The 72,089-nt window shown below is 38.0% G+C and overlaps 2 protein-coding genes and 1 long non-coding RNA gene across 3 annotated transcripts; 2 read left to right on the top strand and 1 right to left on the bottom strand.

Moving 5' to 3' along the window:
• Window positions 1–15,746: 15,746 nt before the first annotated feature.
• Window positions 15,747–17,053, top strand: LOC128511914 (GTPase IMAP family member 7-like; the record flags this gene model as incomplete). Its single annotated transcript, XM_053484965.1, has 1 exon — window positions 15,747–17,053. A coding segment is annotated over one exon (1,203 nt), but the record flags the coding sequence as incomplete, so codon positions are not given.
• Window positions 17,054–48,045: 30,992 nt separating this feature from the next.
• Window positions 48,046–51,187, bottom strand: LOC128512118 (uncharacterized). The gene is made up of 3 exons (XR_008356246.1): window positions 51,086–51,187; window positions 48,485–48,554; window positions 48,046–48,359 (listed from the first exon to the last, which is right to left on the bottom strand). It is a non-coding gene; the product is annotated as an uncharacterized LOC128512118 (long non-coding RNA).
• Window positions 51,188–55,696: 4,509 nt separating this feature from the next.
• On the top strand, window positions 55,697–67,299 carry LOC128511913 (trichohyalin-like). Its single transcript, XM_053484964.1, has 4 exons — window positions 55,697–55,721; window positions 57,568–58,758; window positions 58,978–59,049; window positions 61,745–67,299. The coding sequence occupies exons 1-4, from the start codon at window positions 55,697–55,699 to the stop codon at window positions 63,010–63,012; spliced, it is 2,556 nt and encodes an 851-aa protein (XP_053340939.1). The 3' UTR covers window positions 63,013–67,299.
• The last annotated feature ends 4,790 nt before the right edge of the window (window positions 67,300–72,089 follow it).

The following is a 72,089-nucleotide window of genomic DNA, read 5'->3' as shown; positions in this document are numbered from 1 at the left end:
GAAGAGGAGTTTAATTATTTAAATTCAAAGAACCAAGTCAATAAAATGATTTAAACTTCCCATTACTAGTAAGCCGCACTCCTGCTAGCAGAGACATGAAGGAGCTGCAGATGTGGACTTTACCATCAAACAAAGACTCAGCGATTAATAACAAACTGTTAACACTTAATGAACATACAGTTAAGCTCATTTTTCATTAATTAATAATGTAACACTAAAACATTAGTTTGTAAAAATATACAGCAGAATGCATATAATTCATGAGTAACTAGTGTCTCAGCCCCTAACACCCCCCTTCAGTCCTCACTATAATGGACTATTTCATGAGCGCGACTACAGGAATGATTCAGCTAAGTAGAGGGGCGGAGTTAGCTGTTCAGAAAAGTGGGCGGGTTTTGTCTCAGGTGTCTCAGCGGCTGTAACGTGAAAGTGAAAGAGATTTTAGACTCACAAACAGAAATACAGGTTTAACAGGTTTATGAGATTTCTGGGTTTAACAAACTAAATCTGGAGACGTTTGTCTGTAGATACGTGAGAAAAAGTTTAAACACTGTAATGAGGTAAATAGTGAAGATGAGCCGCTGTGAAATGTGGACAGACTTCAGCTAAAGCAGCAGATATGTTTATATGAGGAACAGAAAAGGTAAGAGGAGTTAGCATCATGCTAAAGTACATGTTAGTCACCAACGACTCAATAACCTGTTAAACTAATCCTCCAAATACACCGTGGAATTGTGCTTTCTAACAGTGTGTTTGTGTGAGTTAAGTTGTTTAAAAGGATGACTCTCTCTTTCTGTGTGTGTTTAGGATTTTATTAGTTTGAACCGACAGAAAGAGATAAAGATGGCGACTGCAAACAGTAAGTTACATTTACAGAGATATACAGTATGTATCAATATTATTTATAGCAGATTAAACTAACTGTGTGTGTGTGTGTGTGTGTGTGTGTGTGTTTCCTACACAGATGAGTTTAAACTTATTGGTCCCAGTGGTGATGAGTTGTATAATCACTCTGCTGTGACTCTCTCGTGTCGTCTGTCTCCTGAAATCAGTGCTGTTAACATGGAGATCCGGTGGTTTAAGGGGACAGACTGTGTTTGTGTCTATAAGAACAGACAGGTGACAGAGGGGAGACGTTACGAGGGCAGAGTGAGTCTGTTTACTCAGGAGCTGGAGAGAGGAAACGTCTCCTTACAGCTGAGAGACTGTACAGGGTCAGATAAAGGATATTACCTGTGTCAGGTCACTGATGGAGACAGAGCAGAGGAGATTACAGTAGTGATGATCAGTAAGTGTTCCTGAACTCCACACTGTATAAACTCAACATCATCATCTGTGCTTCTCATCTCAGTACATGAAACACACACTCAGTATTCAGTATGAGGTTCAGTATACAGGGTGCTAATGTGGAGTGGAGTTTATTTTAGTCCAATAAACAGTGAGTGTGTTTTTCACTCTGATACACACCTGCACAAGGGCCTAAAAGCAGCAGCTTGTACAAATACTAATTAAATAGTGATTGATAAGTGTTATTTTTCCAGCTAATCAGAGATTCGTTCAATATAACTTTACATCAGAGACATTTTTCCATCAGAGAGGAAATTTAATTACACACTAAATGTGGCCTTTAGATTGTTAGAGTTATTTGATATTAAATAAAACAGATAATAAATATAGTGCTGAGAAACCAAACACACACATTAAGGTTAAAGTGAGACATACATTGGACTACTGACTAACATCAACTAACCTCAACTATAAAGAGTAACTATTAAAAAATGTAAAAATGTTAATTGGTCTGGATAAGGGTGTCTGCCAAATGCCATAAATGTAAATGTCTGATGTTTGAGATTTTTAGAGTAAGAATATCTGACTAGTGGTTAATAACAGGTGTATAACAGTCCAGAGAACACACATTAGTTAGTAAGGTATCTGACTTGGCACACACTAATGCACTGTGTACACACTTCTCCACTTCTATACGGCTGTAAATTAATAACAGAGACTAATAACAGGAGTTACAGCTTTTAGTGTTGGACTTGTGTTTTACACAAATCAGTCCACAAACTGATCCACAAGTTCACTCAGCTCCTGATTCTGCATGGCATCAGATCCTCTCCCTGATGAATAAGGTGACGGCTTTGCTCTGTGGCAGTGAGAGAGAGGCAACGGCTAAGGAGCAGCTCAGTGCTTTTACACTTACCCGGCTGTTACAGACGATAGTTCACTGGCCCGACTCGTTCCACAACGGTTAAGGGTCCTTGAACGTGAATGTAGCACTGGGGAGAAGCAGCAGTACGCGATCGCCCACCTTAAATACGCGTGACTGAGCCGACTGGTCATAGTCCTGCTTCTTCTTCTCTTGTGCCTCTTGCAGGTGTCGTCACATGATAGGGAGAACTTTGTTGATATTTGTTTGAAGTTCCTGTAGAAACTCAATTACAGACCTGAATGGTGAGGGCTGCTCCTCAAAGGCTTCCTTCTCTTCCTTTAAAGCACACATCACATGAATGGCGTACCTTGGTCTGTGAGTACTTCTTTGGGGAGGCTGAAAGGGTACGCTTATGATAGGCAGTGGAATTAGCAGAGCGGGGGCGGGTTTAGCAGGTGCTGTACACTGACCGGTGGGACAGTCCTGACAGAAGTCGCGTAACTCCACATTGAGCCCCGGCCAGTGAAATCTGTCCTTTATTTTCTCGATAGTGTTTTGCACCTCCCAAGGTGACCTCCAAAGGGTGTGGAATGTTCCAGGTGCATCACAGTGTGGATTTTAGCCTGTGGGACGACCTGAGATCACATTCAGATTCACGTTGTTTTGTATAATTATACATATAAGTTATTTTCCACAAAGAGATATAAGGCTGGCCGGGGCTGCGGGGCGTCACAACACACTCTTACAAGTGAAGCGCACTCTTACAAAGATTATAAATATCTACAGGGAAACCTTGGATTACGAACATTAATTCATTCCAGAAGTGTGTTAGTATTTCAAAACACTTGTAAATCAAAGTGAATTTTCCCATAAGAAATAATGAAAACTAATTCGGTCCACAGACCAAAAAAATTAATAGATAAAAATAATTAATACAAAATATGAAATAAAAACAAAACAAATTAACCTGCGCTTTACCTTTACAAAGAATCGCGAGAGAGCAGTGTGTGTGTGTGTGTGTGTATGCGTGTGTGTGTGTGTGTAGTGGGCTGTGGATGTGCACATGGCATTACAGTTAAAGCCTCACACTCCATTATGGGAAATTATTGACTTTGGAAAAGTAAAGATGTAAAATTGCGTCAGAGACAGAAGCGTTGTTACATGGAATTTGTCAGAGTGGAAGTTCTTTAGTCTTTAATAGTCTGGTCTGAGCTTTAGGCAGAGATCACTCATATAAGTAAGGCACTGCACATAGCAGTCTTACTGGACTGAAGTTTTCAACAATAATTTTCTCTGCACATCTAATGGCAACTAAATGAGCTGCTTATTCAGAGTTCAGGAGGAAACACCACCAGAAACGGAACTAATTAATGCTGTAATAATAACTCTAATAATAATTATTAATGCTGTAACTTCCATAAATTTTTCCTGATACAGATAGAAATGTGAATGAACGTGGTGATGCTCAGCATTTTCATTCGATATGAAGTGTCTTATTCACCAGTTGATCACAGATGTGTGTTACTGCACCGAGTATTTAATTGTTTAATTATAAATTATTTATTACTCACTATGTTGTTATTTTAATATAAATATTAAACTTTTAGCTGAACATCTTTAAACTAAAAGCAAAGAATGAAGATATTCTGTCTGTAAATCATAAGTTTTTCTCATTATATTTTATCTAACATTACATTTCTCTCTGTTGTTTCACACAGAACCTTCAGGATGGGTAAGTAAATAACTCGACTTCACACTAATGATAAACACTGATATTTTATAAACTTATCACATGTATTAGATTTTAATTCAGGAATCAAATAGAAACATACAAAACTATTTTCAGATGATGTTTATGTGAAGGACTCTGATCAGTAAGTGAGATTCCACTTCCATCAGTCAGCTTCTTTCCCACAATGCACCTGTGTGTAACCCCACTGCACTGCAATAATGTAGACAGAGACGTTTACCATGTCGAGTAAAAGACACAACAAACATGTAACATATAACACACACCACTGCCAGACTCCATCAGAATCTCATACAGAATCATATAAGAATAAAAATATAACATTTCCCAGGATTCCTCTGGATGGAACAGTTGTCTATTCTGCAAGTGTCCAAGTAACATATCAGCATTTTTGTATTATTTTAATAAGCTGTGACTCATAATTGTGTTCTTACTGAAACACAGAGTGACATGACATTTCCTGACACTTCACAATAAACATAAATCAGAGCTTTAACAGTGTTCAGTGCTTGTAGACAGAATAATTGCCATCACTCGCTCTGCATAACAATCACACCATATTGTGAAAAAGCATTGAAGAGTTGACTCGGCCTAGCGTTTAGTCTCCTTAAGCTAACAGTAGTAAGTCATGTTAATGCACACAGCATAAAGACAACCTGACTAAACTGAGAACAGAAGTCCTTCACTTCATTTATAAAACTTCTATAATAGGAGAGAGGGATTTAGGAGTGAAAGAGAGAAAAACAGAACGAGATCTCACATCTTCCCAAGTCTACTGCGACATATCATATGCTGTCGTAACCAATATATAGACGAGGCAGTAGCAAAGCACATCATTCTGTTATCTGTTCAGTGTTTTACATTGATAAATGTCTGTGTTTTTAATTAAAGGAAGTGGGAATCTGATATTCTGTATATTCCTTTATGTACTACAATAACACATAGATATATTACAGAATATTTAACTATAGATTTAAAATACACAGGGGGAAATGCACATATACTGACATACTGTATATTGGTAAATACATGCAGATATTAGAAAATAGTATTTTCCAATAAATCACAAGATATTTCTGTTCCTTAAGGGGAACTAGCGGTATATTAGCACAATGCTACATTATACAGATTTACTGTGTGTGATGACTGATTGTTGTCTAGTTTTCCTCTTTTTTATTAAGACACACATCAGCTGTGTTTTAACCAGAGTAACAGTTACTTTCACATTTTCACATGAAACAATTCACATTTGTAATCATGCATTAAATCTTCACTCTCTATTATTTACTTTCACAGGATGATAAGTGTGAGTATAAAGTTTTTTCTCTGATAGTGTTTATGCTGCATGAATAATGTATTTATTGTGTAGATGAAATAGATTGGACTGTGCTGTGTGTTCAGAGAGCAATAGCACATAGATATATGAGCATCATGAGCATAGTGTAGTGAACACAACAGACTGTGATCGCTGGCAGAACATTCATCATGCTGTTGTCTAGTTTCTCATTAGTGTTCTACACACACGCACACACACACACACACACACACACACACACACAAAACTGACCTACACACTGATACTGAGCGATAAAAAGCTAAGGTTTTTTTTTTGGATTGTAAGTTTATAGTAATAACTCCTTTTTAAAGTTACTAACACTGACTAATATTACAAAAAGTCACACACACACTAATACTGTATTTCATTACATGCTTTCCTTATGGTGTGTAATGTGGTGGATAATTCCTGTGTATAAATGCTTCCTCATGCTCACAGAGCCCAGCGTATGTCCAGGACATCTGGGAAGAATAATGATGTATTGATGTAATAACCTGGTCATTCAGTACATTTAATTAGATTATTTTTGTTCTGATTAGCCTCATTAACAAGTGGTTTTCTGATAGTCACACAGCTGTTTAGTCCCAATCCTGTGAGCTCTGTGATTTCTAACGTCATTTTTTATTGAGGAGCAATTTTTTTTAATGATTTAACTTCTTTAAGTGTTTGATATCAGATCACGTTTGTTCATTATTTTTTAGATCATATTTTTTTCATGAAGTTTACAGTTTTTTTGTCCAGGTAGTGTACTGTATATAACTTTAGTGAGAGAAGTGAGTTAGAGAGTCCACGCTAGATAATAGTGCATGAAAGAGATTATAACAGAATGTGAAGAAGTGATTCAGTAAATTTGTTTCTTACAGAGTTAATATGATAAAGCTAAAGCCATTTCTTTTCCAAAATCAGCAGAGAAACAGAAGAGAGACAAACTAATGCAGGACAAAACGTATTTACTGAGAACAGACACAGAATGTTTATATCTAATACTATTCCATATAATACAGAGACATTTACAAAAATTACCAAAACATTTTTAGGAATCTAATCAAGCTTTCTTTGTTTTTTTGTCAGATGATCAAATAAAAGACATCTGGGTTTTTCAGGTGAGTAAACTGTACTAAACTATTAATGTTCATAAATCTCTTACTGATACTAGCAGCTTAAAAACATCTTAAATTGTTATAATAAGTCTATTACCCAGTGATGGGTTACTATGGTTACAGCTCACAGTGATGGTCAGAAAAACTATCACACGACTGACACATTGAATAGAAACATGGACATTGAGCTGTTTGTTAATGACATTTAACAGGCAGGATGCAAGTACAGATTAATATGTTAAATAAAAAAGTTTTTCCTTTATACATTAAACACATGTGAACTACGACAGTGTGTCGGCTACAAACTAAAGGTTAATGCTAATGATCGCGCTAATGCTAAAGCTAATACAAGCAAACAAAACAAAATATACTAGGATTCTAAACAGAAGACTTTAAAACACGACTTTAAATAGACAAACTAATTAAACTAAACAAGGTGCAGGTGATCACAATTAACATCATGTGACTGACATGTGAGGTGCAATGCATACTGGGAACTGAAGTCTGGAACAAACATGAACATGAAAGTCCTACAGAACACACACAACAGGAACACACAGGGAAAACATGTTGGCAAGAAAAACAAGCTAAATAATTTATTACCTTCACACACATCTTAAATTTTATTTATAGAGACATAAAAAGGTTTAATACATATTTAATTTAACATGAGGATCTGTGTAGAGACCCAACACCAGGAACAACATTAATTTACTTAAAACCATTTTTTAAAAATCTTTAGGGTAAATTTAATGTCACTTCAGAGAACAAATCCATGACAAACTCTCAGTGTCTGAATTGTGTTGTGTGTTTTAATCATGGCTGACTGATGGTCATGAAAGTATAAGTCAGCTTACAAACATTGCCTTTAAAAAATATATAAATGTCTGGGACAGTTGACTTTCATGCGTAAGTTTATTAATATATTGTGTTATTGTGTGAAAATACAATATATTAAAGCCAAATAAATTAGAATAAACAGATCCAAACACTTGATTCTCCTGTAGAGGGGAGGATGTTTATCTCTCCTTTACTGTAACAATCAGGTTAGTGTTAGTATTATCACCTATCACCACACACACACACACACACACACACACACACACACACACACACACACACACATACACACAGTGGTGTAAACAGAGAAACACTTTATATTTATTTAACACTTTATTTACATACAGTATGGAGTCAGGTATAAAACCTTCACACTGATTTATTCTCTTACACAGAGTGACAGAAAATGGACAGAAGATGAGAGAATGAAAATGGAGATTTCTGCGCTACAGACTGGTGAGTGTGGAAGGAGTTACAAAAGTAAACACACCTGATCATGTGTTGTACAGTAAAGTGTTCAATAGTGAGATCTCCAGTAAGCACCTGAAATTCACAACCTTTTTTTCACACTCTCTATTATTATATTCCATTTCCATTTACATTTAGGCATTTGGCAGACGCTCTTATCCAGAGCGACTTACAAAAAGTGCTTTAAAGTTTACATCATTGGATACACACTTACACTGGGTTAACTAGGTTAATAACTAAATGCCATTAGTCCAACACAACTGGGATTTTTTTTTTCTCTTCTCTTTTTTTTTTTTTGGGGGGGGGGGGGGGGGGTTGTGTAGTCCAAGTACTGGAGAAACAGATGTGTCTTGAGCCGTCGTTTAAAGATAGTCAAAGTCTCTGCTGTACGGACATCTAGAGGAAGTTCATTCCACCACCTAGGTGCCAGAACAGAAAAGAGCCTGGATGAATGCCGCCCTCGATCCCTGAGAGATGGTGGGATGAGGCGAGCAGTGCTGGAGGATCGGAGGGAACGGGGTGCAGTGCGTGGTGTAATTAGCGCAGAGAGGTAAGTGGGTGCTGGGCCATTTTTAGCTTTGTAGGCAAGCATCAGTGTTTTGAATTTGATGCGGGCAGCTACAGGAAGCCAGTGCAGGGAGCGGAGGAGTGGGGTGGTGTGGGAGAACTTGGGAAGGTTAAAAACGAGACGTGCTGCTGCATTCTGGATCAGTTGCTGAGGACGAATCGTGGACAGCTGCCAGGAGTGAGTTGCAGTAGTCCAGTCTTGAAATAACAAGGGACTGAAAAAGCACCTGAGTAGCCTGTGGAGAAAGAAATGGTCGAATTCTTTTGATATTCTAAAGAAGAAATCTACAAGAGCGAGTAAGGTTAGCAATGTGTGGGGAAATGACAGATGATTGTCCACGGTTACCCAAGATTGCGGGCGGTGGCTGAAGGAGTGATTTGGTTGTTGTCTAGGGATATCACAAGGTCTTGACCTGGGGATGAGTCACAAGGAATAATATTCCCTATTATAAATTTTTTTTTTATATTATAGAGAAAGCACACAGAAAGTGTTCATGGAGGAGTAAAAACTTAGTGATATTCACTATGTACACTTAACTTTTGTAACTTATGTAACACTTATCTGTAACTATGAATTACTCTAAGTCACACGTTTTAAACTCAAGGCGCTGGGTCCAAACACACCTTAAATGGGATTCAGTGATTGATGCCAAATCCTGAAACACATCTGAAACACATCACCCAGTGTACAGAGCAATAAATACAGTCTGCTGGGGAAAAGAAAAGATGAGAGAGAGACAGGAGACTAAGTACATGTCAGTTCCTAACAGAGACAGTCCTGTGTGAGTTCTCCATGAATCTCCTAATGTTAGATATTTTTAAGTTTGGGGAATTTTTTTTTTTTTCTAAAAAACAACAATAAAAACAGCATCAGTATAACTAATGTTATCACATAATATTTCAAACAGTTGTTTACTTTGTTCTTCTTTTTAAGACTCGATCCTACTTTCAATGCATAGTTTAATAGATGTTAATTAACAGAAAAATATATTTAAAAATAAATAGTTGTATTTTATGGGCTGTTAAATAAAGTTAAATAATGCTTACATGTACTGGGTGTGATTTGAGTTTGACATCCTGCTCTAAAGCTGGCGTTCTCACCCAGTGGGGCGTGGCTGTTGTACTGTTACATTAGAAAATCAGAGTGACGATGGACACATCATCAGATAGAGACAAATGTTTTGCCACTAGCTAGCTAATGTTTGGACACAGTTACAAAATGGAGAACTTTTTGAAATAAAACTATGATGTGAGAGATAAACCTGTGCTAGTGAATGCTCCAAGACATGTGCTGTAATGTATTCAGTGACGTTAAATACATTAATTGTGTATTTATAGTGGCAGGCAGTGTGTTAAATGTTCTGAAATCATGTCAAATGAAGCTAAAAAACCATCAAAGCTCAGAGACGCTTAAACACAAAGCACCCAAGATGTGTTGGGAAGCCAAAAGAACATTTTCTAATGAAAAGGGTCGTGTTTCTGGTACAATATACAATATATGTCAATATCTTTTTGTAGTTCTGACAATATCCTAAAACACTGTTTTCTGTAGTTAACAAACTCACTAGCCCTCCTGTCCCTGTTATGCCCAACTCTGTAGATCTCTGTGAGCCATTCTTACTTTACTTCCAAAATAAAATAATTTGTATACATTCTCTCTTTTCAACAGTGTACTCCCCTATCCACTCAAATGACTTCCCTACAGACTTTGCAACTGGTATTTTTACTGAGTTCGATCCTCCAACTCCTGCTTTTATTTCTGAGTTACACAGTAAAGTCAATCCTTCTTTTTGTCACCTTGATCCTGCCCCTACGTCCCTGCTTAAATACTCTGCATCTGTTATTTCACAGCCTATTTCACTTTCTTATTTCTAAAATCTTGAACACTGGTGTTGTTCCTCTTGAATCAAAAACTGCAGCTTTCACACCAGTCTTAAAAAAACCTAGCCTTGACCCGGCTGATATGGCCAACTACGGACCAATTTCACATCTTCCGCTAATCTCAAAAATACTTGAAAAAGGTGTTGCTGTTCAACTACAGTCCTATTTGTCATCTCGTAATCTGTATGAATGTTTCCAATCCGGTTTTCGCCCTCACCACAGTACCGAGACAGCGCTTCTTAAGGTTGTCAATGACCTTCTTATGGCCTCTGATGCTGGCTCTGTTAGCATTTTGATTCTGTTAGATCTTTCTTTTGCATTTGATACTATCTCTCACAGTATTCTAATTTCACGACTTTCTGCTCTTGGTATTTCTTAATTACCGTTTAGAACTAAGAGAAGTTATTCTTTGCAACAGAAGAGTCAAGGAGAGACAATTTGTCAGGTTTTCACTCCTAAGTGAAGGTTTCAATATTTAGCCAGTTATAAACTGACCTACATTTAGGTATATACAATGTGATGGTATTATAATAAGTAAGAGTGTGAAGTACCTCCATGGTTTTACTATGATGAAATCAATTAGTCAATGTTTCTAAATAATTAAATTGTTCACTTTAGGTTTTCTGTTTAATAATTGCAAATTGTAATTTTGGCTTTAGTCATAACAAGCTGATCTTCTGTAACTGATGACTGATTATGATCACATAAATCATTCTGTTCACACTCCTGCTTAAATAAAATGAAGAGCTTGAAGAGACAGAGAGACGTCTAACTGAGAGAGAGAGACAGCTAATGGAGAGAGACAAACAGCTTCAGGAGAAAGACAGACTTCTAGAGGAGAAAACAAAGCAACTGCAGAAAGAGACAGACCCAGAATCATCAGCCCCCATCAGGAGAAGAAACAGCAAGGAACTGTTACCTCCACATAGTGAGTAATTTGTTACAATAAGCACTTAAAAGCATATATATTGAAGTATTAATCTACACTCAATAAATCATATGTAAGAACATGAAATATACTGCAATGATACTTAATGTTAAAAGGAGGGTGATGCTTGAAATCATTGTTTTTCCATTGTTAACCATGGTGACCTGCAAAGAAACGCGTGCAGCCATCATTGCGTTGCATAAAAATGGATTCACAGGCAAGGATATTGTGGCTACTAGGATTGCACCTAAATCAACAATTTATAGTATCATCAAGAACTTCAAGGAAAGAGGTTCAATTCTTGTTAAGAAGGCTTCAAGGTGTCCAAGAAAGTCCAGCAAGCGCCAGGATCGTCTCCTAAAGAGGATTCATTTGTGGGATCAGAGTGCCACCAGTGCAGAGCTTGCTCAGGAATGGCAGCAGGCAGGTGTGAGCGCATCTGCACGCACAGTGAGGCAAAGACTTTTGGAAGATGGCCTGGTGTCAAGAAGGGCAGCAAAGAAGCCACTTCTCTCCAAAAAACCCGAAAGTATGATAAATGTGTCATGTGTCAAAGTCCTGTGTCATGCCAACAGTAAAGCATCCTGAGACCATTCACGTGTGGGGTTGCTTCTCATCCGAGGGAGTGGGCTCACTTTCAATTTTGCCCAGAAACACAGCCATGAATAAAGAATGGTACCAAAACACCCTCCAACAGCAACTTCTTTCAACAATCCAACAACAGTTTGGTGAAGAACAATGCATTTTCCAGCCCAATGGAGGACTGTGCCATAAGGCAAAAGTGATAACTGAGTAGCTTGAGGACCAAAACGTTGAAATTTTGGGTCCATAACCTGAAAACTCCCCAGCATCTAATCCTATTGAGAACTTCCATGGCCTGGAAACTCCCCAGATCCTAATCCCATTGAGATATTAAATCCTCAAGAGGCGGGTGGACAAACAAAAACCCACTAATGTTGACAAACTCCAAGATGTGATTATAAAAGAATGGGTTGCTATCAGTCAGGATTTGGCCCAGAAGTTGATTGAGGCATTGAGAGCATGCCCAGTTGAATTGCAGAGGTCCTGAAAAAGAAGGGCCAACACTTCAAATACTGACTGTTTGCATACATGTCATGTAATTGTTGATAAAAGCAATTTGAAACGTATGAAGTGCTTGTAATTATATTTCAGTACAACACAAAAACAACTGAAACAAAGATCTAAAAGCAGTTTAGCAGCAAACTTTGTGAAAACTAATATTTGTGCCATTCTCTCAAAACTTTTGGCCACGACTGTAAGTGATTAATATTATTTGTTCAATGTGTAACTCAACACTAGTTTATGGGTAAAAGAGACGACTATGAAGAGACACAGCAAGCAGATTGGATAGTGGAACCTTACAAGTATAATTCATTCCGAAAGCAGGAAGAAATAATGGAAACTCAAATTATTCGTTCCAACGGCCAAAAAGTAAGTACATAAAAATAATTAACACAAAATAAGTGAAAATAAAACAAATTATCCTGCACTTTACCTTTATGAAAAAGTAAAAATAAATCCCGACAGATAAGTGTTTCCTTTTGTGCATGCAGGCCCTGAGTATGTGTGTGTGTGTGAATCTAAAGTAAGCTCACCTCTCCCCTTTCTCGTCAAGGTTACCCTTACAGTTATATACAGTTACCCTTTCTCCACTCTTTTCACACACGCGCGCACACAACGGAAAAACTGTTTTATCGGAAAAATAAACAATAAATCTCTCTAATGACACTCAATTGGGCAAGACACTAATGGAATCACTGCTGTAAACAAAAAAATAAAACAAATTACCCTGCACTTTACCTTTAAAAAAGAATCGGGACAGAGCAATGTTTCTGTGTAGAGCAGAAAGAAAGTGTGTGTGTGTGTGTCTGTGTGTCTGTGAAGGTGAAAGTGAAGGGGTGTGTGTGTGGGGCACGGTGTCCAATGACAAAGAGCAGGCTGAGCCTTAACCCTTGTATTGTGTTAGAAAGCTGTTTACACCTGTGGTGTTAGCGGGTCCATTTGGACCCATGATTTAAAAATGCTTGAAAATGCTTAAAATCACCAGTTTTCTTCAAATGTTGTTTTTCAGCTAATTGCTGGCTTAGTATGTATTCATATAAATGGAACCAGTGTGTGAATAGTTTTTTAGTTGGCTCCACAGACACAGTATTTTAAAATATACCACTCGTTTTTGATTGCAAAAACTGTTTAAATTCACTAAATATATTTATTTTTCTTATAGAATGAGTAATAATAAACTATAAATGTGTTATAAACTAATATTAGAGTACACCTACCAAAAATTATTATTATTTTTTTATTATTATTATTTAAAATTATTAACAATAGTGACATCTTTGGTGTTTCGGGTCAAAACGGACCCGCATAGATAAATGGTAGGATAAAGACAACAAGTCAAAAAAAAAAAAAAAACATAAAATCAACTTTTATTTAACCATACCAATTAACCAAACAATTTAACCATAAAATAAACAATGATAAACAACACTGTGTGTGTGTTGTTGTGTGCGCGCTCCTGCACCTGCATTGACCATAAACTGAACATTGAAAATAATATGGAGTTAGCGCAGGTATGTTGTTCTGAATTAACCATAATCTAAACAATGAAAACAAACCATAATTTGAACTGCTTGTGTGTGTGTGTGTGTGTCTGTGTGTGTGTGTGTGTGTGTGTGTGTGTGTGTGTGTGTGTGTGTGTGTGTGTTCAAATGCACAAATCACAGTATTTGATGGTTACCGTGTGCTCCTTGCAAATGATTTTCTTGCATGTGTGGTAAGTGGTGTTGGATTTCCTGTCCTTGTTGGCGGGGCAGGACTGGCACCTCTTTCTCTTCCTCCTGGAATCTCCTCCATGGTTCTTATCAGAGGATGATGGTGTTGGTGTTGGCTGAAACTCTCTCACCAAACAAACAGACGCTTTGGTTCAGGGCAGCCGCTCTCGTCTTTCAATAAAGGAAGACACCAGAGACTTGCCCAACTCCTCCAGAAAAAGCCTCCTCTTGAAGGTTTTTTCTCCATTCCATCCTGGATCTATTTAGAAGCTTCCTCTTTAGAAGTTCTTGAGCGAGGTCATAGGAAGTGAAAAAATTATCACAGGTTATGTTGTGCCCCCGAAGACCCTTGGTCATGTCCAGGACGACCCGCTCCTTGGTTCTTATCTGGCACTCTGCTGGCAGGTTTTCCTGTATATACAGTATTTGCATATTCCATGCATAGGCAGTTTTTGCATCACATGCTGCCCAGATTTTGATACCATATTTTCCAGGCTTGTTTGGCATGTACTGCCTGAAGGGACAGCGGCCTCTGAAAGGGACTAGCCATTCATCCACTGTCACCTCTGGCCCAGGATTGTACACAAAGGGTAAATTTTCCACCCATTTGTCCCAAACCTCCCTGATATGAGCAAGCTTGTCATTCTCATGATGAGAAACTCTTTTCTCCCTGTTGTCAAAACGTAGCACTCTTGATAATGCATGAAAGGACTGAAGCGACACTGTGGCACGAAAAATAGGGCGTCCTGACTCACTATGCCATAAGCTGGCCGTAGCTTCATTACAGGATCTTTATACCCCCGCAAGAAGCAACAGTCCCATGTAGGCATTGAGCTGTGTTTTGTCCATCTCTGTCCAGCTATCACCAAACACTCTTCTTCCTTCCATGTCTCTGTCTGTGCCTTTGCATGTGAAAGAGGCCTGTGTGTGTGTGTGTGTGTGTATGTGTGTGTGTGTGTGTGTGTTGGTGATGTGGGCCATAACTGTGCCCATTGGGCCATAATTGATCTTTAGAGCAACCCATAGATTTAAGTGATGCATACAACAGCCAGTTTTCTCTGCCAGGTCATTTTGGACCCGTAACACCACATGTGTAACTTTTTTTTTTTTGAGACCTTTAGAATTTACTAAAATTGTGAAAATTTATTTTGCTGCATTTAAATAGGTGTGTCTGAGGATTAGGTGAAGCCTCATTCCAGGACAAAAAAGGAAAGTGTACTTTTTACACATTTAAACTTGAAAACGGGTCAATTTTGACCCTAACACAACAGAAGGGTGGAGGGGGTTTCAGCTGTCAACCTTCACACTATTAAATTTTATTGGGAAAGCCACAATGCAATGGAAAGCGTGAGCATATCTCAGTGACTGTAAATAAAAATTATGAGAGCATGAAAAAGAGCTAAATAATTTAATACAGTATTTTAAAAGTGGGATCCGATGCTATACACAAATCATGACACTGTCAATATAGAATTAATTTGTTAATAGTAATTAACATTTTACACCATCATATTTTCCAGATCGGACAAGTTCTTTTGAAATAAACTTGCCCAGAAATATTTTATAGTTGTCCCGGACAATTGGACAAATGTTAATCCCCCTGGGAAGGGACTTTTTCATTTTGTGGGGGCTTATGTAACGCAGTTAGTGAGCATATAGGAAGATCGGACTATGATTAAAATAAATTTAATATAAATTACCTGAAGGATGGACCATCAGTCCACCAACATACTCCAGAGAATAACATAATCACCTCAGTAAGTGATTCTGTATTAAATTATTTATTCTTAATTTTCAGTGGGCAGAGAATCATCTAGTCCACATTCTCCAGTGTCGGTTTCAGTAGCAGAACTGAGGCTGGTGCTGCTGGGGAGGACGAGGTCTGGGAAGAGTGCAGCAAGAAACACCATCCTGAGCAGAGAGAAGAGGAACCAGGCTGGTACATCTACAGCTACATCTACATCCACCCAGCAGAGTGAGAGCACACAGGGGGAGGTGGCCGGGAGGAAGGTGACTGTGGTGGACACTCCTGACTGGTTCTCTCCTGGACTCTCTCTGGAGAAGCTGAGACATGACGTGGGACTCTCTGTACATCTGTCTTCTCCAGGACCTCACACCTTCCTCCTGGTCATACCTGTAAAGCAGTCTACAGGGGAGGAGAGAGAGATACTTGAGAAAATGGAGGAGATTTTTGGAGAGAGATGTTGGAGAAACACCATGATCATATTCAGTATTACTGATGAACTTCAAAAGAAAAACATTAAGGAGTTTATCCAATCAGGAGACAAGGAGGTCCAGAGACTAGTGGAGAAATGTGGAGACAGGTTTCACTGTCTCAACATTAAGGAGAGTGGAGATGGTTCTCAGGTCTCAGAGCTGCTGGAGAAGATAGAGAAGATGGTGGAAGAAAGCAAAGAGAAATTCTACAGCAGTGAGATCTACCTGGAGACAGAATCTCAGATTAAATTAATAGAATCGAAGATCCTAAATGAAAGCAAAGAGAAAAGGATGAAAGTGGAGATGGAAGTGAAGGAGAAAATAGATAACGAGGTGCAGGACTTTCTGAGAAAGACAGAGGGAGTGATCCAGAATCATGAAAGAGACATCAGACAACTGATTGACCGAACAACTAAACTGGAGAGAAAGATGAAAGAAGAGAGAGATGAAGAGAAACAGAGAGAACTTAAGAGGGTGCTGAAACGAGAAATAGAGAGAAGGATAGAAATGGAAGAAAAGGTAAAGAAACTAAAAGAAAAGAGAGAGAGGGAGAGGCAAGAGATGGAGAAGAGGCACCAACAGGAGATGGAGGAGATCAAGGAGATGTATGACGGAGAGGTCAGGATGGAGACAGAGAGAAACTTCATGAAGATCATCCTGCCTGAACTCCAGAGAAATATTTTGGACTCAAAAACAAAGATGCGGGAAGAGTTCAGCAGACAGATGGAGGAGAAGAACAGAGAGCTGGGGACTCTTAAACAGAAACTTTTAGATCTCACAGGGACTCTCAGTCTGCTTGAAGAGGTTCATGAAAAAACTGTGGGAAGCAGCTCTGGGTCAGAGAGAGCAGCTGTAACAGGAGAGGTGTCGAGGGGAATTTTTCAGGTATTTACTGACTATTTTTTTACTGGGTAACAGATATTATGAAGCACCACATACTTACTCAGTCCAAAATTAAATGTGCAATCTAGGGATGGTGGACAGAGCTGGACTGGGATAAAAATTAGTCATGAACATTTTGGCCCATCACTACCATTCAGATTCAGTCCAGTTGGCCATCCAGTCCAGTTTACATCATGGATGCACAGTACATCTCATAAAATTAAAATATCCTGGAAAAACCTTTTTTTTTTTTTTTTTTTAAACATGAATCTCCTCTGTCTGTCTCCATCATTGACCTGACACAGGTAATGTCCTAAATCTGACCATGTACAGTGATTCTAGATTTATTACACATTAACTGAAATACCTTGTACAATACAAGGCTTTTTTGTTTTTCATTTTGAACTTTATAGCTCATGAAAAAAAATGCAGCATTTCTAAATATTAGGATATTTCCTAAGATCAATCACAAAAAGGATTCAAAATGCAGAAATATCCAACTTCTAAAAATTAGTACATTCAGCGCACTGAAAACATTTTGTATTATAAATCCCTTTGTTACTGTAAATCCTCTGCTATTCTAATGTTTATAGATTTTTAATATGTTATAAGCTGTAATAATGTTCAAAAGCATTTCATTATATGTGTAATGATAGAATATATATAGAGAGTTTCACTAATTTAATTAAATTACAGAATAAAAGATAAATCTCATCATCGATTACAGTTTACACCTGCTTTTCTCCATGACTATCCACCTGCTCTTCTACACCCGTCTGATGTTACACAATGAAGTGGAGGTGACTGCATTAGCCTTTATAGAAAACATAAAAATCTATGAAGAAGAGAGAGGGACATCTGCCTGCAAACCTTTAAGCTTTTTCTCACATAGGTTTTATGAATTACCTATTTTTATATAGGCGGAGCAAGGTACAGTACTTCATTGCTACTGTATGGTGCTATGTGATTGATCTTATGCTGTCAGCAGACAAATCAATGGGTCCCTGGTCTCTCAGTGATAGGCAAAAACATAAATCAATTAATGTAATAATAATAATAATAATAATAATAATGATGATGCGTGCTAATAAGAGATATTAATATAATGTTAATGAAAGTAGCTAATAAGCTAAGTGCTGATGGGTTGATGGTTTTACAGATTTGTTTGATTGTCTGTTTTGTGTATGTTAAATAAACAGTATATTGTGGTGTGATGGACTGAGCAATTGTGTTTTTGCATTACTAATCAACACTGCCATGTTGTAGCCATTGTAAGCATGTTTTTAGGTAAAACATATTGAATTACATATATTCACATTAACCAATTACTGGTCACATGTGTACTAAATATATTCACAGTAATCAAGTACCAAATACAATCATATAAACTAAATTAAGGTTGTCTATTAAAACTTTAATCCCTCATATGGGAAGAACTGCAAGACATCAGAGAGCCCAGAGAAGCAGGTTGCTTTCTTGTATAACATCATATTGAGCATAGCGCCTGCATGAATAGGTGTAATGGTCGGATTGACCTTGATAAGAAACATACAGACTTTAAAAATAAAGGCATTAAAGTGCCCCTATTATGCCATTTTAACACTAGAAGCGCCGTGCCAGTGTCACCTACTTTTAACGCGGTTCACCGGTCATTTGACCGCCTATTGTGTTGAATTGGAAGCTGTTGCTGACACACATATGAAAGTATAATAGTGCCAAAATTGCTCAAAGCAAAATAGCAGGTTCAATTACTTGAACTGAAAAACTGTGTTGCAATAAAAATGTTTGATTTTTTCTGCATTGCAATTTGATCTGAATTGAAAAGAAATCTTTAGACCATTTACAATGTTTGAAATTTTTGCCACTGCAATTCATTGTGGTTGTATATTCCAAGTGAAAATGTAATCTAAGCATTTAAAATTCAATCAAAAATATTCAAGTTACTAAATTGCAGTTCAAAAAAATTTTCAAGCGTTAAAAATACAATCTTCATTATTTTTCAATCTTACAAATTCAGGTCGACAAAATTCAGGTAACAAATTTCAGGTTGCAAAAATTCAGGTTATAAGATTCAGGTAACAAAATTCAGGTAATAAAATTCAGGTTGCAAAAATTCAGGTAATAAAATTTAGGTAAAAAAATTCAAGTCGCTAAAATTCAGGTCTTCACATCCGGGATATCACAGGAAGAGCAGTGGAGAGCCAATTGCTGCTGTCCGTGCCGCAGTGTACTTTAAAGTGTGCTTCCTGCTCCCTGTGCAGTCTACTTCTCAGAAACTACACTCAACAAAAATATAAATGCAACACCTTTGTTTCTGCTCCGATTTTTCATGAGATGGACTTAAAGATCTAAAATTCATTCCAGATACGCAATATTACCATTTCTCTTAAACATTGTTCACAAATCAGTCTAAATGTGTGATAGTGAGCATGTCTGCTTTGCTGAGATAATCCATCCCACCTCACAGGTGTGCCACATCAAGATGCTGATCTGACATCATAAGTAGTGCACAGGTGTACCTTATACTGCCCACAATAAAAGGCCACCCTGGAATGTGCAGTTTTTTGCTTTATTGGGGGTCTGGGGACTCAGAACTGGTCAGTATCTGGTGTGACCACCATTTGCCTCATGCAGTGCAACACATCTTCTTCGCATAGAGTTTATCAGATTGTCAATTATGGCCTGTGGAATGTTGGTCCACTCCTCTTCAATGGCTGTGCGAAGTTGTTGGATATTAGTGGAAACTGGTACACGCTGTCGTATACGCCGGTCAAACACATCCCAAACATGCTCAACTGGTGACATGTCCGGTGAGTATGCTGGCCATGCAAGAACTGGGACATTTTCAGCTTCCAAGAACTGTGTACAGATCCTTGCAACATGAGGCCGTGCATTATCTTGAACATGAGGTGATGTTCATGGATGTATGGCACAACAATGGGCCTCAGGATCTCATCACGGTATCTCTTCTTCTTTGTCTTTTGGTTGTTCCCTTTCAGGGGTCGCCACAGCGAATCCTTTGCCTCCATCTAACCCTATCCTCTGCATCCTCTTCTCTCACACCAACTAACTTCATGTGCTCTCTCACTGCATCCATAAATCTCCTCTTTGGTCTTCCTCTAGACCTCCTGCCTGGCAGTTCCAACCTCAGCATCCTTCTACCGAATCTCACAATCTCTCCTCTGGACATGTCCAAACCACCTCAATTTGGCCTCTCTGACTTTATCTCCAAAACATCTAACATGGGTTGTCCCTCTGATAAACTCATTCTTGATCCTATTCATCCTTGTCACTCCCAAAGAGAACCTCAACATCTTCAGCTCTGCTACCCCCAACTCTGCCTCCTGTCTTTTCTCCTGTCTCTAAGCCGTAGATCATTGCTGGTCTCACCACTGTCCTGTACACCTTTCCTTTCATTCTCGCTAATACTCTTTTATCGCACAACACACCTGACACTTTTCTCCACCCATTCCAACCTGCCTGTACCCGCCTCTTTACCTCCTTTGAACACTCTCCGTTGCTCTGGACCTTTGACCCTAAGTACTTAAAATCCTGCACCTTCTTTACCTCTGCTCCCTGTAGCCTCACCGATCCTCCTGGGTTCCTCTGATTTACACATATGTATTCCGTCTTGCTGCGGCTAACCTTCATTCCTCTGCTTTCCAGAGCATACCTCCATTTCTCCAAATTTTCCTCCACCTGTTCCCTGCTCTCGCTACAGAGCACAATGTCATCTGCAAACATCATAGTCCATGGGGACTCCTGTCTTACCTCATCTGTCATCCTGTCCATCACCAGAGCAAACAAAAAGGGGCTTAGAGCCGATCCTTGATGCAGACCCACCTCCACCTTGAACTCTTCTATCACACCTACAGCACATCTTACCACTGTCTTACAGCTCTCATACATGTCCTGCACCACTCTAACAGCCTCTCTGCCACTCCAGACTTTCTCATACAATACCACAGCTCCTCTCTTGGCACCCTGTCATACATTTTCTCTAAATCTAAAAAGACATAATGCAACTCCCTGTTACCTTCTCTGTACTTCTTTGCCAGCATCCTCAAAGCAAATACTGCATTTGATGTACTCTTTTTAGGCATAAAACCATATTGCTGCTCACAAATGCTCACCTCTGCCCTTAACCTAGCTTCCACTACTCTTTCCCACAGCTTCATTGTCTGGCTCATTAGCTTTATACCTCTATAATTGCCACAGCTTTGCACATCTCCCTTGCTCTTAAAAATTGGCACCAATACACTTCTCCTCCATTCCTCTGGAATCCTCTTATTCTCCAAGATTTTGTTAAACAAACTTGTCAGAAACTCTACTGCCACCTCTCCTAAGCACTTCCATACCTCCACAGGTATGTCATCAGAACCAACAGCCTTTCCACTCTTCATCCTCTTCAACGCCCTTCTCACCTCACTTCTACTAATATTTGCTACTTCCTGTTCCACAACAGTCACCTCTTCTACTCTTTGTTCTCTTTCGTTTTCCTCATTCATCAACTCCTTAAAGTACTCCTTCTATCTTTCCATCACCCTCCTGGCATCTGTCAGTACATTTCCATCTCTATCTTTAATTACTCTAACCTGCTGCACATCCTTCCCATCTCTATCTCTCTGCCTTGCCAACCTGTACAGATCCACCTCTCCCTCCTTACTGTCTAGGCTAGCATACAAGTCCTCATATGCTCTTTGTTTGGCCTTTGCCACCTCTACCTTCACCTTACTCTGCATCTTCCTGTACTCCTGTCTACTCTCTTCAGTCCTCTCAGTGTCCCACTTTTTCTTAGCTAGCCTCTTAGCTCCCTGTATGCACTCCTGGACTTCCTCATTCCACCACGAAGTCTCCTTGTCCACTTTCCTCTTACCTGATGATACACCAAGTACCTTCCTACCTGTCTCCCTGATCAAATTGGCTGTAGTTGTCCAGTCAACTGAAAGCCCCTCCTGACCACCCATAGCCTGTCTCAACTCCTCACTAAAGATTTCACAACATTCTTCCTTTCTCAGCTTCCACCACTTTGTCCTCTGCTCTGCCTTTGTCCTCTTCGCCTTCCTCACCACCAGAGTTATTTTACACACCACCATTCACGGTATCTCTGTGCATTCAAAATGCCATCAATAAAATGTACCTGTGTTCTTCGTCCATAACAGATGCCTGCCCATACCATAACCCCACCACCACCATGGGCCACTTGATCCACAACATTGACATCAGCAAAGCGCTCACCCACACGATGCCACACACGCTGTCTGCCATCTGCCCTGAACAATGTAAACCGAGATTCATCCGTGAAGAGGACACCTCTCCAACTCACCAGACGCCATCGAATATGAGCATTTGCCCACTCAATTCTGTTACGGCGACGAGCTGGAGTCAGGTCAAGACCCCGATGAGGACGACGAGCATGCAGTTGAGCTTCCCTGAGACGGTTTCTGACAGTTTGTGCAGAAATTGTTTGGTTATGCAAACCAATTGTTTCAACAGCTGTCTGAGTGGCTGGTCTCAGACGATCTTGGAGGTGAACCTGCTGGATGTGGAGGTCCTGGGCTGGTGTGGTTACACAAGGTCTGCGGTTGTGAGGCCGGTTGGATGTACTGCCATATTCTCTAAAACGCCTTTGGAGATGGCTTATGGTGGAGAAATGAACATTCAATGCACGAGCAACAGATCTGGTTGACATTCCTGCTGTCAGCATGCCAATTGCACGTTCCCTCAATGCTTGTGGCATCTGTGGCATTTTGCTGTGAGACAAAACTGCACATTCCAGGGTGGCCTTTTATTGTGGGCAGTATAAGGTACACCTGTGCACTACTCATGATGTCAGATCAGCATCTTGATGTGGCACACCTGTGAGGTGGGATGGATTATCTCAGCAAAGCAGAAGTGCTCACGATCACATATTTAGACTGATTTGTGAACAATGTTTAAGAGAAATGGTAATATTGTGTATCTGGAATGAATTTTAGATTTTTAAGTCCATCTCATGAAAAATCGGAGCAGAAACAAAGGTGTTGCGTTTATATTTTTGTTGAGTGTGTATATATATATATATATATATATATATATATATATATATATATACATTATTTTTATTTTTTTTACTACATGGTCATGTAGGCCTAAAATGTTGCAACAGTTGCCAAATATACAGTTTGCCTCACTGGTGAAACCCTGTAAACATATCAGTTCTCCGAGAAACCTGAGTTGGTTTATCAGGGTCCTTGAAGAACATTTTCCATCTTGGTCTAAATCTACAGTATTTTGGGTGCTAAAACACAATTTCCCTACCATCTGAGGTTCCTCAAGGACCCATTATTGCTGCTGCTGCACCTACTGTACTACTACTACTACAAAAATATAACACAGAAACAAATATAGTTCAGAGTAAATAAATTAATGAATTGTTAATTTTTTATTGCTCTTCTATTACTTTAAAATTTAATATAATTTTTAAATTTAAAATATACAAAACATCTTTTGTCAGAATAATAATAAATACTGGATGGAGCTTGATGTTACACACACATACACACTAATGTACTCACTGCTCTCTGACAGAGTCTCTGTCTGAAAACTGGAATCTTTAACAATGAACCTCTCTAATGACTATTTCGTGGAAATGTGAAGTTGCATTGTTGTTTATCAGATTCATCATCCGCACTGCTACAGACTTATTAACTTTTTTTCTTTATTGAGGCTGTTGCTAGAGAACAGTCACTACAATTGGGCACAAAATGAAATAAAAAAGTTTTAGGACTCTGTATGAATTCTGATGTGGACGTTATTATTGGGAGGAAAATTAGACCATGTAAAAAAAAAACACCTTGTTCATATCTTAATACTGTGTATGGTGTATAAGTGTGTATGGTTTTCTCACTAAGATCTTGTTTGTTATGTAGCTGTGGAACTCCTGGGACAGGTGGTGTGGTATGGGGCATGTTCTGATCAGCATTAGACAATTTTCAAAGACAATAAGTAGCAATAAGACTCTTACAATATACAACAACAAAGAGATGGACTGGTACCTGGTTGGGGAAAGGAACAGGCTACATCAAAAATTTTGCATAATTTTGTAAAGGTAGAAATACACACCCAAGTAGCACTAGTACATACAGTATCTGTACACAGTGAAAAGAAAGAACTAAGTCCCAGAGCATGGATAGAGCCCCTCCATCTTTTACCAGGTGTTAGCTCAAGATCTGACATCACTGTTTATGCCAAATCGGCTCCTCTTATGTAGGTTATTGACTTTAATCTGCAGGCCAATAAAAGAATAATAAGGACTCGGTAAAGGTACTAAAAATGCTAGCTGAAAGTGGTCATGAAAAAAGCAAAATAAAAAAAAATAATAATAAAAAAATAAATAAAAAGATACTTTTACTGTAAACAAAGAGACAAATATTTAGGACATCTGTTAGAGTTGCGAGTAATTGTCAAAGCCATTTAAAAAGCACCTCAACCCCAAACTGTACAGCAAATGCTATCATTTTTAGGAATAGCAGGGTTTAGCCAACCCTGGATATGTGACTTTGCCCTACATGTTCAACCATTAATAGATTAAGAGATCTAATATAAACTGCTGATCAGACCAGACCTAGTTCGCCACTCACACCGGAAACACTAGCAGCATTCGAACTTATCAAAATGTCATTATGCAATGGCACCTGCATTAGCTTGTCCTGATTATACTAAACCTTTCCAGTTATACGTACCAGAAAGACGAGGATTTGTCTCTGCTGTGCTAACCCATAAACAGGACAGAAGGGACAAACATCCAAAAGCCTATTACAGTACCGCTCTCGATAATATGGAAAATGCCCCCATGTTACTGAGGCCTACTGTAGCAGAATTCTCACATGAAAAAGCATCGACCATTACAATGGTACACCCAGTTACTTTATACACAACATGCATTAGTAATAAGTCAGAAGTTTGTAATCACAAACGCACGTCATTTGGGATCTGATGTTTTTTTTAAAATCTGCTTTCGAATTAACTAATGAATGTTGCAAAACTGTCAATACAGCCGACATAATGGTTCTCTCCTCATGACTGTTTAGAAGAGTCAGATAAATTCCTTAAAGCCCAACTCAGTTTAAAAAACCAACCACTGGAAAACACAGATCAAGGATTTTTTGTAGATTAAATATAATAGCAATAAGGATAGGCAAAGCCCGAACCAGGTAATAATATTTGGCGCAGTTGTGAAAGACTTATCTTTAACACATAGTATTGATTACTGCGCCAGAGGGAGATTCTGCATGTTATTCGCTCAGAATGATGCTAACATATCTTGCTAACTTAGTAGACTACTTTCTATCAATGTGTGAAGTTTGCGCTCAATACAATATGAAAAAAACATCCAAGTACACATATAATTACCTTTTTGGCCAAGGAAATAATCCCACGTTTTGGAATGCCATGTTTTGGGTTCCACCAATTAGATTGTACTGATAGGAATTATACTGCTTGCCATGTCAGTAATAATCTGCTGCGTCATACCCATAGTGAGAGGACTTATTGATAAAGCCATAGAGATACTATTTGGGCGATATAAAATGTCGGCAGGATGATACAAGAAGCAGAATTAGAATGAAATATACCTCCCATAGAACCTGAATATAATGTACGCAACATAGAAACAACTACATTGTACATGCAGAAGAAAAAATACTTAATAAATAAATAGATAATAATAAATGTGTTAACTCTATGTAAATTCATGAATATGTTACAAGATAAATGAAATGATAAATTAATGTAAATGTAATAGCAAGTACACATATAATTACTAACAACCTACAGTATACCTAACACTTTACAAGTTTAATGGAAATAACAGAATTAACCACATTGAATAGATAAAATCTAATCCGAGCCTCTGTAATGGTATGTTAGTATGTGTTCAGCTTAGTGTGTGCAGGACCCGAGTCATTAACATGGCAGCGGGAGGCAAGGAACATCATCTCTCTGTCGACATACTGGTGCCTGGACTATTTCACAAAGAAGGCCTAAGAGAGAGGGGAAGAGGTACTACTGTATGTACACATGTGAGCATGAAAAGCTGTGCTGTTCAGAATCGAGCCCAGCCCCAAGTAAAGGACAATGCTTCACAAACCTTAACCACATAGATGTGAACAATGGAACACTGTGGAAGAACTACTTCCACCAACTGAACATCTGTTAGCCCATGCAAATGTAATACTGAATCAAGACACATAGCTACAGCACAAGACCATAACAAAATACATCATGGATACGACTCCAGAACTTTGACTACAACTCGGTACTACTGCATGCGAACACTATCTGTCTATAAATGCTGTGAGTCAGGCAGTTCTCGTGCATACTTAATCCCGGAAGATTTCCTTCAGTATCGGACATTTAACTTTGTCACTATCTCAGTCAATGACTTTAAAACCTGGAACTCGAACCTAACACAACAAGCAGAGCTGAAGAGTCTGACATCGACCTTCCCAAAATTACACAACTCAATCTATCAAGACCATAGACTTCGACATTGTTGGACGTTTTTTGTCTTTTTATTTTTGTTGTGTTTATTTTATGAAATTATATATGACAATACATGTTATACTGATATACAACTATAATACAGTCCCCTGATCAGATGCTAATGCATTGTCGAGTGTTTAAACAATGGTAGGGTTTTCTCAAAAATTAGTCACTGAGGTTTTTTGTCCTACCCCTGAGCAGAGAACCCATTGTCAGCTAAAGATTCTCTGGACTCAGAGCACAGATGGCCAGACTTCCCGTTTTAAAGCTAAGAGATAAAGGAATCAATAGTTAATAATCAAATAAATTTCCCTTACTACACTCTATATTATACTACATAACCAAAATTCATCAATGAAGGTTTAAATATTAATTAATTAATCAATATAACTATAATTACTTATCCATAATGTATATGAATATTATCAAACGTCAATGCTTAAAAACATATAGGTTCATGATCAAATTATAATTAAAGAAGAATAGGATTATTTTATAAATAAAATATTAATTATCAGTCTTTTAAATAAGGAGAAATAATTATAATAATTATGCAATAATAACAATATTTAAAATAATATAATCTAATACAATCAAGCTTTGGCAAAATTAATCATATTGACCCCAACTGTACTTAAGTTCCAGTACTTTAAGGCACCTACTTTTGAAGGTGATCATGGATTATAATATCAGAACTCACTACCATTCATTTCATAATCTGTGTAACAAGTAGACTGCATCACTATGACTTACACAATTACCTTTGATGACGTTTAGACAACAGCTAAAGCTAGAAACATCTATGAAGATGCAAACACAAGAACTGAAACCCTGTTGTGAAACATCACAGTTATTATGAATGGTGCTTTTTTTGGCTGTTCTAATAATGTTGTAGTGAAGATGTTGTAGAGGAGAAGCACAGAGAGCTGGAGACTCTTCAGAGACACATTCAGAGCTCACAGAGACTCACAGACTGAGGGAAGAAGTTTACCAGGAAACAGTGATGAGTTTAATATATCAGAACCAGCAGCAGGTTTAGTTCACACTGCATGTAGGACTTTGGGGTGGATTTTGCTGTTGCTGGCAAAAATCCCACATCGTAACAGAACTCTTTTATTGTGACTTGAGGTCAGAGGTCTGATATTTCCTAACATGACATGTTCACCAGGGTATGATTTTGTGCCACGATAAACAAAGACAACTTCTGGCAGTGTGAGAAATGTTACTCACATCAAACTCACAGAACAGTTACACACACAGTAGTGGCAGTGGTGAGAAACTGTGGTAAGGAAACTGGTACTGTGTTACCACAAGAACAACAAAAAGTCTTTAGTACAGATGGTTTCTCAGGTAAGTGACAGACTTAAGAATTATTTCTTATAATAGACTGAGAGAGAGATTTTTTTTTTAGATTTTTAGAAATAAACTTTATTTAACAATATTCAACCAACCAAAGTCACTGTATCACATAGTGTACAAACAAGTTCAACATAATAACAAATCAAAAATTAGTTCACCTTCAAATACAGTACAGATAATATCATTGTAACACCACTTTAACATGAAAGACTCCATATCATTCATTAGTTTGTAATACTTGTACTCAACACCAACCCTGGCTTTTAAAGAAGCTTTAAAAAGAAGTGCAGCGTCCTGACTATGTCTGTCCTTCATTCTATTTCTCCTTGTGACATAAATCGCAAGTTTAGCTTGTCCAAGAATAAAATTCCTTAACTGCCATTTAATTCTTTGTTTTTGACAAAACTTGAGTCCTAAAACAAACATACTGTATTAGTAGTGAACTTTACTTGAAATCTCAAAAACAAATTACTCAATAAAACAAAAAATGACTTCAATCTGATGCATTCTGTAAAACAATGAAAAACAGTTTCTCTTACTCTACAAAAAAACACATTTATCAATAACATCCAAGTTTATAACAGAAACAAAAGCGTTTACAACAATAGCCCCGTGTAATATTCGGCAATGCAGATCACCGGTTTGCTTATTCATTTAATACCACTTTATTACAAATTTTAACAAAACACCTGTACAACAATTTTCCTATCACCAAAGAAAAATCTAAATTTTGCAATCCTTCTTAATCCAGCAAAATACCAGACATGCCCCTTAAGTCAGGTGAAATAACTATTTTTGGAAATGGATCTCCTACTGTATATATCTAGAAACTGAAATTCCATTACCAAAATTTTGCAATAAAAACAGTTCTTCCTCAATTAGTCTTTTTTCCCCACATTTTTATAATAATCCCAGCTTGCCGTGAAGACCTTTTGTCCTAAAGCAGTAGTCAGTGAAGATACATCACTTAGGTCAGGCCCAGCCTTATCGATTAGATTCCTTAGTTTTATGATACCAGAACCACCTAATTTAAGTGTGAGACCAGGCAAATACACATCTGATAAATCAAAGCGAGCTCCTTTAACCAAAGGTTCCTGAAGTAACCAAAATAAAGATTCTGTCTTGCAAATCCTACCTACATTGAAATGCCCCCACGTTTTGCAAAGTCAACAGAAGAAAAAAGGTAGTTCTTTTAAGTTCAACTGTTCGTGATCCGTAAAAAACAAGGTATTGTCAAGTCCCAGTCTCTCAATTTTCTGCAGGATAATTTGAGCTACTTTTCTCCATACCAGATCTTCAGGTCCAGTTAAAAGTCTCTGGATAAACTGCAGACAAAAAGTAGCAAGTCTGCTCAACTGGTGTACAAGTCCTTGATCACCTTCTTCACAGGAGGAGGATCCACACATGCCAATCTGTGCCACAATGTAGAGGCAATCAAATTGTTAATTACTAAAACCCTCCCCCTAAAAGATAATTGTGGATGAATCCACTTCCACTTCTTTAACCTGTCCTCAATTTTCTCAACCACCCCAACCCAATTCTTTTCTTGTGTAACTGTATCCCCCAATAAAACTCCCAGATATTTGATTCCACCTTTTTTCCAAATTAACCCACCAGGTAATAATGGTGGACCCTTCTCCCATTTCCTAACAACCAGTGCATCACTTTTACTCCAATTTATTTTAGCAGTTTAGATATGCTTTGAAACTCTTTAATAGTTTTTACCATATTATTAATATCATTCTGTCTATTAATTATAATCATAACATTATTAGCATAAGCTGATATCTGATGCTGCAAATTATTACGAGGTAAAAATAAACCTTCCACTTTAAAACATAACTTATTTAACAAGGGTTTAATTGCTAAAGAGTACAGCATTCCTGAAAGAGCACATCCTTGTCTAATACCTCTTTTAACTTTAAAAGGGGCGCTCGAACCACCATTGATTTTTAACATACTTTCAATGTCTCCATACAACACCTTAATTGCTCCAATAAAATCTATTCCGAAAGCATTCAGAGTTGCCCAAAGATACTGGTGCTCCACTCTGTCAAAAGCTTTCTCTTGATCAATGGAAATGAGCCCTAAACTGATACACAAAATGTATGACCTGCCCCATCACCTCCCTCAATCTGTTGGCCAGAAAATGTTTAAATCAGAGCACAGCAAGCTCACCGGTCTCCAATTTTGAATTTCTTGTAGATCACCTTTCTTTGGCAGAAGAGTAATAACAGCTCTCCTGCAGCTCAGAGGTAGAAAACCCTCAGCTATGCTCTCATTGAGAACATCCAAGAGATCCTCGAATGCCTAGCAGTTTCGGAAAGTTAACTTTTTAGACTTTAATGCATTAAATCCATTCTGTCCTTCAGTAGCCTCTATAAGTGCCTGTTGCTCTACAATTTCAGCTTCAAGTTTTTTTCATTTCTTGTTTAGTGTTTTTAGAGACATTAAAAGTATACTGCTGACATAAGAGTTTAATTTCAACTTTTCCATAGTCCCACCACTGACGCAGATTAGCAAAACAATCTTCCTTTAATTTGAATTCTTTCCAGAAAAAACTAAAAACCTCTTTAAACTTTAAATCACCCAACAATAAAGTATTAAAATGCCAATAGGTGCTCTTTGACTTTATGTTTGCTATGAAAACTGCACATACTGTATAACAAAAGCATGATCAGAGAAACCTGAAGGACCTATTATACAGTCTTTCACAATACATTTAGGCATTTGGCAGACGCTCTTATCCAGAGGGACTTAAAATTTTTTTATCTTATTACACATCTGAGCAGTTGAGGGTTAAGGGCCTTGCTCAAGGGCCCAACAGTGGCAACTTGGTGGTTGTGGGGTTTGAACCTGGAATCTTCCAAACCGTAGTCCAATGCCTTAACCACTGAGCTACCCCCTGACAATATTAAGGCGGTGCTTAAAGCAGTATAATCTATCTAGTCTAGCCAAAGAAATACAATTTCCTCCAGTGTGTGTGTCCATGTATATTGTTTATTATTTTTATACAAGTGTCTCCATATATCACACAATTTGTGGGTCTCAATGAATGTGCAGATAGCACGGCTTGAAGCAGCATGAGGCTCAGCGTGGTTTCGATCTAGCACATAATTCTCAGTGTAATTTAAATCAAAACCTAGAAACACAAACTCATCTGAATTATAACTCTGCAGAAAATCAATGAGCTTATTTAAAAAAACTAACTCTTAGCACCATTAGTAGAAGCATATACATTAATAAACACAATACTGAATTTTTCAAACTGTGCTTGTAACAATAAGTCTACCAGGAATTTCATGTTTCACCTCAAAAGAGACAGAAATAAAATGCTTAGCAAACAACACCGCTACCCCTCCTCTGATAGAGCTCATATGAGAGCACACCACCACTCCTTCCCACTCTCTTCTCCAATCAATTTCATTTTAGGCCATCACTGTGTGTCTCCTGAATGAGGGCGACATCAATTTTCTTTTGCTTTATTAATTCAAATAAAAGTGCTCTTTTATAAGTGTCCCGTGCCCCATTCATGTTGAGAGTGCCCACCCTCACCACACTCATTAATAAGTATGAAAGAAGGATTAAACTTAGAGCAAATGTAAACATATGAAAATTTAATGCACTATGTTGTTTCGAACCCATCCTGTGCTTAAAGTTCTGATCTCAATTTTGCAGCAATTTTCTTTAGTCTATATATTTCCTAATCAGTAAACTGTTCTTCACCCTCACGCCTCATTAGCGTTCCCACAGTGTCAACACACATTCTACCATCTGGAAAAAAGTCTGTAACCTGCACATTCCTCGTGTTTTTTGTTCTTTATAAAAAAAGGCTTAACTTTTCCAAATGAATAAGCATTATGTCTAGTCTTTCTGTCTAATCTTCAATAGCACTGCTTTTAACATCAGTATGTGTTACTGACAGTTGTTTTAATTTTCCATTTCCTATTTTTCCTTTGTTCCTTTTCCTCTTAACAGAGGGTGTTTTAAAAAGCGCATCATCACTCACATACTCAGCATTGTCTTCTTCCATCCTAACATCAGCTGTTTCTCAGTTGCGAGGCAATTATCTTTTTAATTATTTTTTGCTGGTTGAACTAGGGGCAGAACAGGAGTGAAAGTGTCTTGTATGACAAACTCCTTATTGCACCACACTATTCACTTTCTCAATGTTATCCAAAAAAAACACTACAGCGCTGTTCATGCGGGAAGCCGACATTATACTTTCGTACCCAACAATATTTCCGACCGCCAAACTGCCTCTTCCACTGAACAATTCATTACAGGTCAGATTTTGATACCATGCCCGCGTGAAAACCGCTCATAGCTCGTGCGTTCTAAGGACGCCATCGTCAACCAGCACGCGCTGGAAGACTGCGCAGTTTATCCTTAAACCTGATCACACACACAAAAAATACTTATATAGAACACCAGAAAAATAGAGAGAAAAGCATGTGTGGATAGAGAGAAAAGGGGAAAGAAAAGAAGAAAAGAATCACTCTCACCGTAGAATTCTCACACGCCATCTCCGACCACTCACTCACTCACGCATGCGAACAGAGAGAGAGAGATACACAGAGATTGGTGAAGGAACCCTATCTATAGCTTTTAAAAATAAATAGCAGTATATAGTCAAATAAATGATTTAATGAATAAATGCCTCAGAACGTTAAGAAATTGCTGAGGCATGAGGAGAATAAAATACTTTAAGATGTATTGTTAAAAGAAAATAATCAACTTCCAGGTGAGAACATTAACCTGATCATTAATTATGTTTCTATAACTGCATTTCATATAACTGCAACTGTTGTATTTCAATTTGTTGTCAGTTTAGGGGAGTGTTAATGATATAAACACAGGCACTGAAATTGTGTGACATGTTCTATCTTGTAATATTGTAATATTGTAATACATGTTGTAATAGAAAAAGATCAGCTGAATACATTATATATGTATTTATTGTTTAACATATTTGTATAGTTTTTATATGGAAATGTAGAGAATAATCATAATAAATCTCTTCACCAATAGAGGGCAGACTGCTGTTTATGTTTCTTTCTCATTATAGAAGTCAGATTGGATCTTTATTTCTGTACATCAGTGGATGAGTAACAGCAGAACAGATCCATGCAGTAGGCGTGGTCACTGAAACACTCTTATTCCTGTACAGCTCATCCTCTCTCTCTTATTGCTGCTCCACACTGCAGCTCTCTATCAGGATCCATCACCTGCTCCAACACACCACACTGAGAGTTAATTACACACGTCATGTTCAGTTCAGAACCAGGAAACAGCTGCAGTTTAAACAAATGTTGCTAATGAATTCTTCAGTGACCTTAAAAAATACAGAGGTGAAAAGCAAATTCTTCCCCAATTACTGCACAAAAACGTTAAAATAAATAGTCCATGCAAATCAATGTGGAGTGTTGCATTTATTCTTGCCTGAATTAGCAATGGCAAAGACCCACACGCACGCACGCACGCACGCACACACACACACACACACACACACACACGCACACACTCGCACACAAAAAACAAATAAAAACTCCCTAAAGAGCCACACTGAGTGTTACCTGTTGTCTTCACCCACCTCTCTCTGTCTCCAGGTGATGCTAAATTGCTTCACTAAAGAAATAATGATGCTACTGTACATACATGATCAATACAACATGAACAAAAAACAATGACATGGAAAACATCCACCTTTAAATTATCATGTGACTTTTACCTACCAATGATAATCTCACTTATTACTTTAAGGTTGTATTTATGTTCAAGTTCCCACTTCATAACAATTGCAGCAACACATTATATAACTTTAAATCTTAATCTTTTTATAAAATTTTATGAATCAATGATGTAATTACAGTATAAGACATAAGATCATTACAGATCTACTCAGAGTTTCTTCATGTATAAGATGACACCTATAAACATGACACATGCCATGTCCAAAGCATATATGCGCTGACTGAAGGATATTAAATATAATGTTATTAAATTATATTAATAGTAACACATTTTTGGAACAGAAAGTGGAAATTATCATTTGATTCTATTACTATAAATACTGTTTGTATCACACTGAGATCACACTAGTTAGTTTTCATTTAAAATATGTGGGACTAGTAAAGTGTCAAACTAACCTCTAATGTTCATATGTTTATTCATTCCTTAATCTCAACAACAATACTTAATACAACACTAAGCTTAAATGATCAGGATGAAGCAAGATTCAGCAATTAAAATCCTGCAAGTTCTGGTGTTGCCATTGACACAAAGATGATCTACTGCACATCAATCAAATGCAGACTTCCAGCAATTAAGCTGCTGAGTGAACAGCAGAGGTTATTGCACCCTGTAGCCAACATTAACATTAACCAGCAGTGATTTTTATAATTAGTTAATTAGTATAGAAGGTATTGTTGTCAAAGGTTTTATTCATACTGTAGGCAGCACTGGGTTATCATATTTGGAGGGGCTAAAAGTCCCCAAAATGTATATTCGTGTGTAATCACCTCTGTTACATATAGCATCAGGTTTAATTGTAATAAAATTGAATCCTGTTACACAGACAACAGTAGTTATCTAATTATAACAGAACATGCATGAAAATTCTGCAATATAGTTTATTTGTCTTCAACAAAACTATATGTTGTCTGACAAAACACACACACACAAAAACCAAAAATATAAACTTGGCATTTACAGTTATTATTGGAACACACTGTATTAGTTGGTAAGTTGATACAACCTGTTCTGTTAAAAAGCTTTGGAACCATGGCATTGAAAAAAAAAAAAAAAAAAAAAAAAACTCTTTTCACTACATGGTCCATTTAGTCTCATTAATGTGTTTCCTGTAAGAGTATTACAGAGCATTAAGAGTATACTTATTAGATCTCTCACTATTGCTCATTTATTTGTCTCTGCCACCACTGATGTTTACAGACTTTATTCTTAAATTCTCAATCAGAACAAAAGGGAGACAAGAAGAACAGGTAGAAAACAAAGTGCAGAATGAGAAAAACACCCATTTTAATATATTTGTTTGTGTTTTGTTTTTGCATAAGACCTCAACAATTTTGCTAGAATTTACAAAATCCATTTGTTTCTCTTGCTCAGTTGGCCATAACCTGTGGTTAATTATCGTTTTGCTACTGATGCTATAAATTTCTTAGCATCTGTAAAATAGTCTTTAACATTAACTGTATTTCTAAAAAAATATTGTAAAATTTATATGATTTCCCCTCATGTGTTCCTCTGAATGAGATGTCTAGAGTGGACTCTCTCAGAAACATCAGCACTGTACGCCTAAAGGAGACGACATGCTTCAGCGCGGGGTTTATACACTTTAGAGACACCATTCTCACACTGATCACTATTTTACCGGATAGAGACAATTCCCGCTCGATATCCTCATCACGACACACAACAGAGAATAACACTATTAATGCCGTGTGCTCGCTGTCGGGAAGAGGAGTTTATTTATTTAACTTGTGTTTTAGACAAAAAAAAAAGAGTTAAAAAGAACTAGAATGGTTTACAAAGTTTGAAAGAGCTCATCCGCTCTCTCTCTCTCTCTCTCTCACACACACACACACACACACACACACAGTAAGCCGCACTCCCGCTGGCAGAGACATGAAAGAGCTGCAGATGCGGACTTTACCATCAGACAAAACTCAAGTAATTACTACCGAACACTCAATAAACATATGGTTAAGATTTTTTTTTTCATTAATTAATCATGTGATTTAAAAACGGAATTATGTATAATATAATTCATGAGTAACTAGTGTCTCAGCCCCTAACAACCCCCTCCAGTTCTCACTATAATGGACTATTCCATGCGCGCGACTACAGGAATGATTCAGGTGATCAGAAGGGGCGGAGTTAGCTAAGTAGAGGGGCTTGATTAGCAGTTCAGAAGGGGTGGGGTTTTATATCAGGAGTCACAGAGCTACAGGTTTAACGGGTTTAAAAGTTTTCGGGGTTTAACAAACTATATCTAGAGAGATGTTTGTCTGTAGATACGTGAGAAAAAGTTTAAACACTGTAATGAGGTAAATAGTGAAGATAAGCCGCTGTGAAATGTGGACAGACTTCAGCTAAAGCAGCAGATATGTTTATATGAGGAACAGAAAAGGTAAGAGGAGTTAGCATCATGCTAAAGTACATGTTAGTCACCAACGACTCAATAACCTGTTAAACTAATCCTCCAAATACACCGTGGAATTGTGCTTTCTAACAGTGTGTTTGTGTGAGTTAAGTTGTTTAAAAGGATGACTCTCTCTTTCTGTGTGTGTTTAGGATTTTATTAGTTTGAACCGACAGAAAGAGATAAAGATGGCGACTGCAAACAGTAAGTTACATTTACAGAGATAAAATTATGTGTATTATTTACTGGAGATTAAACTAACTGTGTGTGTGTGTGTGTTTCCTACACAGATGAGTTTAAACTCATTGGTCCCAGTGGTGGAGAGTTGTATAATCGCTCTGCTGTGACTCTCTCGTGTCGTCTGTCTCCTGAAATCAGTGCTGTTAACATGGAGATCCGGTGGTTTAAGGAGACAGACTGTGTTTGTGTCTATAAGAACAGACAGGTGACAGAGGGGAGACGTTATGAGGGCAGAGTGAGTCTGTTCACTCAGGAGCTGGAGAGAGGAAACGTCTCCTTACAGCTGAGAGACTGTACAGAGTCAGATAGAGGACATTACCTGTGTCAGGTCACTGATGGAGACAGAGCAGAGGAGATTACAGTAAAGATGAGTAAGTGTTGCTGAACTCCACACTGTATAAACTCAACATCATCATCTGTGCTTCTCATCTCAGTACATGAAACACACACTCAGTATTCAGTATGAGGTTCAGTATACAGGGTGCTAATGTGGAGTGGAGTTTATTTTAGTCCAATAAACAGTGAGTGTGTTTTGCACTCTGATACACACCTGCAATAGGGCCTAAAAGCAGCAGCTTGTACAAATACTAATTAAATAGTGATTGATAAGTGAATCACATGATTGATAGATTGTTAGAGTTATTTGATATTTAATAGAACAGATAATAAATATAGTGCTGAGAAACCAAACACACACATTGAGGTTAAAGTGAGACATACATTGGACTACCAATAACAGGTGTATAACAGTCCAGAGAACACACAGTAGTTAGTAAGGTATCTGACTTGGCACACACTAATGCACTGTGTACACACTTCTCCACTTCTATACGGCTGTAAATTAATAACAGAGACTAATAATAGGAGTTACAGCTTTTAGTGTTGGACTTGTTTTTTACACAAATCAGTCCACAAACTGATCCACAATTTCACTCAGCTCCTGATTCTGCATTGGCATCAGATCCTCTTCCTGATGAATAAGTTGGCGGCTTTGCTCTGTGGCTGGAAGAGAGAGGCAACGGCTAAGGAGCAGCTCAGTGCTTTTGCACTTACCCGGCTGTTGCAGACGATAGTTCACTGGCCCGACTCGTTCCACAACGGTTTAGGGTCCTTGCCAACGGGCCAGTGAATGTGTCCACCTTAATAAATATGTGTGACTTGTGCTTGACTTTGGAAAAACTTGGAAAAGTAAAGCTGTAAAATTGCATAAGCAATTGTTACATGAAATTTGTCAGAGTGGAAGTTCTTTAGTCTTTAATAGTCTGGTCTGAGCTTTAGACAGAGATCACTCATGTAAGTAAGGCACTGCACATAGCAGTCTCACTGGACTGAAGTTTTCAACAATAATTTTCTCTGCACATCTAATGGCAACTAAATGAGCTGCTTATTCAGAATTCAGGAGGAAACACCACCGGAAACGGAATTAATTAATGCTGTAATAATCCTTTTTTTTTTTGTAGTAATAATTATTTATGCTGTAACTTCCATGAATTTTTCCTCATAGAGATAGAAATGTGAATAAACGCGGTGATGCTCAGTATTTTCAATCGATATGAAGTGTCTTATTCACCAGTTAATTACAGATGTGTGATACTGCACAGAGTATTTAATTGTTTAATTATAAATTATTTATTATTCACCATGTTGTTAATTTAATATAAATATTAAACTTTTAGCTGAACATCTTTAAACTAAAAGCAAAGAATGAAGATATTCTGACTGTGAATCACAAGTTTTTTCTCATTATATTTTATCTAACATTACATTTCTCTCTGTTGTTTCACGCGACACCTTCAGCACGGGTAAGTAAATAACTCGACTTCACACTAATGATAAACACTGATATTTTATAAACGTATCACATGTATTAGATTTTAATTTAGGAATCAAATAGAAGCATAAAACTATTTTCAGATGATGTTTATGTGAAGGACTCTGATCAGTAAGTGAGATTCCACTTCCATCAGTCAGCTTCTTTCCCACAATGCACCTGTGTGTAACCCCACTGCACTGCAATAATGTAGACAGAGACGTTTACCATGTCGAGTAAAAGACACAACAAACATGTAACATATAACACACACCACTGCCAGACTCCATCAGAATCTCATACAGAATCATATAAGAATAAAAATATAACATTTCCCAGGATTCCTCTGGATGGAACAGTTGTCTATTCTGCAAGTGTCCAAGTAACATATCAGCATTTTTGTATTATTTTAATAAGCTGTGACTCATAATTGTGTTCTTACTGAAACACAGAGTGACATGACATTTCCTGACACTTCACAATAAACATAAATCAGAGCTTTAACAGTGTTCAGTGCTTGTAGACAGAATAATTGCCATCACTCGCTCTGTAAAACAATCACACCATATCGTGAAAAAGCATTGAAGAGTTGACTCGGCCTAGCGTTTAGTCTCTTTAAGCTAACAGTAGTAAGTCATGTTAATGCACACGGCATAAAGACAACCTGACTGAACTGAGAACAGAAGTCCTTCACTTCATTTATAAAACTTCTATAATAGGAGAGAGGGATTTAGGAGTGAAAGAGAGAAAAACAGAACGAGATCACACATCTTCCCAAGTCTACTGCGACATATCATATGCTGTCGTAACCAATATATAGACGAGGCAGTAGCAAAGCACATCATTCTGTTATCTGTTCAGGTTTTTACATTGATAAATGTCTGTGTTTTTAATTAAAGGAAGTGGGAATCTGATATTCTGTATATTCCTTTATGTACTACAATAGCACATAGATATATTACAGAATATTTAACTATAGATTTAAAATACACAGGGGGAAATTCACATATACTGACATACTGTATATTGGTAAATACATGCAGATATCAGAAAATAGTATTTTCCAATAAATCACAAGATATTTCTGTTCCTTAAGGGGAACTAGCGGTTTATTAGCACAATGCTACATTATACAGATTTACTGTGTGTGATGACTGATTGTTGTCTAGTTTTCCTCTTTTTTATTAAGACACACATCAGCTGTGTTTTAACCAGAGTAACAGTTACTTTCACATTTTCACATGGAACAATTCACATTTGTAATCATGCATTAAACTTTCACTCTGTATTATTTACTTTCACAGGAACTGGCTGGTAAGTATAAGTCCTTTTCTCTGATAGTGATGTGTTGATGCTGCATGAATAATATATTTATTGTGCAGATGAAATAGATTGGACTGTGCTGTGTGTTCAGAGTGCAATAGCACATAGATATATGAGTATCATGAGCATAGTGTAGTGAACACAACAGACTGTGATCGCTGGCAGAACATTCATCATGCTGTTGTCTAGTTTGTCATTAGTGTTCCACACACACACACATCTGACCTACACACTGATATTAAGAGATAAAAATCGGAGATCAGACTGCGCAGAATCAGACAGAGGCACAGTGTGAGCTAAGCGGCTAACGCTTGGTAAAAGACAAGCTCTTGTTAAAGTGAGAGGTTTTGACCTTTGACCTTGTGCTCAGTAACTGTGACAGTCACATTGATGAGCAAATCAACTCTGATATTTTAAACCCGATGAAAATACACCATGTAGAAGAATTGAACATAAACATTAGTGACAGACTGTAGAGTTCTGAGACAAAGAACAAAACTCCAGCAGCATGAGCTCAGAGGCTTCATCCAATAGAGAGATAAACACACAGATAAGCTTCAAGAGCAAAGGAACAGATTACAATTTGCTAAAAAAGTAGATGATGGACAAATGAGACAAAGACTGTAGCAAATATTAGTAGAAGTGAGGTGAGAAGGGCGTTGAAGAGGATGAAGAGTGGAAAGGCTGTTGGTCCTGATGACATACCTGTGGAGGTATGGAAGTGCTTAGGAGAGGTGGCAGTAGAGTTTCTGACAAGTTTGTTTAACAAGATCTTGGAGAGTGAGAGGATTCCAGAGGAATGGAGGAGAAGTGTATTGGTGCCAATTTTTAAGAACAAGGGAGATGTGCAAAGCTGTGGCAATTATAGAGGTATAAAGCTAATGAGCCAGACAATGAAGCTGTGGGAAAGAGTAGTGGAAACTAGGTTAAGGGCAGAGGTGAGCATTTGTGAGCAGCAATATGGTTTTATGCCTAGAAAGAGTACATCAGATGCAGTATTTGCTTTGAGGATGCTGACAGAGAAGTACAGAGAAGGTAACAGGGAGTTGCATTGTGTCTTTTTAGATTTAGAGAAAGCGTATGACAGGGTGCCAAGAGAGGACCTGTGGTATTGTATGAGGAAGTCTGGAGTGGCAGAGAAATATGTTAGAGTGGTGCAGGACATGTATAAGAGCTGTAAGACAGTGGTAAGATGTGCTGTAGGTGTGACAGAAGAGTTCAAGGTGGAGGTGGGCCTGCATCAAGGATCGTCTCTAAGCCCCTTTTTGTTTGCTCTGGTGATGGACAGGATGACAGATGAGGTAAGACAGGAGTCTCCATGGACTATGATGTTTGCAGATGACATTGTGCTCTGTAGCGAGAGCAGGGAACAGGTGGAGGAAAATTTGGAGAGGTGGAGGTATGCTCTGGAAAGCAGAGGAATGAAGGTTAGCCGCAGCAAGACAGAATACATGTGTGTAAATGAGAGGGACCCAGGAGGATCGGTGAGGCTACAGGGAGCAGAGGTAAAGAAGGTGCAGGACTTTAGGTACTTAGGGTCAACGGTCCAGAGCAACGGAGAGTGTTCAAAGGAGGTGAAGAGGCGGGTACAGGCAGGTTGGAATGGGTGGAGAAAAGTATCAGGTGTGTTGTGCGATAAAAGAGTATCAGCGAGAATGAAAGGAAAGGTGTACAGGACAGTGGTGAGACCAGCAATGCTCTACGGCTTAGAGACAGTGGCGCTGAAGAAAAGACAGGAGGCAGAGTTGGAGGTAGCAGAGCTGAAGATGTTGAGGTTCTCTTTGGGAGTGACAAGGATGGATAGGATCAAGAATGAGTTTATCAGAGGGACAACCCACGTTAGATGTTTTGGAGATAAAGTCAGAGAGGCCAGATTGAGGTGGTTTGGATATGTTCAGAGGAGAGATGGTGAATATATCGGTAGAAGGATGCTGAGGTTGGAACTGCCAGGCAGGAGGTCTAGAGGAAGACCAAAGAGGAGATTTATGGATGCAGTGAGGGAGGAGATGAAGTTAGTTGGTGTGAGAGAAGAGGATGCAGAGGATAGGGTTAGATGGAGGCAAATGATTCGCTGTGGCGACCCCTGAAAGGGAACAGCCGAAAGACAAAGAAGAAGAAGAAATGAGACAAAGACTAAGCTGGAGCAGAGTGATGAAAAGAGGAAAGAGTGAAGTTCAAATAAAACTGATCATGATTTACATTAAAGCAGCACTTCTGTGTAACATGGAGACATAGGCTTTTGTGGAGGACAGTAGAACTTGTCTTTATTTTTGTCACACCTGAGCCACTTCAGCCCTGGGAAATAAGATCTGGCTCACCGGATTACCGTCGCTTTGTCTCATCTTAGTGTGTCTACGAGTGTAATTGTTCTCCATTAATTTCTTCTAGCACCAAATCAAGTTTACCTGTGTCTACCCTGTGTGTCTCCCTATTTATTCCAGTTGAACCCGTACCACTCTGTCTGTTCACTGTCGTGCACCTCCTTGTACAGTATGTGACTCTAACCTCCATGTGCTTATGTGTACTTTCTCCCAGGACTGAGCAGTGTCTGCAGGTTTGGGCTTGTTGTGCTGTCTGCAAGACCGGCAACAAGGTTAAGGGCGAAGCTGAAAAAGTCTTAGCCCTCTTTGTTCGTCTCGAGGTTGAAGTAGTTCTTTTTTTCCTGGCAGCTCGGGATAATCCGTTAGATAGAGTTCACAGACCAGGAGGAACTTTTTGTACCCCTCTGGGTTTCCAGCATATCTTTCCGGAGAGGCGGCACGTGGTGGTGTGGCCGCCGAGGACAGGAAGGAGAAGGCTGACCTGTCATTTACCGCTCTCGCTGCTGGCAGGCTAGTACGAGTAGCTACGAGAACTAAAACAAAAAAGAACCACTTCAACCTCGGGACGAACACAGAGGGCTGAGACTTTCTCAGCTTCGCCCTTAACCTTGTTGCCGGTCTTCCAGACAGCACAACAAGCCCAAACCTGCAGACACTGCTCAGGGAGAAAGTATACATAAGCACAAGGAGGTGCACAACAGTGAACAGACAGAGTGGTACAGGTTCGACTGGAATAAATAGGGAGAGACACGGGGTAGACACAGGTGAACTTAATTTGGTGCTAGAAGAAATTAACGGAGAAAAATTACACACGTAAACACACTAGGGGGAGACAAAGCGACGGCTCAGTAATCCGGTGAGCCAGATATTATTCCCCAGGGCTGAAGTGGCTCAGGTGTGACAATTTTCCCTTATACAGATAGAAATGTAATTAAAATGTGGTGATGCTCAGCATTTTTACTTTATATGCTTTATTCACCAGTTAGATTTAATTTTATAAATGTTAACTATTTATGTATGATTCACTATTTGATTTACAAAAAAACTTAAACAAAATGTAGCTGAACATGTTTGTACTGAAAGCACAGAGTGAAGATTGTTTAGCAGATATTCTGACTGTAAATCATAAGTTTTTTTCTTTATATTTTATCTAACATTACATTTCTCTCTGTTGTTTCTCACGACACCTTCAGTATCGGTAAGTAAATAACTCGACTTCACACTAATGATAAACACTGATATTTTATAAACTTATCACATGTATTATATTTAAATTCAAGGATCAAAAAGGAATGTAAAAACATTTTCAGATGATGTTTAGGTGAAGGACTCTGATCAGTAAGTGAGATTCCACTTCCATCAGTCCGCTTCTTTCCCACAATGCACCTGTGTGTAACCCCACTGCACTGTAATAATGTAGACAGAGACGTTTACCATGTTGAGTAAAAGACACAACAAACATGTAACATATAACACACACCACTGCCAGACTCCATCAGAATCTCATACAGAATCATATAAAAATAAAAATATAACATTTCCCAGGATTCCTGTGGATGGAACAGTTGTCTATTCTGCAAGTGTCCAAGTAACATATCAGTATTTTTGTATTTTTTTATAAGCTGTGACTCATAATTTTTTTTTTTTTATAGTTTTTTTTTATTGCAGATATATATAACTTCTCATAATTGTGTTCTTACTGAAACATCCAGTGACATCACATTTCCTGTTACTTCACAATAAACATAAATCTGGGCCCGGTTTTCTGATAACACACACTCTTAGCGCGCTAAGAAGACTTTTAAGAAATACCCTATGTAAATCGTTTACTTTTCTAAGTGTTTTTCTCGAACTGTCTTTTAGCAGTCTTCTTAAGTCGCTGCCTCTTACGTCTGACATTACAAGTCACTGTCTACAGTGAAGGTCCTGAATTAGCTGACATCGATTGCACGGGAATCGAATTTTCACTCCTTTTGCATGACAGTGTTAAGAAAGACAGCACTTTGTATGCAAATTAAACATAGCACTAAATTCTTTCAATAACGTTTATTTCAACATGGGTTAACTTATTAATAGCATGCAATAATAGACAAATATATAAATTAAATCACCAAACTCGCTAATATTTTCAATGTACAGCTGAAAACACTCTTCACCAGCTTCAGAAACAGTGTGAAGCAGGTCAGTGGTCGGGGTTGTATAGCGCACTTATAAAATGAATACGATGAGATGAAGAGTAGAGGTTTTATGTATTACAATTACTCAGAATCACGCATCATGAATAGATGCGGGGTTTGAAACTCCCAAGTTTATTTTCTCATTTAATCAAATTAAATTTCATCATAAAATAAAACGTGTCAAAAGAAACAGCCATCCAGTCATGGACATCGGGACATAAGTACGACGCATTGGCCTGGCAAGTGCAAGTCTGAGCAGGTCAAGAAGCTCCATAATCTGTTGCATTGAAAGGCGAAACTTTTTTTAAATAGCCACCACAGACAAAAAATTTAAATGGCTGTTTTGCCTAAAGAAGGCGCCATCTTCAGTTTAGCACAACAACACGCTGTATCGCTGTTGCTTTCTGGATTCCACCATGATTACCCATTTATACAATCTTAGCCACTTATAGCCAAATTGTTTGCCACGATATTAAAAGTGATTGCCAATTTTAGTGCATTAGTCACATAATGAAATGGGCTAATTAAAAGTCACTCTATTAGTTCTGATATAAAATCAAATAAAATTCTTAAACAGGCTCACAGTATATTCCATCATTAATATGACTACGATAACGTGTAATAATGTGCTTGCATACACTGCTGATTTATAAAGACTGCTGCTCAGTGGCGGCGACTAGTGTCTTGAGCTGAAACTACGCTAAGAGTTTATTAAGGTTGGTCCAGACCAACCTTACGAACGTGTGACTTACCTAAGATATACTTAGCGTATGAACGTTTCGGGAAATGCGCCATAACGTTAAGCGAGAGGTTAAGGTACAACTTAAGAACTACTTAGCGATAAGAAGCTTTCGGGAAAACCGGGCCCTGAGCTTTAACAGCGTTCATTGCTTGCCATCACTCGCTCTGCATAACAATCACAACATATTGTGAAAAAGCATTAAAGAGTTGACTTGGCCTAGCGTTTAGTCTCTTTAAGCTAACAGTAGTAAGTCATGTTAATGCACACAGCATAAAGACAACCTGACTGACATACTGTATATTATTAAATACGTAAATACGTAGAAATAATATTTTCCAATAAATCACAAGATATTTCTGTTCCTTAAGGGGAACTAGCGGTATATTAGCACAATGCTACATTATACAGATTTACTGTGTGTGATGACTGATTGTTGTCTAGTTTTCCTCTTTTTTATTAAGACACACATCAGCTGTGTTTTAACCAGAGTAACAGTTACTTTCACATTTTCACATGGAACAATTCACATTTGTAATCATGCATTAAATCTTCACTCTCTATTATTTACTTTCACAGAGATTTTATTCAGGTGAGTATAAAGTCTTTTCTCTGATAGTGATGTGTTGATGCTGCATGAATAATATATTTATTGTGCAGATGAAATAGATTGGACTGTGCTGTGTGTTCAGAGTACAATAGCACATGGATATATGAGCATCATGAGCATACACTGTAATCCCGAATAAGTTGGCAAAACTCAAAAAATTTGAGGTAATCAGTTACGTCAAATTACCTCAAATTTTTTAAGTTATAAAATTTCCAATTTTAAGTAAGCAGAAACATCTAGTTTTTAGTTTGTTGTACTCAAGTTACCCTGCTTATACATTTTGATATCAATTAACTTAATTTTTTTAATTTCTCCTAACTTTTAATACTAAGTCACCCAGCTTATACATTATGATAGCAATTAACTTAATTTTTTTAATTTCTCCTAACTTTTAATACTAAGTCACCCAGCTTATACATTTTAATAGCATTTTTTTTTTCCATTTTGAGTTTCATTAATGAAATTAACCAAATTCTAAATCTGTAAACACTACAAATGTATGAAAATGCATCTGCAATTTCAAGCAAACACACAATACCATTTTTGACATTTATTTTTTAACAAAAACTGTCCAAAAGGTAATACAAACATGGATGTTTACAGTAAACATGCATACATACAAATTTCTTAAATCTTTTAAAACAGTTTGACAGTAACAGATTTGCAATAAACACTATTTTAAAATGAATAAAGTATGCCCAGAATGCTAATACAAAAAAAAAAAGAATAACAATACCGTCTTTCTACGGTGTTCTATTTGATATAACAAATTAACATGGCACCTGTAAAGGAAACCTTTAAAAGGGTGAAAAGGCTTAGGAAAAAAAACAAAACATTCAGGAACAAGTAATGCACAAAACTCAGCATGACTTATAACAAAACAAAAATATTTTTTGAAGAATTATTTTGTAAAATATTTTTTAACAGAATTTTACATTTACAAGAGCTTCAGGAAAAATAAACTTAATTTGACAAAATTAAATATCCTAATAAATAAAAACACATTAAGATAAATAAAACTTTGTCTTGAGGCATTCATAAAAAGACAAAACAAAAAAAAAAAAAACATTCTTGTAAGTGACTCCTGTATAGTTTAAACTACACTTAAAGGGGAAAAAAAAAATCAGTCTGGGACAGTAACTATCAAATCGTAATATATATGAATTCAGTGTGGATAGTTTACCGATTAAAGGTACTGACATGTTTTTAAGTTACTGCCCCAATGCCGGCATTTATAAAAAAAAAAAAAAAAAGCTCTACATCAAGTCATTCTTTAATGTTTGCACGCTAGGAGACAGTTTTCCATCATCCATGCCAAGTAAAACTTTTTGCACAAATTCAAAAGTTTTGGCAAGTCCCTTAGGATATTTTAAGTGAAGAGCATACATGAATCCAAACAAGACAAGAAAGGTCTCTGGAAGTTGGCTATGGGTGGTGACCACTTCATTCTCCAGAAGAACTGAGACTCTCACTGGATCGTAATGGATTGGAGCAGCAGCATTTTCATGAACAACTGTAAGAAGGGCCACTGGTGCATCCTCAGTCAATACCTCAGGGTTATCAACCTAAAAAATATAATTCAGGGACATGTTATATTCATGTTAGGACATTACCAATATGACTGAGCTTATATTACATGATTAATCAACTAGTGGTAATTACAAATATGTTAGTAAGTAAAGGTTACCCCTCAAAATTCATCTTTGCAATAGAACATGCACAAATTTGAAAACAATGAATGAAGGCTTACCAGGGTGGTCCTAAAAAATCCTAAGTCTTTGTCACGCAGCAAAATCGGAAGACCTCTGATAACAGTAGTCCGTCGTGAATTTACATCATGCAGTTCCTGCAAAGATGAAAAACAAGAAGAAAAAAATGACCTCATCTAAATATCTGAAATAAAGAAAAATCTAATTATATTTTAAAGAATACTTTAACATATAATGCCAACCATACCTGCTCATCATGAACTTTTAAAAGATTAGCCAGGGTATCTGCTGTCTTGCCCGTCTTGGATGCTTTTTGCCTTAAAATAGTCATCAACCGAGGTAGGAGGTAGTCCAGTTGTGCATAGAATTTGTTGGGCAAATTCTCATTTGTAACACGTTGGTACTCTGCAAACAGCTAAATCACACAAAAGAAAATTTTATAAAACAAACCCACATCAGAAAATATATAATAATCACTAGAAAACAAATATTTTTTTTTTTCATTTTTTACCTCAGATGTCATACGCAGTGCAGGCCAGAGATTCAGAAACTCATTCACAGATGGGCTTCCGCTAACAATGTTCTGTCATCGCAGAGCAAACGTTTTCTCCATGTTCTTGTGGATGAGACTAGTATTTTTTTCTGTCTTCTGGACTTCAACAGCAATTTCCTGTCTAACTGTTTCAAGAGATGTCTCATCCTCACCTTGAGGAAAGTTTGGCAAATAATTAACCTCAGAACGTCTTGGTTTCTTGATTTTAGAATGTGATGGTTCATTCTCAGGATGGCCTTGGCTTCTTTTCCCAGCATTAACAGCTACCTCAAGACATCCAATTTTCCTCATTTTGTTTCTCAAGTTGCCCATCTTGAACTTTAAACTGGTTTTCCACCCATTCCAACCAGTGTCAGAGCCTTGCTCTTTCAAACAAGGATGCTTTGTGACCAGGGCCTCTGCTACTTTTCCTATCTGTTTGTTATCTGGGTATGCCTTAAAATCATACATAGTTGAGCCAAGTTTCTCCAAAATGTCATGCTTTTGGTCTCTTGTCAACTTTACACCCTTTCCGCTCTTCTCAAATTCATCATTTCCTTGTCTAAGTCTTAGCTCAACATCATAGGAAAACTGTGGAATTGGAAAATCACCACGAGGCCACATCTTAGAACGTTTAGAATTCGACACATCTGATAGAATTTCAGTAGATGTAGTGGAGCCCTCTGATTCCACTGGCAGGATATGGACCACTGCCTTTTGAGGCAACTAATTTATATCATCCAAGGAAGTCAGCTGATTATTAAAATCAGGGTCCTCATATTGTAAACTGAACTCAAGGTCCAGCTGAAGTTGGTCTTTTAAAATTTGAATAAGGGCACTAACGGAGGATGGTCGTGCACTAAGTTTTACTTTCCTTGCACGGTCTGCTTCAACAACACGCAGTATCATTGCACAAGACACTGTGCTTGCTGATGTGCTATGGGAGGAGTAGGAAAAATGACAAATATTAACTCACCAATACACAGCTTTAAATTAATTTTTTATTAATTATTCTAACTGGATATGCCAGGAATAGTAGTATATAATGCAAATTTTACCCACCTTTTACATGCCTCCATTGTTTGTAACTGGTAAGAACCTTTTTATAGTCAGCAATAACCGTCCTTCAATTCTGTATGCACACAAAGTCACAGTGTCATTTAGTCGAGAGTGCAAATAGAAGGACTGACTGGGCCCTGATACAGGAGGACACAGTTCGTAGCAACGAAGATGTTCCATATACCAACAGTCATAGTCAGTACAGAAGAAAGAAACCTTATTATTTACCAAGTAGATCTGCAATATTTTTGCAAACTTTGGCAATCCTCCACTTTCTCCCACTGATACAAACATGCCATTGGCATACTCCATACCATCAACTGTGACCTTCAAAGTGCTAAAAACTGAATCACTGTCTGTCTGCTTTTTGATGCACATCTGAGCAATGTCTGGTAGGGATGACACTGAAATGGAGTTAACAGCACTTGTTTGAATTTTAGGTCTGAAGAAAGAGCCAGAACTAAGATGATATGCAATCATGTATTGGTGTCTGACTGCCATAGTCTTGAGAATGTTTTTAAAATTCTGAGCATCATGCACTACTCTTTTAAAGAAGCGATGCTTCCCCTCAAACCGCATCGTCCAAAGATGAACCAAGGGTCCAAAGCACTTAATAAGATCAGCATAATGCTCTACGTAATGGTGTTTGGGTCGTAGTCTGCATTCAGGAAATACTTCTTTTAGTGTTTGTCTATGATCGTCAATTTTGCATCGCAGATAATCTAACATTTTCTCTGTGAACAACGGACACATTGCCAATTCAATCAAATCCTTTAGCTCCATTAGCACTGCCCATGGACCACTTGTCTCAGGAACTGCATTTCCTATAAGTAAAGGAAGCAATCTCAGTAAGGTGGCGTTTTCATGCCCATTGCCTCCTATGGTACCTTTAGACATGAATGTTTTTGGTAAGGGCTTAGGTTTATCTACCTTATCTGAGAACTGATGAGGGAATGACATTATCTTTTGATTCAACCATTCTAGTGTAAAGTGTTTTAGTTGAATCATCTCTTTAATGCACAGACATACCTCAGTTGGTACAATACCCTCCAATAGATCGTGAAGTATGTCTGGTGGGAAACCAGTAATTGGATGGAAATGTGTTAGTGACTGACGGAGAACACAGTCTCTCTTCACTCTATAGAGACTGTCAACTGAGTCATTGTGCATTACACTTTGAACATGAAGATCATGCTCGGTTTTAGTTCTTTGGACAAATGTCCCATCACTGACCGCACTAACCTGCACTTCCTCAGAGGTAGCCAAACAAAATCTGCAAATATTTCCTGCTCTGAAGGACTCAACAAAGCCTGCTAATCCGTGAGCAGCCAAATTGCCTGCTGAAACACAAAATACTGTTCCTTTGATGTTATGACCGACTGAGTCAATAAACACACCATCTGATTCAAGAGTTTGGAGATCATGCAACAGTGGTGCTAGTATAGTAGGGTATCCATATGTCTGGATGTCTGTTACTTTACAAAGCACAGCTAACTGAATGGAATGTAGTGCTGAGCGATACTTAGGGTGTAAATTGGCTAGAGTCCAATACACAGCACACAACTTGTGAATTTTGCGAGCTGTCCCTAAAGGATTGGCGATTTCTAAATCATCGACATATAGCTGCAACGATAGTCTTAGTTCTTCAACAGACAGCAACTCATTTTCACGGTAATAAGTTCCATCAACGTAAGATTTATAACAACCAACCTCAGACTTTTCTGCAGTGATCTTGGTGAGGATGTCAGAATTTCGAAACAGTGATTGAATCATTGATAGAACTGGAACATATGTACTAAAATTTCCAGACTGCTGCAAGTCATATTGCAATGGCATTACAACTGGATAGTTTTGCTCAATGAATGTCTTTCTGCGTTTGAAAGAAGACAATTCTGCACCTTCAGAGGTCACACTGAACAGAACATTGCAATCCATGACAGCACTGACCAGTTCATCCATTGTAACTGCACTGATATTATAGCCATGTTTCTGCAAAATATCACTAACCGTTTTCCTGATCAATGGCTGTGATAATACATATATATCACTGAGGTCTTCAATGATTTCATTCGTAGCCATGTTAGAAATATGAAGAATCGCCTGCATCTTTAAAAATAAAGAGGCAACATTATGTTTCAGCTGGTTTCTGAATGCATTAACATCATCTATGTCCTTTATGTCTCCATTATCATCATTTGTGTTACTTTCAGGTTCCTCTGAAACATTACATGTATCAGAAGTAAAAAAGAGAGGCTGGGTATCTGAATAGCCAACACCCTCTTGTAAATCGGACAGACAACCACCATGGTGTGCCCTACTCTTGTGTGCGTTGAAAGAAAAATAGACATTGGTGCTGTAATCGCAACTTTTATATGGGCAAACAACAGTCTCATGACTTTTTAAATGGGCTCTGAGGTGATTAAACAGAGCATCTTCAGAAATGGATTGTTCTAGTGTACACAGACTGCATTTAAATGAAATGTTAGTCTGACTTTGACATGTACCAGTATCTACTAGATGGTTTCTATGAAAGTGAGTTTTGAGTGCACTGTGTGTTGGAAATGTGCAGGGACAATCAGGATAGACACATGGCAGTGGATTTACTTTAGAGCAGATGCTGTGCTTTACTCTGTAGTGTCTGAGGAGGTGGACTCTGGAACGATAGACGTTTATACACAATTTGCACTTCCAGTCCATTATCTCACTTGAAATCTATAATAGAAAAAAAAACATGTGAATAAAGATAGTATTAGTATGCAGTATTTAACAAGTTTTTTCCCCCTGAAGTATATAAAATATTTATATACACTGACAAAGGATTATATTTGATTTGATACAAATAGTATTAGCATGCAGTATGTTCAAAAATAGTTATGCTGTAAATACCAAAATATTATACACAGACAAAATATTCTATTTAGATTAGACAATAATAAGTCTAATTTAAAAAGTGCCCTGGCACCGTCACTGTAAAATCAAATATAAAATAATCTTACATTTAATTTCTACAGAGAACCTCACTGACACTGACACGATTACAATACAATTTTTTTTTTATCTTATTGGCCAGCAAGCTTCTGTGCAGGTTGAGACAGTTAGTTCATGATTCAAACCCTTCCTCTAGCCGAATTTATATATAAAAAAAAAATTGCTGATTTCAAAACACTGCAGAACATGTATGCCTTTAACGTTATCTAATAGAAACATATATATTAACACGTTGCAAATGCATGATATTTAACGTTAACCTCCTAAAGTGGAGCTAAATGCGTTTTCTGCCATGCGACGTATAAGTTATATCTAACGTTAATGTTTAACGCAGTCTGATCACGAATAACGTTACTAACTCACATCATATTTAATGGTTGCTGAGAATGTGATTCGGATTAAACATTAACTACTTACTGAACAGCGTGTAACGAGTCCGATCCGCCATTGAAATTAATAATTTTGCAATATAACGTTATAAATAATATTACACCTTTCACCTGAGAAGCCGCACAAACGAAGTATTTCAAAATAAAAACATTCTGTGGATAACGCAGTTTTAAAAATAAGTGCGGCATAAATGTTTTAATTTTAATTTTGCCTGAATTCACAAACATTGCGCTGGTCAGTAACAGCTCCCAACTCTGAACTAACGTTAAAAGTTTATCTTACTGACCAACAAGCTAACGTTACAACGCGGGCTGAGGAGGAGCTTCCTCGCGTCAAGATTTAAACAGGGCTAAACGCATTCTGAACAACTCTTCATGTTTTTTTTTAAAATGTTACTTTGATTATATGAATTAGTATATTTGGATATTTTACTTACTGTAGTGTGAAGCGAGGCGAATCCGCCATCTCAAAATTAACGAACGAGGTATAAGCGCGGGCAAGACTGTTTACGTGAACCTGGATGACGTCATACGCAAAATCACAAGGCTGAAAGATTATGAGTTAATAAAACTTTAAAAAGACAATTTTGTCTGAATTAAACCAACAAAATTTTTCAGCTTACTTGAAAGGTTTAATTTTTACAAACTTATAAATAAGAAAAAGTGCTAAATACTTATAAAGGTTAATTAATATAAACGAATTGTAATCATTTAAGTTAATACAACTCAGTTCAATTAATTAGTTACAGCATTAGGGTTTACAGTGTAGTGTAGTGAACACAACAGACTGTGATCGCTGGCAGAACATTCATCATGCTGTTGTCTAGTTTATCATTAGTGTTCTACACACACACACACACACACACATCTGACCTACACACTGATACTGAGATATAAAAAGCTGAAGGTTTTTGTTTGATAGTAATTTTATAGTAATAACTCCTTTATAAAGTTACTGTGTCTGACTAATATTACTGTAGTGTTCACTGTTCCCAAAAAGTCACACACACTAATATTTCATTTGATCACATGCTTTCCTTATGGTGTGTAATGTGGTGGATAATTCCTGTGTATAAATGCTTCCTCATGCTCACAGAGCCCAGCGTATGTACAGGACATCTGGGAAGAATAATGATGTATTGATGTAATAACCTCGGCCCGGTTTTGCGATAACGATTGATCTTAGCGCTTAAGAGCGTTTTCTACGAGTCATTTTGCGAACGTTCGTTATTGTTTCACGTGCGTTTCCCAAACATGCACTTAACAAAGTTGCACGTAGCCCTGCTTTAAGTGCTACTTAGGTGTCGCTATCTATTGGTCACTACGTGGCTGGGTTTCATGCATGCGCGCAAGTCATTCTTTATTTGTGTCATCTTTAAAGCACAGTAAATATTTTCTATTAAATACATTTGTACTGTACCCTCGAAATGTCCATATACCACAGTGTACTTTTTTTTATTCTTACATTTCATATGTAATTTTTATTTTATTTCTTTATTCATTTTTATTTCCATATTGAATTGTGTTATGAGTAGAAAATAGAAATGAATAATAATATACGTACAAATAAAATGAAAAATGACTTTGAAGAGAAATAAATTTTAGTTGCAATTTGCCAGTTATCCAGCAGGTGCCCTCATAATTCTGTCTCCTTACGATGCACTTAAGGCTTTACGATTACTCCAGAACACTCGTAGATTTGTTATTTACCGTAATATTAAGATCATTCATACGATCATTTTTACGAATTACTAGGCTTACGATGCTTTTGGGAAATGCAGCCCTGGTTATTCAGTACATTTAATTAGATTATTTTTGTTCTGATTAGCCTCATTAACAAGTGGTTTTCTGATAGTCACACAGCTGTTTAGTCCCAATCCTGTGAGATCTGTGATTTCTGCTGTAATATTTTTAAGGATTTTTTTTTAATGATTTACCTTCTCCAAGTGTTTGATATCTGATCACGTTCATTTAGGATTTTTTTCAGATCATATGTATTTCATGAAGTTTACTGTTTTTTCTTTTTTGTCCAGGTAGTGTACTGTATATAACTTTAGTGAGAGTCACGTATTTACTGATAACAGCCACAGAATGTTTTTTTCAATTTAATTCAATTTTATTTATTTAGCGCTTTTAACAATGGTCATTGTCTCAAAGCAGCTTTACAAAAATGAAAGAAATAAAAAAAAGAATAATTTTTGGAAGTGTGTATGTGTGAGAAAAATGTGTCTAGATAATAATGAGATGAATGAATGAATGATGAATGAAATGTCTCTGATGAGCAAGCCAAGGGTGACGGCGACAGTGGCAAGGAAAAACTCCCTGAGATGGCAATAGGAAAAAACCTTGAGAGGAACCAGACTCAACAGGGAACCCATCCTCATCTGTGTGATAACAGATAGAAATTATATAACATCATGTGTGTTATGCAGCAGAAGGTTTAAAATAACAGAAGTTATTTAAATTTACATGAAGTCCAGTTCAGCATGGGGACGAGTCAGTAGGTGCAGAGGGCAGATGGGGTCTGGATCACTGGGAGCACAGGAGCAGCATGTGTAGCTCCAACCATATCCAGCTGGAGCTGGTCCTTCTCTAGATGCCTTAGGAACCTTGCAGGGTTGGCCTTTGTGTAATACTGCTGGCACAATCTCCAGATGCCTCAGGACGGGTAGAAAAATACAGAACAGATGGAGAGAATTAGCGTAGTTGCCATTTAGGATAGGTGTACTGAAGTATGAGGTTATGGTATGCCAGATTAAAGAGATGCGTCTTGAGTCTACTTTTGAATTGGGAAACCGTGTCTGCTCCCTGAACACTGTCTGGAAGGCTATTCCAAAGCATTTTTAGGAATCTAATCAAGCTTTCTTTGTATTTTTGTCAGATGATCAAGTAAAAGACTTCCGGGTTATTCAGGTGAGTAAACTGTACTAAACTATTAATATTAATTTAAATCTTTTACTGATACTAGCAGAATAAAAACATTTTAAATTGTTATAATAAGTCTATTACCCAGTGATGGGTTACTATGGTTACAGCTCACAGTGATGGTCAGAAAAACTATCACACGACTGACACATTGAATAGAAACATGGACATTGAGCTGTTTGTTAATGACATTTAACAGGCAGGAGGCAAGTACAGATTAATATGTTAAATAAAAATGTTTTTCCTTTATACATTAAACACATGTGAACTATGGCTGTGGCCCGGCTACAAACTAAAGGCTAATGCTAATGATGAATGAAATGATGAATAACAGCAGGAACAACATTAATTTACTTAAAACCATTTTATTAAAATCTGTAGGGCAAATTTAATGTCACTTCAGAGAACAAATCCATGATAAACTCTCAGTGTCTGAATTGTGTTGTGTGTTTTAGTCATGGCTGACCGAAGGTCATGAAAGTACAAGTCTTTTGTCTTTAAAAATTATATAAATGTCTGGGACAGTTGACTTTATTCATAAGTATATCAATATATTGTGTTATTGTGTAAAAACACAATATATTGCAGCCAAATAATAATAATAATAATAATAATAATAATAATAAACAGATCCAAACACTTGATTCTCCTGTAGAGGGGAGGATGTTTATCTCTTATTTAACAATCAGTGTATAGTGTTAGTAATATCACTTGTCACACACACACACACACACACACACACACACACACACACACACACACACACACACACACAGTGATGTGAACAGAGAAACACTTCATGTTTATTTAACACTTCATTTACATACAGTATGGAGTCAGGTATAAAACCTTCACACTGATTTATTCTCTTCCACAGAGAGACAGAAAATGGACAGAAGATGAGAGAATGAAAATGAAGATCTCGGCTCTACAGACTGGTGAGTGTGGAAGGAGCTACAAAAGTAAACACACCTGATCATGTGTTGTACAGTAAAGTGTTCAATAGTGAGATCTCCAGTAAGCATCTGAAACTCACAACTTTTTTCCCACACTCTCTATTATTATATTCTCTATTATAAACATTATTTAAATATTATAGAGAAAGCACACAGAAAGTGTTTATGAAGGAGTAAAAACTTAGTGATATTCACTATGTACACTTAACTTTTAATATCTGTAACTATGAATTAATCTAAGTCACACGTTTTAAACTCAAGGCGCTGGGTCCAAACACACCTTAAATGGGATTCAGTGATTGATGCCAAATCCTGAAACACATCTGAAACACATCACCCAGTGTACAGAGCAATAAATACAGTCTGCTGGGGAAAAGAGAAGATGAGAGAGAGACAGGAGACTAAGTACATGTCAGTTCCTAACAGAGACAGTCCTGTGTGAGTTCTCCATGAGTCTCCTAATGTTAGATATTTTTAAGTTTGGAAAAAAACAAAAAAAAATCTAAAAAATAACAACAAAAACAGCATCAGTATAACTAAAGTTATCACTTGATATTTCAAACAGTTGTTTACTTTGTTCTTCTTTTTAAGACTCGATCCTACTTTCATTGCCTAGTTTAATAGATGTTAATTACCAGAAAAATATATTTAAAAATAAATAGTTGTAGTTTATGGGCTGTTACATAATGTTAAATAATGCTTACATGTACTGGGTGTGATTTGAGTTTGACATCCTGCTCTAAAGCTGGCGTTCTCACCCAGTGGGGCGTGGCTGTTGTACTGTTACATTAGAATATTAGAGTTCCGATGGACACATCATCAGATAGAGACAAATGTTTTGCCACCAGCTAGCTAATGTTTGGACACAGTTACAAAATGGAGAACTTTTTGAAATAAAACTATGATGTGGGAGATAAACCTGTGCTAGTGAATGCTCCAAGACATGTGCTGTAATGTATTCAGTGATGTTAAATACATTAATTGTGTATTTATAGTGGCAGGCAGTGTGTTGAATGTTTTGAAATCATGTCAAATGAAAAAACATCAAGAAGACATGATTTTGTCCATTGTGTTGGAAGATAAACTGATGGATAAATCAACATACAGCAGGCTGAAGCTTCAGTTCAAGCAAGTTGATCTTGATTTATTCTGAATACAACCTGACAGTCAGTGTCCATCCATGTCAAAATGGACAATTACATTTCTGTTCCCTTTTACAACCACCTGTTTATATCAGTCAGAGTTTCCACTGTGACTGTCAGGAAATCAAAAGCACAAAACAAACTGAATACAACATTGAGTGCTACTCTGCATGTCAGCCTCTCACCCGTCCCACCTAGACTTGATCTCCTTATTTCCAAGCAAGTCCAGGTGTCTCACTAGTGGGAAATGGAATATTTATTTTAGTCGTTACAGCTGACGGTGGCAAAACACATTACAGTCTAATTTATTTACTTTTTTTCATGTTATGCTTTTTCTTTATTGATGGCCTTTAATTTCAAAAGTTTGAGAACCCCTGCTCTAAAGCATGTATTATACAGATATTAAAATTAAAGCTATTAAATAGTTAGCCAGTTTTAAACCTACATTTAGGTATATAAAATGTGATATTATAATAAGTAAGAGTTAAAGTACCTTCCTGGTTTTACTATAATAAAATTAATCAGTCAATGTTTCTAATTAATTAAATTGCTCACTTTAGTTTTTCTATTAAATAATCACAAATTGTAATTTTGGCTTTAGTCATAACAAGCTGTACTTCTGTAACTGATGACTGATTATGATCACATTAATCATTCAGTTCACTCTCCTGCTTAATATTTTAAAGAACTAAAGGGAGCATTAAAATCACTGGAACATAAAGACCAACAGCTGGAGGATTATAAAAGACAAATAGAGAATAACGATACAGAACTGAGAAACAGAGAGAAAATCATCGAGGAGAAAGACGCACAACTAAAAGATACAAATACAACACTAGAGAAGACGAGTAAAGAGCTAGAGGAGAGAGACAGAGCTCTACATGAGAGAGATCAACAACTGAAACTGAAAGACACACAGATACAGGAGACACAAATACAAGTGGAGGAAAAGGACAACAGACTCGTGGAGAAGGAGAAAGAATTAAATGAGAAAAATGAAGAGCTGAACATTCTAAAAGAACGTTTAGAGACTAATGAGAAGACTCTTTCTGAGAGAGACGCAGTGTTAATGGAAACAAATAATAAACTTCAACATGCTACTGAACAAGTTAAAGAGAAAATCTCACAACTAGAGAATATGAACAAACTGCTGAGTGAGAAAGAAACACAGCTGAAGAAGAGACAACTAGAGGAGATGATGATCGTATTGGAGCAACAGAAAACTGAGATAGCAGAAAAAAACAAACAGCTTGAAGAGACAGAGAGACGTCTAACTGAGAGAGAGACACAGCTAATGGAGAGAGACAAACAGCTTCAGGAGAAAGACAGACTTCTGGATGAAAGTACTGAAGCACTTCAGATGAATAATAAAACACTGGAAGAGAAGGACACACTGCTCAGAGAGGTGAAAGACGAATTAGCAAAAGCAAATACAATGTTAGAAGAAAATCAGACACAGGTTAACAAAAAAGAAGCACAACTGGAGGACATGATCAAAATTCTGGAAAATAGTACAAATAATCTGATGGAGAAAGACAAACTACTGACAGAATATACACAAATGCTTCAGATGAAGGACAAGACACTGGAAGAGAAGGACACACTGTTCAGAGAGGTGAAAGAAGAACTGGGAAAAACAAATAGGACACTATTGTTATTAGAGGAGAATCAGATACAGTTGAAGGACAAAGAGAGACAACTGGAGAGTGTAATGAATGAACTGGAATCCAGTAAAAACAAACTAACTGAACAAGACAAACAGCTTCAGGAGAAAGACAGACTTCTAGAGGAGAAAACAAAGCAGCTGCAGGAACAGACAGATCCAGAATCATCAGCCCCCATCAGGAGAAGAAACAGCAAGGAGTTACCTCTACAAAGTGAGTAATTTGTTACAGTAAGCAGTTAAAATCTTTTTGAAACGTACTTGAAATATTAATCTACACCTAATAAATCATATGTAAGGACATGAAATATACTGTAATGATACTTAATGATGCAACTCTTCAGCTACTGTAAGGAAGTGTAATTTAAACAGTGAAAGTGATTAATTATAGAAGAATGTCTCTCTCATTCTGACTGGTTCTGATGTTTCCTAGTGAGTGGAGAGACTCAGGACTCAGCCACACCAATCAGGAGAAAAAACAGTATGGATGGACATCGTCCTGCATGTAAGAGATTAATGTTAGTTGTTCAGTGTGTAACTCAACACTAGTTTAGGGGTAAAAGAGACGACTATAAAGAGACACAGCAGGCAGATGTAGACATTTACATTTATAATTAGATTACAGTAAAAAGACCAATATTGTTTAAAACTGACATAAAATATTATCATTCACAAATAAAAAACATCTAATAGATAAGAGAGAAATATCTGTAAATATCCAGGGATCCTGAACAGAGTAACAGAATAGGATTTGCCCTTTTTGTTTGTGTGAAATGGAATTGTAGCTGTTAAAGGAGAAAGATCACTAGTGGGAGGGACTTAGAAATGACCAAATTAGGACAAAGTGGGTAAAATAATTATTCATCAGCTAGGAATATACATGAACAATTGCTTTATTTCCACCTAAACACATATATTACTGTTAAAACAAAGCCAGTCCTAACCTTCCTGGAGACTCCTAACTGTTTTGTGAGGTTTATGAACTACCCAGCTAGGATAGCATGTGAGAGAGACGTGCACTGAAACTTAACTGTTACTGCTGACATTAAACTAGAAAATACTGGTTTACTAGACTGCTGTTCCTGCAATTCACTCTCATGGAGGTGAGTTTCTTTATCGGGTCTTAAAAGATAATTACACTTCATTCTTTAAAAATATGTCCCACAAGAAACAGCAAAGAAGTGTTGCCTCCAACTAGTGAGTAATTTGTTACTTTATGTAATTAAAATAGTGTAAGGGACTGCCCCTAGGGGGCACTGTGGCAGAGTTTGTAGTTTTGTTAGAAGACCCAGTTTCCCAGAAGGCACCTCGATCAGTTGATGACGAAGCTTCACCTGAACCGAGGAGGCTCATTAGAGATCTTATAAAAAGCTGTTAGTTCTGGGGTCGAGCATTATTATTGTCTAGCGGGCTTTTGTTTTGTTTATTTGTGTTAAACTGGTTCTGTAGGCTTGTTTTGAGGTGAATGTATTTAAGTGTGTTTTTTGAGTTGTACCTGTGTTTGTGAGTTTTTGGAAGTGTGATGTGTCTTATTGTGTTCAGTTACTCCTGTCTGTTTCTCCCTCCTGTTTCTAGTGTCTCTCCCTGTCGGTAGTTGAAAGCGCTAAGCCTGTGTGCCTCCTACGAGTGTGTGTGTGGTGTTAATAGGGGTGTGTGTGTGAGTATGTGTGTATCGCTCATAGGAGCGTGTGTGTGTTGAGTGCATGTGTGTATCGCTCATAGGAGCGCGTGTGTGTGTTGAGTGCATGTGTGTATCGCTCATAAGTGAGTATGTGTAATAGGAGCGTGTGTGTTAAGGGTGTATGTGCCACTCATAGGAGGGTGGGTTGTGAGAGCATGTGTGTCACTCGTAGGAACACAGGGGTGATTTTATTTTGAGAGCTTGAGTTCTAGGTTTTTGGTCTTCGAGTTGTATGTCCTAAAGCCAACGTCACAACATAGAGCATGTAACCATGTCTGAGGGTATTAGAGCCTGTGTATGTTTAAGCCTATGTCACAACATGGAGCATGACTAAGGCCCTGTCCACATGAAGCCGGTGCGTTCCCTAGCCGATCATTTTTTTTCCCCTCGTTCTAAAAAAAATTACGTACACACGAAACCACTGAAAACGGTGTAGTATATATGCCAGACCATTATGGGGCGCTGTAATTCTGCCATAGAGATACACTATACACGGAGAAGAAGACTTTGAGCATGCGCATAACCTTGCGCGCTGTATAAGAACCAAGATTGTGTTGTCCATTATCGCTTGTTGCTCATAACAGTTGCATAGAAGCAATAGATTTTGCTGTAATAAAGCTAGTAGGCTTTGTAGCAACACGAACACAATCATGTAGTCCGCCATTATTGTTGTTGCTGTTACGTGTGACGCAGCCAACACATGATGTGATGACATCTTCGTTTCACAAAATATTCGGATTGGCCGTACACACGAAACCGCAAGGGTGTCGTTTTCAGATTTATCCACTTTGGGACCCGGTTTTAAAAAATAGCTATTTCAGTCTCCTAAAATGCCGGATCCGTGTGGACGAAACGCCAATACGATAAAAAATGTATACGTATACAGCGAAACGTGTCTCGGTGTGGACAGGCCCTAAGAGTATTAGAGCCCGTATGTTTTAGCCTATGTCACAACATAGAGCATGTCTGAGGGTATTAGAGCCTGTGTGTGTGTTTAAGCCTATGTCACAACATGGCAAGTGTCACAATGTCCTGTATGTGTTAATGTCTATGAGCATTATATGCCTGCCCTTTTTAAGCCCACGGCGATACCCTCAGCCCGATACACCCACATTCGTGACAAATAGGTTATTTAGTTCAAATTCAAATGCCAGTACTTCAAAATCTATGGTCAATAAATCATGTATACTATATAAATATACTGATAGTTAATGGTGCAACTATTTAGCAACTATAAGAAGTGTAATTTGAACATTGAAAGTGGTTAATTATAGTGTATAAAACATTAATGAGATCCTCACCATTACAAAATTGCTTTATTTCTAGCTTCACACATACAGTATATTAATGTTAAAAGCAACTCTTTATGTTGTGGTATTTAAACTTGAGTTAGTTAAATAATGTAGCCTTTTCATCATTAATGTTCAGACAGGCCACCACCGTACTCCAGAGAACAATATAATCACTACAATGCAGTAAGTGATTCTGTATTAAATGATTTATTCTTGTTTATTTTTAGTGGGTGCAGAATCGTCTAGTCTACATTCTCCAGTGTCGGTTCCTGGGGCAGAACTGAGGCTGGTGCTGCTGGGGAGGACGGGGTCTGGTAAGAGTGCAGCAGGAAACACCATCCTGAGCAGAGAGGAGAGGAACCAGGCTGCTACATCTACAGTTACATCTACATCCACCCAGCAGAGTGAGAGCACACAGGGGGAGGTGGCTGGGAGGAAGGTGACTGTGGTGGACACTCCTGACTGGTTCTCTCCTGGACTCTCTCTGGAGAAGCTGAGACAGGACGTTGAACTCTGCGTCCAGAAGTCTGCTCCAGGACCCCACGCCTTCCTCCTGGTCATACCTGTAAAACAGCCTACAGGAGAGGAGAGGGAGATGCTGGAGAAGATAGAGGAGACTTTTGGAGAGAGATTTTGGAAAAACACCATGATCATATTCAGTGTTACTGATGAACTTCAGAAAAAGAACATTGAGGAATTTATTCAATTAAGCAACCAGGAGGTCCAGAGACTTGTAGAGAAATGTGGGAACAGGTTTCACTGTCTTAATATTAAGGAGAGAGGAGATGGTTCTCAGGTCTCAGAGTTGCTAGAGAAGATAGAGAAGATGGTGGAAGGAAACAGAGAGAAATTCTACAGCAGTGAGATCTACCTGGAGACAGAATCTCAGATTAGAGTAATGGAGACTAAGATCCTAAAAAAAAGTGAAGAAAAAAGAATGAGAGAGGAGATGGAGGTAAAGGAAAAAATGGAAAGGGAGGTGCAGCAATCATTGACAAATATAGAGGGAGTGATCCAGGAGCATGAAGGAGACATCAGACAACTGAATGAGAGAACAACTGAACTGGAGAGAAAGATGAAAGAAGAGAGAGATGAAGAGAAAAGGAAAGAACTTGAGAGGGAGCTAAAACAAGAGGTAGAGCAAAGGACAGAAATGGAAGAAAAGTTGAAGAAACTAAAAGAAAAGAGAGAGAGGGAGAGGAGAGAGATGGAGGAGAGGCACCAACATGAGATAGAGGAGATCAGGGAGGTGTATGAAGGAGAGGTCAGGATGGAGACAGAGAGAAACCTCATGAAGATCATCCTGCCTGAACTCCAGAGAAACATTTTGGCCTCAAAAACAAAGATGCAGGAAGAGTTCAGCAGACAGATGGAGGAGAAGAACAGAGAGCTGGAGACTCTTAAACAGAAACTTTCAGAGTCTGAGAGAGCAGCTGTAACAAGAAAGGCACACAGGGAAAGGTTTAAAAAATTTAGAGATTTTTTCACTAAGTAACAGTTTACAGTATAAAGCCCCAGACACTCACCTAGTCAGAAATAAACTATTCCAGCCAAGGATTGTGGATATGGCTGGACTGGGACAAAAGAACAATTGATTACAGTACCATCCTGTCCTCATCCATCACTTAGTCCCTGCTCTTCTACATCTGCCTGATAATGTTGCACAAAATGAAGTAAAGGCAACTGCAGTAGCCCCTGCAGCCAAAATGTCAGATTTTTTTTTTTTTTTGCACATTTTTCCTTGATTTTCTCCCTAATTTAATCAGCTCCAATTTTCACCCATCACCAGGGGCTCCCACAACAAGACCACTAATCAATCTAGGAGGACTGAAGACTATTACGGATTTTCTCCAAACCATGTGATGCAAGCCAACTGCATCTTTTCGAACTACTCCCTCATGCACTGTTGGGAGCAGAGTAACACACCCTGAGGACAGTGCTATCCATTCTGATGAACTTATATAAAATAATAACAAAATAAAAAGACCAAGCAGACGTCATATAAAACATAAAATAAATAGAAAATAAAATGTTAGATGGTACCAATTAAATCAGCCTTTATAGTTGGATTTGATCATTTGAGTATAATTCATACATTTACTGAATATATTCAGATTTTGTAAAATAACGAAAACTGATGTCCCCGTCACCTTTCTTTCCTCTTTTTAATCTGTGTATTTAAGTGGAATATAATTTGCATAAAAGTCTAAATATTTTTTTCCGGCGCTTCTAGTGTTAAATGATTATCTATTGCCCAGACTTCTGTGGTCAGGAAAAGGGAGGGGGGGACAATAACATTACTTGCAGAATATTTGGTCCCCCCTGCTAACATAAATCATAGTTAATTAAGAAGTAGCGAATAAGAGGGCTCGCACAGAGAGAGAGCAATCAAGTGATGACAGTCCAGACACCCTCTCCCAGCATGCATGGTGCCATCCTGATAACCTTATCTGGTTTGCGATCTTAAGGGGGACGTCTGTAAAACTAAGGGCCTGTCCACACGGAGATGCGTTTCGCTGTATACGTATAATTTTTTTAACGTATTGGCGTTTCGTCCACACGGATCCGGCGTTTTAGGAGACTGAAACCCCTATTTTTTGAAACCGGGTCCCAAAATGGATAAATCTAAAAACGACACCCTTGCGGTTTCGTGTGTACAGCCAATCTGTATATTTTGTGAAACGATGATGTCATCACATCACGTGTCGGCTGCGTCACACGTAACAGCAACAACAATAATGGTGGACTACATGATTGTGTTCGTGTTGCTACAAAGCCTACTAGCTTTATTACAGCAAAATCTATTGCTTCTATGCAACTGTTATGAGCAACAAGCGATAATGGACAACACCATCTTGGTTCGTATACAGCGTGCAAGGTTATGCGCATGCTCAAAGTCTTCTCCTCCGTGTATAGTGTATCTCTATGGCAGAATTACAGCGCCCCATACTGGTCTGGCATATATACTACACTGTTTTCAGTGGTTTCGTGTGTATGCAGACATTTCTTGAGACGACGCCGTGTTCACGAAAAAAAAATTATCGGATACGGAACGCACCGGCTTCGTGTGGACGGAGTCTAAGAAACTCCACAAGGCCCCAAAACCAAGTAGACCCCAAAAGCAAGGGTGTAAATCAGCGATTCGGTAAACAAAGCAGACAGTTTTACAGCTTCACCCCGAGCTGGGGGGAGAACGACCAAGTCACACCTGGACACTCTCCTGACCTCCGGAGCACATCACTTTCAATGAACGAAGGCATACGCCATCAACACTATATTAAACATCTTTAAAGTGTGCCAGTGGGGCAAAATGCATATACATATATTTACTCAGTATGTTTTATTCCTGTGTGTACGTTTGATTATTCTTCATAACTTTGAAGGTGTAATCAGCATTTACAAACCCCTTTTATTAGATAAAGGAAGGAATGAGTGGGTAAAATATGTAATGTTTGATGTCAATCTAAAGCTGGCTTTATTCCAAGAATGTTGGTAAACACGGGAAATTGGTAGCATGAACCGAGCTCGTGCAAAATTACTTCATAAAAAGTATTAAAAACTCCAACCGGATGGGGCACACGTGACAGCCGAAACACCGTGCTAATTTATGCACGAAAGGAGGAACCACGTGAGGCGTGGCTAAGCGCAGCAACCACATCCGATTGGACCAATCACCCGGGGGACGGACTGACCCCGAAGAGACAAAAACCCTAAGGAAGTCTACAGAAAACGGTCGGGGAACTTAACGTCACAACTGCAACCTACAACATCTTCCAAGCAGATCGGGCTTCCGCCCTTGCGGGCGCCTCGCCACTCCTGCTGTTGTCATCCGCTCTTCAAGAACTCCCAACGAGACTTTGTGCCAGAACTCCAAAGTCCAGCAACGAAGAAACCCACAGGAGCAGTTCCAGAGCACAACCATCGGTAACCAGGCAACCAACGCCTCACCGAAGGGCTTTCCCGAAAGACGTCATCTCTACAACAGCGCACCAACCAATCAGCAACGCTGTGATTCCCTTCGCTGGAGGCGAACCCACAGATGAGAACGAAACATGACGCAAGTAAACAAACAAAGCTACATACCTTGCTGAAGCTGAAGTTGGTGCTCGTTTCATAACTGAACCCTAAGATTAAACCTCTGCTCTTGTGACTTTCGTTAATCTAGTAAACAGTACTAGAATAACTTCATTCATTTTCACCTTCCAAACTGTTTGTATGTGTGTGTGCGTGTAAGTAGCATAGTTTCATGTATTGTAGATTAGTCAAATAAATTCTTGTTTCTTTATAAAAAAAACTTTCGTCTTAGTCATGTATTTTAAATTCTAAACATTTGCCCAAATCGTGTTACCTTGCTCATAATTGCAAAAAACTAGATTTTGTGTTATAGCTGTTGGCCATGTGATAACCAGAACTGGTAAGATACACTAAATTGTGCTAAACGGTGGACGGTTAGTCAATAAAGTGTACATTATAAATTTTGTTTCAGTTAATCAAATTAACCCGAATCGTTAAAGATTCGATACAACTCTGACCCAGAGCTAAACATTACATATTAATGGTGAAGGATGCGTTGGCATTGTGTCCACATTAAAATGTCTACATTTATTTGTGGACAATGCGATTGTCATTCGTTGTCTTTATTATGTAAACCCTACATATAATGTTGGAGAATGCCGGCAGTCCTTCGTTGTTGTGCTTTCCTTTCTTTCAGCATTAAGCAATTCTGTTGTGCCAACTAAATTTACTTAAGTTGGATCAACTTAATTTACAATCTAAAAATTTGTGGACCAATCCTATTCATTAATGTTAAATGAACCTTAAAATATGTTGGTTTAACAGTATTAAATTATGTTGGACGCAGCTGTAGTAAATAAGTTGAATGAACCTAATAAATTACTTTGACTGAACCTAAGAACATAAAGTTGCGCCAACAAAATTGCTTAATGCTGAAAGAAAGCCATTAAATCACATTGAAATTCTTTCCATGATTTAATTAATTTCATTAAGAGTTATTTTTACTGAGTGCACATATTCCTAGCTCTGCAATTCTAACTGACAGTTTGATGTAGACTTTTTAGTAACCCACACAGAGTCAATAAAATTTTTCTACCACATATTCCTCCTTTTTGTCCTTAAGTGCAAACTTAAATATAAAATTTTAAGCATATATTACAACAGAATTACCTAAATAGTAAATATCAATCATAACCTCACCAAATGGTTTTAAGTTATGCTATTGTTCACTTAGGTTCAGGAAGGGTTATTCTGCATTTTATGTCAGGATAAAACCTGTGTAAGCAAATTCAAAATTATACTGCATCAATTACAACTTTATTAGAGTGTAGGCATGAACAGGCCCTCAAAAAGAGCAATCAATCGATCACATTCCAGAACCCCTCTCCCAACCTGGTATGGTGCCATCCCGATAGCCTTATCTTATCCGTGAACATTAAGGACCATCTGTAAAACAGCTGCAGGAAACTTAACCAGACATGTGACAGGAAGTTTGCTTTGGCTGGAGTCACGCTAAGACCAGATGCCTAGAAGTAAACCCAAAAATAATGGTGTAAATTGGTGATCCGGTAAACAAAGCGGACAGTTTTACAGCTTCACCCCGAGTTGGTGGGGGGACGACCAAGTCACACTTTGACACTCTTGTTGACCTCCAGAGCACATGCCTTTCAGTGAACGAAAGAGGCATATTATTTTAAGCTATTTTAAGCTTTTTTAAACTATTTTAAGCAATACAAAAGTGTGCCAGTACACTTTAAAGATTGCTTAAAATAAGTCTACTATTAGGTCTACTATTTAATAGCTATTGTAACGGCTTTCCAATAAGCCGCTGTGTTGGTAATATTAAAGGAAGTTCTTGGACGCGTACAAACAGAGACCATGAATACGATGTCGATGCAATAATATGTCTTACTTTATTGGTGCTCCATTAACAATCATCATAAATCCACTTGTTAAAATATTCATCAATGTTTCCAATCCATATCCACTGACGCAGTATTACAAACTTGTTGCCTCCACACGTTACTCTGTTGTGCGGTCAAAAACTGTGTGATTCCCAATTACCAAACACACACACACCTGGCTCTTACACCGGTGCTCCCATTATACAGTGTCACAGTGCCACCCAGTGGCCAAAGTAACTTTACAATTAATGGCTCCAACACACCAGCCCCTTAATTGACTATGGCATAATGACATAACAATTATACATTCATATATAATGGAGCCGTAAATAATTCATGACTTTTATTAAAGATAAAAGAAACAGTAAATGTTTGACTATCGTATGTCCTATTTAGTCTGTTGTTTCTAATAAGAGGCAAAGCTTACTAACTGGACGTACCAAGAGGTTACATTTGGTTTGAACCTTTACTGAACGAACTAAACCTCTATTGTCTGTATAAGTCTCCACGACCTTTCCAAGAAGCCATGAGCCACGTGGTGCTGTCGAATCGGCAATAATTACAATATCTCCAGGGGTAAGATTTCTACGTCGTTTGTTCCATTTTTGCCGTTCTTGTAACAAGGGTAGATATTCGCGTACCCATCTTTTCCAAAAAAGATTTGCAATATATTGCACTTGTCTCCATCTTCTTCTGGCATACAAGTCAGACCTTTCAAACAAACCAGGCGGCAATGCAGGATTTCCTTTCAAAAGCAGAAGGTGATTTGGTGTAAGAGCTTCCAAATCATTAGGATCATTGGATAGTTTAGAGATAGGTCGATCGTTCAAAATTGCTTCTGCTTCACACAAGACAGTTTGAAGAGCTTCGTCATCCAATATTTGTTGTCGAAGAACAATACAAAGAATCTTTCTCACCATTCGAATTATACGCTCCCATATTCCTCCATAGTGAGAGCTTGAGGGTGGATTAAAATTCCAATCTACTCCCTTCTGCAGTAAGGCCCTTTGAATCTTTTCATTATTTAATGTTGCTAATGCCTCTCTTAGCTCCCGCTCAGCGCCAATAAAGTTTGTCCCATTATCAGATCTCATGTGAGAGACCTGTCCACGACGACAGACAAACCTGCGCAAGGCATTGATGCATGAATCCGTATCGAGGGAATGCGCCATTTCCAAGTGAACAGCTCTACTTGCCATGCAAGTAAAAATAACTCCATAGCGTTTCACTTTACTCCGTCCTCTTTTAACTTCAATGGGGCCAAAAAAATCCACGCCTACATTAGTAAAAGGTGGTAGATCAGGGGTAATCCTTTCTACTGGAAGGTCTGCCATCTTCTGTTCGCCCAACTTCCCTTTATGACGTCTACAAATGACGCATTTGGAGATGATCTTTCTTGCAACAGAGTTGGCATTTGTTATCCAGTACTTGCACCGTAGTTTGGAAACCATCTGATTTCTGCCACCGTGACCCAACTGTTCATGAATGTCTCGAAGTATGAGATGGGACACATGTTGCTCCTTTGATAGCAAGATGGGATGTTTTCTTTCACTTGGCATAGCTGACTTACCAAGTCTTCCTCCCACCAACAGCAGTCCATCATGCCACATAGGATCCAAATTAGAGACAGAACTGCTTCTCTTAACATCACTACCTCCATCCTTAAGCTTAGCAATTTCCTCTTGGAAGTGTTCCTGTTGGCAGAAACGTATGATGCTAATCTCTGCTTTATACAGATCTTCCACTGTCAAACCTTGTCGGCCTAGAGTGTCTTTAAATTCTCCCAATTTTGCATTAAAAGCAACACTATCCATCTTCTCCAAAGACAACTCCTTCCGTTTACGACTCAATTCCAGCAGAACTTTCTGCAGCTTCAAAATCCAGGCAACTGCAACTTTTAGATGTTTCCATTCGGAAAAGTAATGTAAAAGTTGATTTGTTGCATTCTGTCCATTCTGCAAGATAACAGCATTTACCTTTACTTCCCTTTTTACTTCTGGGTCATTGTTATTCAAAGTCAGATCATTGGCGGGGAATTGTATGTCACTCGGCTTCCAGAGGAAACTAGGACCATCAATCCATCGCTTATTACTAAGAAAATATTCCACCTTTAGCCCACGAGATGCATCATCTGCAGGATTTTCTTTAGTGGGTACGTATCTCCACTGTTGAGGCTGTGTTGTGTCTCTTATGTAAGAAACTCTATTAGCGACGAATGTATAAAACCGTTTGTCCTCGTTCTTAATGTAATTAAGGACAGTCGTGCTATCAGTCCAAAAAACAGAATCTTCCAATGAAAGTTGCAACTCCTTCTTCAACATAATGTCAACCTTAACAGCTAAGACAGCCGCTGTAAGTTCTAAGCGAGGTATGGTCACAGGTTTCAACGGTGTTACTTTGGACTTACCCAGTAAGAAAGCCACATGTACCTGTTTTCTGCTATTCAGTATCTTCAGGTACGAAACTGTGCCATAACCAGTTTCACAGGCATCAGCAAAGTGGTGTAGGCAAGCATGAATGGGCAGTCCAAAGTCCATGGGTTTAAAACATCTGTTCACCTGGAACTCTGCAATTTTTTCCAACTCGAAAATCCACTGGCTCCACTGCCCCCGGAGGACCAACGGAACAGGCTCATCCCATCCCAAAGACCGTCTACACAACTCCTGCACAAGTACTTTGGCAGGAAGAACAAGTGGAGCAATAAAGCCCAAAGGATCATAGATAGAGCTTACCACTGATAGAATGCCTCGCCTTGTGCAAGGTTGGTTTTTCAAGGAAATCTTGAATTGAAATGTATCAGCTTCCACACTCCACTGAAGACCTAAAGCTCTCTCAACAGGCAACTTGTCTCGATCCAGATCCAGCTGCTGTATATCCTTGGCTCGATTTTCTTCAGAGACTGACTGCAACACTTTACGACTATTACTAATCCACTTTGTCAAGCGAAAGCCTCCTTTCTGACAAAGTGTACTAAGATGTTTAACCATAAAGATGGCCACTTCCTCAGAGGACACGCTCCTCAAACAATCATCCACATAGAAGTTATTATCGATTGTGTGAATCACTTCTGATGGAAAGTCAGCTTTGTTATCTTTTGCTGTTTGTCTCAAGGCATAGCATGCACAGCTTGGGGAAGACACAGCTCCAAAGAGGTGAACTGTCATCCTGAATGTTATAGGCTCTTTAGTCAACACTCCACCCGGCCACCACAAGAACCGAAGAAAGTCTACATCTTCTGCAGCCACCTTAACTTGGTGGAACATTGCTTCAATGTCTGCCATGAAAGCTACTGGTTCTTGCCTGAACTTTAACAGTACACCTACTAAAGAATTAGTAAGATTGGGACCTTGCAACAACTGACTGTTAAGTGATGTTCCTTTATATGTTGCTCCACAGTCGAACACAACTCTTAAGGATCCCTTCCTGGGATGAAACACCCCGTGGTGAGGAATGTACCAAACTTTGCCATCCGCACGATAAAGTTGATGATCTGGTACCTTCTCAGCATAACCTTTGTGTACAACGTCAGCAAGAAAGTGTGTATATTTTTCATGAAACTCTCGGTTTCTTTCCAGTTTCCTTTTTAAACCATATAGTCGTTGCTTAGCAACACATAAGTTGTCAGGCAGTATGACATTGGCATTCTTGAAAGGTAATTTTAGACTGTAATGTCCAACCTGGAGTGTTACTGTACTATCCATTATGCTCATAAATCGAAGATCTTCCCTTGACATTTCTTTCTCATCAGCAGTCCTTTCACTGAAATCATGATTAAACTGATTTTGAAGCAGCTCTTCCAGTTTAACAACAGAAATTCTATTAACAGCAACAGAATGACCATTTTCATTACTATGGTCACTGTTTCCTACCACAGTTCCATTGACAACCCATCCCAAAAGAGTTTTAATGGCAAAAGGCCCATTACCACGACTATTTATGATTTCGTAGGGTTCCATCACATTAGATGCGTTAGTTCCAATCAGTATATCTACACCTGCTTGAATGTATGGTATCTTAATCTTCTCCAAGTATGACCACTTGGATAACTCCTCTTGAGTAATAATGTTCTCCGAGTCAACAGGCAGCTTTTGCTGTGTGTAGACCGCAGGAAGTGGAAAAAATTGGTTGGTGTTTATACCACTGATTTCCAGTCCGTCAATAACATTGCAGGACACAGACTTTTCTTGACTCATTGTACGAAGAAGAATGTTGACCTTTTTTCCACTCAGTTTAAGCTCTTTCCTCAAATGTTCTGAACAGAACGTTGCGGAACTTCCCGGGTCCAGGAAAGCGTATGTCTGCATCACCTTGTTACCTTTAATGGCTTTGATTTGAACTGGTATAATTGACATCAAACTCCTCTCATTACCAGCCCCTGTAGGACCACAAGTTTGAGCAGACACTACCTTGCGCCTTTCCTCTGGCTCTTTTACAGTTACCTCCTTGTGATATATGTGAAGGATTGTGGGATGTGTTCCTCCACAAATGTCGCAATTCAGACGATTCTGACATTGCTTACTCATATGTCCAGTCCTTAAACAACCAAAACAAATTCCTTTAGCTTTCAGAAAGTCAATCTTGTCTTGTTGAGTCCTTTTCTTCAACGCAAAACACCTTTCCAGCGCATGCTGATTAGTACAAAACAAACAGTTTC

Source organism: Clarias gariepinus, chromosome 24, assembly GCF_024256425.1.
Source record: "Clarias gariepinus isolate MV-2021 ecotype Netherlands chromosome 24, CGAR_prim_01v2, whole genome shotgun sequence".
Classification (NCBI taxonomy): Eukaryota; Metazoa; Chordata; class Actinopteri; order Siluriformes; family Clariidae; genus Clarias; species Clarias gariepinus.
This window is presented reverse-complemented; position numbering and strand designations above follow the sequence as displayed.

What these genes read in the sequence shown, in the direction of transcription:
- LOC128511913 (XM_053484964.1), top strand. Translation starts at nt 55,697, where the DNA reads ATGAAGATCTCGGCTCTACAGACTG. An exon ending in GATCTCGGCTCTACAGACTG is followed by an intron (nt 55,722 to 57,567) that starts GTGAGTGTGGAA and finishes AATATTTTAAAG; the next exon opens with AACTAAAGGGAGCATTAAAA. An exon ending in GGATGGACATCGTCCTGCAT is followed by an intron (nt 59,050 to 61,744) that starts GTAAGAGATTAA and finishes GTTTATTTTTAG; the next exon opens with TGGGTGCAGAATCGTCTAGT.